At 48.9% G+C, this 62,415-nt stretch overlaps 2 protein-coding genes across 5 annotated transcripts in view; both read right to left on the minus strand.

Annotated features, from left to right (window-relative positions):
• Positions 1 to 10,806, minus strand: part of Get4 (guided entry of tail-anchored proteins factor 4) — a 17,461-nt gene extending 6,655 nt beyond the window's left edge. Inside the window, exons 1-4 of the mRNA XM_052168138.1 lie at positions 10,542 to 10,806; positions 1,447 to 1,525; positions 1,070 to 1,151; positions 137 to 286 (exon numbers count right to left, since the gene is read on the minus strand). Of these exons, the coding sequence (XP_052024098.1) occupies positions 137 to 286; positions 1,070 to 1,151; positions 1,447 to 1,525; positions 10,542 to 10,699 (469 nt within the window). The 5' untranslated portion in view covers positions 10,700 to 10,806. The remainder of the gene's footprint in view (positions 1 to 136; positions 287 to 1,069; positions 1,152 to 1,446; positions 1,526 to 10,541) is intronic.
• Positions 10,807 to 12,980: 2,174 nt separating this feature from the next.
• On the minus strand, positions 12,981 to 60,250 carry Sun1 (Sad1 and UNC84 domain containing 1). Of its 4 annotated transcripts, none has more exons than XM_052167493.1 (23): positions 60,167 to 60,250; positions 45,742 to 45,838; positions 38,899 to 39,093; positions 37,295 to 37,479; positions 36,198 to 36,224; positions 35,916 to 36,095; positions 33,273 to 33,455; positions 32,414 to 32,479; positions 32,015 to 32,125; positions 30,050 to 30,148; positions 29,596 to 29,689; positions 29,036 to 29,094; positions 28,777 to 28,922; positions 28,099 to 28,338; positions 27,021 to 27,107; positions 25,796 to 25,839; positions 24,780 to 24,888; positions 22,213 to 22,467; positions 21,500 to 21,584; positions 17,824 to 17,939; positions 16,369 to 16,536; positions 14,638 to 14,730; positions 12,981 to 14,394 (listed from the first exon to the last, which is right to left on the minus strand). In XM_052167493.1, exons 1-23 carry the CDS (start codon positions 60,231 to 60,233, stop codon positions 14,281 to 14,283), a joined length of 2,820 nt encoding a protein of 939 aa, XP_052023453.1. In that variant the 5' UTR covers positions 60,234 to 60,250; the 3' UTR covers positions 12,981 to 14,280. The 4 variants fall into 4 exon arrangements, with proteins under 4 accessions (XP_052023453.1, XP_052023452.1, XP_052023455.1 ...); XM_052167492.1 differs by having other exon boundaries at positions 24,780 to 24,891; XM_052167495.1 differs by lacking the exon at positions 32,015 to 32,125 and having other exon boundaries at positions 24,780 to 24,891.
• Between the last annotated feature and the right edge of the window lie 2,165 nt (positions 60,251 to 62,415).

Below are 62,415 nucleotides of genomic sequence, written 5' to 3' on the forward strand. Positions count from 1 at the left end.
TGACCCAGGGGTTCCTTCTGACCTGTGGAGGTTCTATGACCACAGCAGAAATGTTGAACGACAGGCTGGTGTGTCCACTTATCGGCAGGCAGACACAGAGGATTCAGCTGCTGGCTAGATGGGATCCCATACCTACCTTTCCACAATGTGAGGGCCAGCAGCTGGTGGAGCCGAGGATGGCCCAGTTTCCCAGACCCTCCACTGGACCACTTCAAGGCTCTGGACACAAAAGCTACTCGCTCAGGAGAATTTGGATCCATCAAACTGAACACTTTAGCCAGATTTTCTGCAAATGACACAATCAGACCCTTACTAAAGGCATACATGAGGTGAGGCCAACAAAAGCCAGCACTCTATAAAGAGGCAGCTATACTTTATGTTCAAGACAAGCCTCGGCCCTGTATACAGTCAGAACCCCTCTCAACCCTTCCCAACTACACTTCCCAATTATGTAACTTCAAAAGAAAGACCAGCCGGTTGGTGGTGGCACATGCCTGTAATCCCAGCACTTGGGAGGCAGAGGCAGGCGGATTTCTGAGTTCAAGGCCAGCCTGGTCTACAGAGTGAGTTCCAGGACAGCCAGGGCTACACAGAGAAACCCTGTCTCGAAAAAAACCAAAACCAACCAACCAAACAAACAAAGAAAGACCAGAAGCCCCTGGGGTGCTGCCGGATATCCCACACATATTGCACAGGTCTGGGCCTCCCCTGGCTGGCTTGCCCACTGCCAAGTAACTATGTTGATGTGGGTGTCCAGTGTGGGGAGGCAGCTCTGTGAGAGCAGGCTTCAAGCAACAAAAGGGTTCCAGCTGAGAGCAGCTTCCTCCTCTGAAGGATCTAGTAGCCACACGCCGGCTCAGTGGGATCACTGCCAACAGGTCCATAGTTCGAGTTCATGAGCTCAGGGGCATGACCAATGGGATTATCCCATGACATCATCAGTTCTGAAGTGCAAAGCCCACCCCCACCCCCAAGAGGGACTGGAGGCAGTGTAGGCACTCTGGAGGACACCAGTCACAGAAGCAAGCCCATGCAACCAGGCATCAAGCAGTGCAGGTCGAGTCCTCACCCAAAAGCTCATCAGCTACGTCCACCTCGGCCTTCTCCAGGGATTCAAGGACCAGCATGGACAGGTCAGCCGCACTGTTCTGCTGCAGAACAACCAACATACAAAACCACAGTTAACAACAGGGCCCCGGTCCTTCAGAAGAGTCCAGGTAAAGCAGGTGGCTACATGCTCTGCAGATGGCAGCCTGCTAACACACAGCTAGGGATACTGCCTTGCCAATAAGCAATGCAGCAGGGTCACTGGCAACTGGCAAACAGACAGAGCCAAGCCTAGAGCTCCAGCCATGGAGACTAAGACCCTTTGCCACTGGTGGCCAGAGCCCAGGACATCTTGACATCTGACTCCCCCAGGCCTCTTCCCATCGTAGCACCACTTACCTGGCCATGACTGAAGAATAGCAATGCTCCTGAGTACATGAGCTCCCGGGCCTCTGCATGTTTGCTCTGAGACATGTATCTATAGACAGGAAAGAAGGAAACCCAGCCATGAGTGAATGGGAAACCAGCCAAGAGCCACACAGATGCGTACAGAAGGTGCTTGCCTTATTTGTGCCTGTTGGCCCTTCCTGGGGTGGCTACAAATAACTAGGTAAAACTTACTGGAGGACTATTTCTGAGTATGCTAGGTCCTGCCCTGCCCTGGCCAGCTATTCTGAATAGCAGCTGTGTGGAAGGTTCTGGGGACACAGGTCCTTATCAGCAGCATAGCCACCTGAACATGCACGGTACCCTCCACCCCAGACCCAATAAATAACCCAGGGGAAAAGTCAGTACAACTTCCACGTGGGGAAGCAGTGCAAACCTGCTCAACAGAGCAGCAGGAACAGAGCTGCACAGGGGAGGTGGGCACTATCCATTTCAAATAGAAGGACCAGTCTACATGTAGGGCACAAGAGAGGACCGATCCTTGGAGATGATGATAATGTTGACTGTAGCAACTCTGCCCAGGTCTAACTTGCCCAACTTCCATCAGCACCCTCCACACAACCTGTGTACTGCACAATCTCCTGGAGAACATGCCCTTACCCCCATCATCCAAGAAAGCAGCCAAGGCCCCATAGGAGTTTAAGATGACTATACAAAAGCATTAATAGTTCAAGAAGTTCAGGCCTGGGTTATGAGGTGACATCACCAGAATGGATGGCCCTGAAGGGTGTAAAAGGCTCCTTAGGCCTGGAGGAGTAAACACACAAAGCTTAGTTAGGCAGCTCCTGAAACTTACAAACCTCACATAGCCTCTCCCCCAAGGTTACACAAACAGTAACGATTGGTGGGGACAAAAGACCACCCACAAGCCGAAAGCTATGCAGGGAACTCTAACAGTGTAGCTGCCTTTATGTCATGCATGGTTCTGTGAGCTCTACGAGCTCACTAGCTCACTGAGCTAGGTGTGGGCTCCATCATCTCTTTGGTCTGTTGGCAGTGACCTATCTGGAGTCAACAGATATTTGTTCATTTCTCTGCAGGAAGAGTCAGACCATGAGTTGAGGAGGAGTGGTTGCATGGCTCAACATGGATGGTGATCCACATGAAGACAGAATGTTTATGATGGCAATTCCAAAAACATATTTTTCTCATGTGGGATAGAATGGAATATCTCCTTGTTGGAGGTGAGTGCATGTTCCTGGCCATGGGTGACAGGACATGCAACCAAAGCCAAGGCATCAGAAAGTGAAGCATTCCTAGGTGGATGTTTCACTGGGTGGCCATCTTCTACTTGCTATGGGATGTCACTCAGCTACTGATGAACTAGAGAATTTATCACAATCCTTGAATGCAGCACACATGTATGAGTGAACAAGCTGTAATATCAGGTACACAGCCTTTGTTGTGGGAAAGACACATGATGCTTCCCACTAGATTAGCCCCTAGCACTTAGCAGGAAAAGAAAAGTGAGGTTGAGAATGAGACTCAAAAACTTGGAAGAAAACATGGAAGATGTTACAGGAGACCCCAAAGTCCAGCCTTTAAAGGGAAAGTCCACAGTTCAACAAGCAGATGGGAGAAGAAAGAAACTCTGACAGCCAGAGCATTCAGCATCTGAACTGCTTGACTGGGAAAAACTTTCAAACACATAGTCAGAGGGCTTGTTGTCAGCCACAGATCCCGAGGCTGTAAAATCCATGGACTAATGAGATCAATCTGAGTGCGGGGGTAAGGGAAGAAACTAGGCAGCATGATCACCTGCTACTCCTTGAGACAAAGATCACACAACCTAAGGCAACAGGAGGGAGCTCAGCCCTGGATACTAGTTCATAAAGCCATGAGGGACACGAGGGTCATTGCTTGATGACTCAGTTCCCAAGACTATATCAGAAAAGACAAACATTACTGGGGACACTGCACATGAGAGAAGTGTTGTCAGACCTAAGTGTTCACAGGACAGTCAGGAGAGGTTGACTGAGCAGGGACCATGGACTAGGATGGGGCTTTGCTAGTCCCATGACAAGATGTAATCTTTATGAGGTAGGAGAGGCTCTGGAAGACCTGAAAGACATGTAAACTAGGTTTATAAAATGGCAATCAAAGAGAGATGAAAAAAGAATGGAGACACTAAAGGCTGTGCCCAACCACATGAAGACAAACATGGTGCGATCTGGAGCCTGTCAGAACCAAGGAGCCAGGCCAGGGGCAAGCCAGGGAGTTCCTGCCTCCCTTGGCCTTGAGCCAAGGCAAGCAGTGCAAACCTGCTCAACAGAGCAGCAGGAACAGAGACGCACAGCAGGCCTGGGGCAGCAGGACTCCAGGACGAGGTCAGACAGTTCATGGAAAATGGCTTCTGGGCGGGGCGGCGGGGTAGCGGGGCGGGGGGATGGTGTTTGCTGTCCCCCAACCATGGTACTGGCAATATATTGTCCCCAACATTTCTCTTGTGAGAAAACAACTGACAGAAATCATGAGATTGTTACTGCTGGTCTGGGCTTGCTGCTCCAGCTCTTCCTCAGGATCCTCTTATCTGCTCAACACCACGGAGAGTTAATTGGAATGGATGACTATGATATCCAGAGAACCCGCCTGCTCTCTCTATAAAGGTTTATTAGACTGCTAATTCTTTAGGTATCTTGCAGATGTATAAAGAATTAGCAGTGGTGGTGCAGGGCTTTAATCCCAGCATTCAGGAGGCAGAGGCAGGTGGATCTCTGTGAGTTTGAGAGAGGAGAGAAACAGAGAAGTTAAGGAGTTTAAACAAAGGCAGCCTGACTGAATGGTAAAGCAGACGCCGGAAAATTGTCAAGTGAAAACTGCACTCCCGGTGTGAACTATTTCTGTTGAGTTTTCCGCCAGGGAAGTTCCATAAACCATAAAGGTTACACACCAGACCCAGTAAAGTGCTATGGCTAAACCACATGCTTTGGCTGCAGGACACGAAAGAATAAGGCTGAACCTCAACTGAGCGCTCTTTCCCCACTTACAGACGTTTGGAGTAGCAGAAGGCACTGAGGCTGCCGGGGAAGAACTATTACTGACTATCCTGAAAGGTTTAAACCCTGCAAGCTGTAGCACCAACATACCATGGAAGATGTACCCATGAGTACAATAGTGGCACAGTGTTAAGGGGGCAGCCAACCTCTTTCTGGTGGGATTTAAAGCCTTTCAAAACTCTCTCCTGGTACTATAGCCCGGGCAAAAGTTCATACCTGACAAGGTCATAGGCCCACATGGGAGGACTACTGCTATTGTTTTGATAAATGCAAAGACTGCCTGCCAAATTAAACATTTGTTTCCTTCATAGATTACTGCTGCTGGCCCATCAACTGGTCATAAAAGCTTCTTTTTTGCAATGGGAAATGTAGAGTCTTAAAACAGATCAAGCTTCTCAGATGGCCTGTTGTAGCATAGTGACACAATACTTAACCAGTTACATATAAAGGAAGTCCCAGCAAGCCTCACCAAGTAGGCAAAGGCTCGGAAAGCAGTAGAAAGGTACAGCAGACCCTGTAGCTATCTCCTGAGTTGAAACATTCCTTGGGGTGGGGGGGCACACTTAAAACTCAGGAAGTAAATGAACAAACCTCAAGAAGTAAATAAAAGCATCACAAGTCTCAAGAAGTTTTTGCAACTTAAAAGACGAATAATAGCTCTCTCCACAAGGTGACAGAAACAGAGTAATTGCTAGATAAGGAAGATACTTCCATCCACTGAGATAGACCATGCTGGGAATCCAAGGATACAGTCATGGCCTACATGGCTACTCTCAGAATCCCTCCCCCACGCTCCTGTAAGTAAGCTTCATGGTTCACTAAGCAAGACTATGGAATTGTTAACTTTGGTCTGTTGTTGGTGCCCTACTGGGTGAAGAGAAGTTTATTCTTATTTCCCCAAGAAAGGTCATGTAATACTGGCACTGCAGAGGGGCAGTCTGGGAAAGCAAGTGCTGTGCTCAAAGGCAAGCAACCTTGTGTTGTTATTCGCATGCAGAGACCACTGGTGCTATTCATAACAACAATTATTAGGGTAGCTTGTACAGGACATTAGATTCTCAAGCACTTTTATCTGAGGCGTAGCAAGAGAAATGCTCATTGAAACAGAAAGAAGTATTTCTTCAAAGACATACCAAATTTCTGAGATCACAACCTCCCACTGACCATGTCCTACTTTATTGAAATCACCTGTTGCCAGGCCAAGGAACACTTTAAAGACAAAAAGTTCCAGGCAACATTGAAAACAAATTTCTCATCACAGAATTCCTGGAGCTGATGGGTGGGTGGGGAGTGTGCTTTTCTGGGTGACTAAACAGGCTAGGTGTCCCAAGGCCATGGGATAGATGAGGGTAGTCAGCCTTCCTTGGTACTCAGCTCCATGCACAAGGGCCTGTGTGACACCCCAAATCATCTTCTACACACAGTGGTGGTTTTACCTAATGGGAGGACAAGCATTGTTGGTCCCAAAGAGACTCACCACAAAGCCTAATGTAACCCACAAAGGAGGGTCTGTGCCAGGACCCCAGCTAATTGTGCTCTTACTGGCTGGGTACACGGAGTCCCTCCTGTCACCCTAACACTTGCTGCTGCTGGTGGAGGTCTGAGGAGAGCTCAGTAGAGTGCTTGCTCAGCATGGAGGCCCAGGTTCCATCCTTAGCACTGCAGAAACTGGGTATGACTGTACATACCTGTGATCCTGGCACTTCGGAGGGATAGGCATGAAAAGCAGAGTTCAGGCATCTTTGATTACATACAGAGTTTGAGGCCAGCCTGGACTACAAGATCAATGCTGTTGGCTGAAGAGAGGAAATCGGAGCTGGTCAGAAGCTGGCCTACAGGCTGAGTGCATGCTAAGCAAGTGTGAAGACCCCAGTTCACATCTCTAGCACCCACATAAAAACTGTGTTTGGGGGGCTGAAAAATGGCTCAGTGGTTAAGAGCACTGGCCGACTTGGGTTCCACTACCAGTACCAAATGTCATCTTATAATCATCTGTAATCCCAGTTCCAAGGGACCTGATACCCTCTTCTAGCCTCTGTGGTACACAGATGTTCAGGCAGATAAAACACCCATATACAAAATAAATAGACTTAAAACCACCAACAACTGGTGTGGTTGGGTGTACCTGTAAGCCCAGGGCTGGGCTGGCTGGCCTGTCAGCCCTGCTGCAATGGTGAGTATAGGTTCAATGAGACTCTGTCTCAAAAAAAAAAAAAAAAAAAAGGTAAAAAGCAACTGGTGAAGTAACCCGAAGTCAACCTCTGGCCTCCACCCATGCACACACCAATGCACATGCCTACAACACAAAGGGAGGGGTGGGGCTGGTCTAATATGTTCAGCCAACACAAGGGTCCAAGGCCGAGGACATTCTACTATGACCTGGTGGCCTCAGACCCAAGACTATGAGTCACAACACACACAGTAGGTTTTCTCTTTAAACATTTCTTAATGTGACTTGGGCAAATAAGGTTATTGGCCACAAGAGATCATTCAAACAGGTCCCAGGAAGAAGCTGTTGTGGAACACTTTCCTGTGAGGTAAAACATGTCGTCCTTCAGGGAAGCTCCTAGCCTGGCTGTTACACGGAGGGAAGCAGCAGGGTGTCTGGAGGGAGGCGAACCTTTCCAACCTGCTGGGAAGCTCCTTAAACTCAAGAAGAAAACAACTTCACAGATTCAGGAAGAGTCCCAAACCCACCAGCTTGACTAGGCCCCTCTCTCCCCAAGTAGTACAAATTTTAAGAGTGTTGAGACTCTTGGACAAAAGTGGCAAGAGGCCAGAGCAACTGACCTAGGAAGGGCCTTCTACAGCAGTGTGTTCCTGGTGGCCAGCTTTTGTCTCCTGCCACTTATGCCGGTGTGCTGCAGCTTTTGGTGCTGCAGCTGTCTTTGAATCACTTCTGCTCTCGTAGGTAACCCCTCACCTATATTCCTGTTAAGTGCATAGCAACCAACCCTGGGGTTCTGGAGGACGGCATGGTGGTGCTGAGGCCACTCCAGGAAAGCAAACAGCTTCTAACTAACTGAGATACCAACAACCAGGCCTGCAAGGCACATTCCTCCTTCCGGCAGAGCCATGTGGACAGACAAGGTAGCCTGTCACATCAGGGGTATCGCTAAGCCAGGGGCTATGAGGTCACACAGGCCCAGTCACTGGGCTACTTGGCCCCTTCTCTTTCATATAGGCTAGGAGTGCTGAGGTTAATACTCTATTAAGGTGGATCAGATTGAGAACATATTGTTGAGTGAACTAGAAAGCCACAGAGATGGAAAGCCCCTTGACCACTGTATAGAACCAAAACTAAAAAGAACTGTGCGGAAAGACAAAGAAGCTGCCTGGTGATATCAGTATAGAGAGGGGATCAGGGGTCACGACCATGGGCATTTCAGCATCCCCAAAGTAAAAACTGCATGCAAATATTCACTGTAAATTCATAAACACCACTTATCCCGTCAAAGAAGTTAAAAAACCAGGGCTGATGATATGACGCAGTCTAGCAGGTAAGGGTGGCTGTCACCAGACAATCTGATGAGTTGAGTTCAATCCACAATGACTGGAGAAGGAAAGTGACTCCTGCAAGTTGCTCGGACTGCCTTTGAGCATTCTGAAGTCTACAGCAGTCCTGCCCATGGAGTGACCCTGAGCCTCCGTGGAGATCCACAGGAACTCCTGGGTCCCCAGGGTAGCAGTGGTGAGGCAGCTGCAAACTAGGGCTTCCGTTTCTCTCATCCTAAAGTGTTGAGAGAAGCTGAGGTTTACTTAAGTTCTTTAACAAGTACTGGGCCTCAGCGGAATGCTGTGTCCCTGGAGCGCATTGTACCCCAGTCCTCCATGATCAGTTCCTGTATGCCAATAACACGGATCACACGTGGCCTCAAACAATTACGAGGCAGAACTTGCCCATCACCATCCCTTGTCCACCTTGACCGAGGGAACTCTTCTGGTCACAGGACAGCAACAAGACTGTCCTCAGTCACAGCAGGGCTGATTCAAAACAAAGACATGTTTACTCTTGGAGATTCACTTTTGCTGATTAAATCAAAAAATGAGTGGGGCGGTTGGTGGCACACACTTTCAATCTCAGTGTTAGGGAGACAAAAGCAGGCAAATCTGAATTTGGAGCCGGCATGGTTTGCAGAGTTAGTTCCATTAAAATTAAACAAAAATGTAAGACACCAAGGTATGCCCCTAGTGTTGCAGAAACATAGACAGCGACTGGCCTGCTACACAGAGGAACCCCTACAGTCCAAAGCTGTGTCTGATCCTTTGTTTCTTCATTCCAAAATGGCTTGGGCCAATTGGCTGATCCTGTTCAGCGATAGCCAGCTCAACTCACAGGAAAAACCAACCATTCAGCTGGCCCGATCACACAGGCTTGTCATCCTAGCTAGCGACTTGGGAAGCTGAACCAGTATGATCAAGAATTCTAGGTCTGCCTGAGTCAGAGTTGAAGGCACATCACCTCAAAATTTTAACTGGGGAAAAAAAAAAAGAGTGTATCTCAAAGGTGGTGCCCTTGCCTAGCATGTAAAATTTCCTAGGCTCTATCCTCAGCAGGACAAAAAAAAACCCCCAAAATCAAAAAAACCTAAAACCAGCTACTTTATCAAGTGCCTTCCCAACATAATTTTAAAAAAATTAGGCACTAGGGACACTGTGATGAAACTAGATGTTGCCAAACTGGTTTGTATTTATAGTGTCTAGTTTACTATACAGAAAAAGGCTGCCCTTCAGGTAAGCTGTGATTAGAGCAAGAACTAATGTTACGATAAGCTGACTAACCCCTCTGCTCCTAATCCAGGCCGCCCAGTAGGTAAAACAAATGGGAAGTCTTAGAAACCAGCGACTCCAAAGCTCATCCCACACCTGCCAAAGTCCTGGAGTGAGCAGAGTTATGGAGGGAAATACTGCAGGGCTGGTCCCTGATGGCCTGGGAACTACTACATGTGGCCTGAACCACATGTCCCTCCCTCCTATGTCCGCCTGGCTACCTGCCAGGCTCACTCTGGGCATGTGGGGAGGAAGTGGGAATGGCCCTCAAATGTAAACAAATAACACTCGTGAGCCAGAGGGTTCCCAGATCACTGATAAGATTCTTCAGCCCTGCACAGGGCTTCAAAGCAGTGAGGCCACCGTGTACAGTGTCATCCACTGTCATGGCAGCTTTATCCAGCCCACAGAACACACTGTGCCAGGATCGGGCTAGAGGGAGTGACTGTAGGAGGAGTTCCACAGTGCACGTGGGCCCTAGGTGACAGCAATGTGTAGAAGAAAATGTGCAACTGGCACTGTTATCTCTCTGTAGGCACAAGATAACCACTCATTTTACTTAAGGCCTAAAATTGCCCTAAAACAAAGCACGTTAAAACGAAAGGTCTGAGGGCGTGCAGAGGCCAAACCCAAACTACGGAAATGCTGCTGTCCCGCAGTTAGGAAGAAAGGTCTACGTAGTAATTATCATTAGGCAGATGCGCACAGGCAGGAACCTGGAAGCAAGCCTACAGATGGCCACAGGCTGGCCCACGGTGTCAGCATCTGAGCACACTTTAGCCGTCCGGCTATGCCACTCCAGTCACTGGCCACAGAAAGGAGGACCAGATGAAGCTACTCTGACAACAGGACCCTCTACCCAGCGGAAGCCTCCAGGGAAAGGGAAGCCAGGCGAGGAAGAGGGTGGGATAGAGAAGGAATGGCGGGAAAAGAGGCCTATACGGGGGAGGCCTAAGAGAGTAGAGAGAGGCTAGTAATAAAACTGGGCCCAGGGAAGGGGAGGCCTGAGAAGAAGTTGGCTGGGGAAGGAGGCCTGGGAAAAGGGAGGAAGGACGGGGGAAGGGCAGCTCTGATAGTAAGGCAGGGACCTAGAAAGGCGAGGCCGAGAAAGGAGGGGGAAACCAGGCAGAGGAGGCCCTGCCGAGTAGTACAAGCCCGCCGCCCCCGCTCCGATCCGCGACAGGCAGCCGCACGAACCAATGAGGGTGCGGGGCGCCGCACCGCAGCCAATGAGCAGCAGCGGAGGCGGGGCCTCGGCGCTAAGCCACCACCCGCGCCCACCTGAAGAAGAGGGTCCGGTACATCTGGTGTGCCTCGTAGTAGTCGCCCTTCTCGACGCTGGCACGCAGCTTGCCCTCCACGCGCTGGACGCCGCCGCGGTTGCGGGCGCCGTTGCGGGCGCCCTCCTGCTCTGCCATTGCCGCCGCCGCCGCCGCCATGGGCCGGCGTTCCGCGCAGAGCTGACGCTGTCGCAGGCGCGGTCGGCGGCGCCTCCCGGCTTCCGTCCCTGCGGCCGCCGCACTCCTTCTACGGTGGCCGCGAGGAGCCGCGCGAGTGCGGGCGCGTCGCGGGCTGCACGTGATCGGGGCGGAGCCTGGCATGCTCTCGGGAGCCGCGCGAGGACACGCCCCTGGAGGGGACCCTGCGAGTGAGCACGAACCAGGAAAAACCGACGGGGTGGGGTTCTCAGATTACCGCGGGAACTTGCAAGTAGTCAGGCGAGAGTGGGCGGGACCGAGGTCTTGGGCGGGACTACACGCTGAACTGGGGAGAGTCGTAACTGCACGAGATGACCGGCTACGTAGGCTGCGCCAAGTAAACTGGGGCAGAAGGCACAGCTCATCGCGTCTTTTTCGCGCGCCCCCTGAAATTACTCTGAGCACGTGGATGAATCAGACACATTTTAGGACCTTTGGCCTGCCTCATACCTGCCCGTGGAGTGCCCCTCCAGGTGGCAGTCATCCTTAGTGATGATATACGGGACAGGGCAGTATGCTCAGACTAAAACCTGTGATGTCTCTAAGAAGACCTGGCTGTGATTGGAGCAGGTGACAGGGGAAGGGGGGGAGTGATCATGATTAAATGGGGGGGCGGGGGGGTGCTGGCCAGGGTCAGAGTCGTCATCTGACCATCAAAAACTCATTGCAGAACTCTACACAGATCCTTAAAAAAGTTTTTTTTTTTTTTTAAACATCTACACACTCTCAGTCTTCATTTTACTGACTCTTGAACTTGTGACTCTCCTTCCTCAACTTTCTTACTATCATAGTTCTATGCCTGCATCCGGTCCAGTTGGACTAGCAATTTCTGCACCACACCCGTGTGCATACCGAAAGCATGGTAACAGACTAAGAAGTCTGTAAACATGATCTTGCTGTGGGGTCCACTTAAATCCAACATAAATGCGGATAATCCAGCCACTACTGATTGATGGAGGCCACAGAACAGAGGTAGCTGAAGTACAGCCCTGAAGGGATGTTGTACAGCATAAAGGGTGAAACTGGACAGAGGCTGTGACGTTGTCTAATCATAATCTGATATAAGGGGTTGGACAAGGGCATTTCCATTGGATCAGGACAGGTTGGTTCCTAAGCCTGGAAACATGAACTTCATTTGACCCTGCCAGCAAGATGAAGTTGTCCTTGAGATGTCTGGACTCAAGACAACTTTTTCCTTACAACAGAAGCTGTGCAGCTATTGGTAAGTCCCTAGCTCCCCTGGGGCCTAGGACCTTGAATTTAGTTTCTTGCTATGATGAAAAGGAGTCTGAAAACAAGATGGTAGTACTTAAACTTCCCAACACTCTGACGGTACCATGCTCACCCTTCTGTGATGAAGGATGGTGCTCTGTGGTCACTACCACATAAGGACCACCTGGGCACAGCGGTACAATGCCAGGTCAGTCTACCTGATGATCCAGACACCTAGTAACAAAGGGGCAAATGATTCTTACTGCATGAGTACTACCAGGGGTGATCGGCTGGATGGGACAATGCAGTACCCGTTTATCATACATTTTTGGAATTTTTTTGCCCTCCTAGATGGGGTCTGTTATGTTGCTCTGGCTGGGTGTTCTGAAACTTGCTATGTGGTCTTGAACACACAGTGATCCACCTGCCTTTGCCTCCTGAGTGCTGGGATTAAAGGTGAGAGCTACCCTCCTGGCTGGAATTCTTTTAAGATTTTTAGATCCCAACTGACAGCAGGTACTCAAGAGAGCAAAGCCCTAGTAACAGACTCCTCTTTAAAAGAGAAATAGCTGCATGATGTTAGCTTGGCACTCAGGAGGCAGAGGCCAGCCTGCTCTACAGGATGAGCTCTAAGATACAAGATCTTGGGTTACACAGAGAAACCTTGTCTTGGGGCATGGGGTGAGGGGAAAAAGTAAAGGAGTGCCTGTGAACCAAGGATGCTTAAATCAATGTGACACTTCTGTGTATGTGGTAGGACCAGAGCTGTTAAAAAGTGTACAAAATGTTCCAAAACATATTTAGCAGGCTGTAGTAGCAGGGTGCTCTGGCTCTGGAAGCTGAGCTCAGGGCCTTGTGAGCACACCCAGAGCCTCCGGGCCTACCTCCTTTAAACCTGACTAGACTGTCTCTGAGCAGGAAGAGGACGAGGCCTTGCGTGACAGTGCAGTGTCTGTAGGACTTAGCAGGGACGCTTCAGACATACAACCTAGCAATCCCTCCCCACTCACATGGCAGAGATAAGACAAGCTGAGAAAAGAAATACACACTTTTATTATTCACTTGAAATAGCACATGCACTTTTAAAAATTAACTCTTTTATTTAAACATCTCAATAGCATCTTAATTTGGTGGCAGTAGAAGCACTACCAAAGACAAGTGTTTTGAAAAGCATTTACAAAAATACATTGCACAAAGTCCTATCTTGCATCTTTAAAAATAAATATTTAAAATATCTCCACCCCCAATTCCCCAATTTAGTTTAATATAGGAAATTCTGACTTCTGCATGTAACCTGGAGTATGTAAAATGTGTGCATATCACACAACCTGGCCACACAGGCAGTGGCTCTAACCCTATGGAGTGGGATGTGCTTTGGGCCACTGTCTTAAGGACTGCTTGCAACATGCACAAAACCCCAGAACTCTAAGCCCCAGCAGGTGAGCTTGTATTCTGCCAAGGCTGTCTAACCAATGAAACTTGACAATTCTTTAGGTAAAACATCTAAACAAGTGTCCAGATGATGTATCAGTTATAAAGCCTGCTCATAAAAGTCTAAATATTAAATATAATCAAATCTGAGTCAGTGACAAGGGCTGATAATGGAGCAGAGGCAAACCCAAGGGCAGCACAAAGTACTGCTGTAGTAAAGGCCAGAGTGGCAGCCACTGGCCCCACCTGGTAGGGTGGCACCTTAGTGTTCCCCTTCGGCAGAGACTACTGCAGCTCAAGGACACCAGAGTGTCACATCTCGAGGTTCCTGTCCATTATGTGATCTGCCTGGAATGGCCTAGCTGAGACCCAAGAGCACCATTCATGGTGTGCTTACCCCCACTGCCCTTTTGGACAGCCCGATCTACTCCCCTGGGGAATTGTAGGAGTCCCAGCTCAGAGCAGACAGCCCATGACATAGCCTCTCCCCACCAGGGGACCTGGAAGGGGTCAGACTACAGACAGAGTGACAGTTTTCCCTGAAAGAAGCATGTGGGTTAGCAGATGGGACTTTGGCATCCCTGACATCCAGAGGATGGCTGATGCAGAGCTCTAGCCTGTGCCAGGAGCCTGGAAACCTGCCCACCTACCTGCTTCTTGACTCTATGCACTGAAGGGGAGTGTCCGAGAACTATACATTCAAATAAACTCAAAAAGCCTCCAGGGCTTTTGGGTTCTGGGCACACACACACAGCCTCAGAGGACTCAGCATGTCCTCAAGGCCATCACATATTTATTGAAGGGTGACTGACAGGTTCCTATGCTCACATGCTCTCTTCCTCAGAGTTCCAGTGTTATGGCGTCTTGGTATATACAGACATGTACATGGCTGGAGTGCTCTACTGGATGGGCTCTCCATGGACTCGGAACCGGTAAAGGCAAGTGTACTCAGGGTGGCCCCAGTTGGACAGGACCCGGAGCTCTACTATCTGGAAGGCTCGGTCAGGTCTTTCCTGAAGTTGAGAGAATAAGTTATTTCACATTAGCAGTCCGAGACCACCCACCACCACCCATCCCTTGCCCCTGTGGGATATGTGACAGGATGCAGCCATATCTCAAATAAGCCTCAAGGGCAGTTGGGACTCATGGGCTAACATGTTTGGTGTTTTACTGAGGCACAGAGCTAGGCCATGGGGTGATCCCGACTACTGTCCCCACAAAGGCATGAATGACGGAGGAAGGATCCTCGTGCTTACCAGTGTGTGGAACATCTGGAGTGAGTCCCCTTCCTGGTCATAGGTGAACCGTCCCAGAGGCTGCCCCTCTTCCTGATACTCCGTTTCCAGTCCCTGCAATGACCACGTGTTATCACAGAGATGACACCAATCACTACTCCAGCCCTGCTTCCCTGATCGACAAGTTGTCTCCCCTGAGAAAGACCTGAAGAGGCCCTCCCTGGACAGGCACACTGTTGCTCACTTCCTGTAACCCACAATCATTCAAGAGCAGCTATGGCTATTCCTATTAGGGAAATATGCACATAGCCAACACAGGGCCAGCTTGTGATGATGTGATGCGATCACTCTTTTTTTTGTGTGTGTGTTTTTTTTTTTTTTTTTGTTTTTTTGAGACAGGGTTTCTCTGTGTAGCCCTGGCTATCCTGGAACTCACTCTGTAGACCAGGCTGGCCTCGAACTCAGAAATCCGCCTGCCTCTGCCTCCCAAGTGCTGGGATTACAGGCATGTGCCACCACGCCCGGCTCGTGATGCGATCACTCTTAGTGCCCCACAGCCCAGAGGTCCTCAGAAACTCCTGTGCAGATTCTGGGTGCCCCAAGTAAGGGACATAGCAGGGTGTGAGCAGCAGGTAGGCTGAAGCAAGGGAAGAAGCATGAGATCTGTAGGTAGATGGCTGTCAGGAGGGCCAGAGTGACCATCCTAAGGCTACCACATGGCACTTAGAGATGCTTAAAATGATGGGTTCTATAGTAGAGGAAATGTAAAGGACTTTCATAAAGGGAAAGGGCTTCAAAGGCAATTAGCACTTATCAACTACTAATGGAGACTGACAACAGGACTCTGTGTCAGTAAAACATGACTAAGAGAGGTGGTGAGTTCCAGAAACTATAAGAGATCAAAGTGGCTTCCAGACAAAGAGAGTACAAGCACTGTGCACAACCACTAAAGGGCCTAAACTGTGCCTGCAGAGGTATATATATGCTGCAGGACTATGTCTCAAGGGCTGGGGCTATAGCTCAGAAGAGCTTTTTTTACCTAGAGCTCACTAGTGAGGAACTGGAGGCATGGCTCAGTGGTAGAGCCCTGCCTAGAATCCCCCAGTGAGGGGCTGGGGTGTGGCTCAGTGGTAGAGCCCCTGCCTAGAATCCCCCAGTGAGGGGCTGGGGTGTGTCTCAGTGGTAGAGCCCATGCCTAGACTCCCCCAGGGAGTGGCTGGGGCGTGGCTCAGTGGTAGAGCCCCTGCCTAGAATCTCCCAATGAGGGGCTGGGGGCGTGGCTCAGTGGTAGAGCCCCTGCCTAGAATCCCCCAGGGAGTGGCTGGGGCGTGGCTCAGTGGTAGAGCCCCTGCCTAGAATCCCCCAGGGAGTGGCTGGAGCGTGGCTCAGTGGTAGAGCCCCTGCCTAGCAAGCATGAGGCAAAATAAAAAGGGGAACAGTGCTTTATCTTTAGCATTTTTTACTTCCATACCTCACAGCTGTCAGAGCTAAGTGGACAGGTGAAAGTGATGAATATAAACCATGAGTTGTATGTCTAACTTGATCTGTTATCAAGACACATGAACTGAGCAGCACATTGCTGTGCTACCACTGCAGTGTGACATTCCACTGACGCTGACAGAAAGATAAAGAAAACAGGGACAAGGGCTGCCCAGGAAATATTCTCAAACCATTACCCTCTGGATCAAGGAACTGTCTCTGAGGGTGGAGAGGAGAAAGCTGTTTCCAGGATGTCAGCAATGTTGTACTCACATAGACTGCAAAGTCTCTGGGGGCACTGGAGATGTTACCAGTGGGTGACAGCGTCTTTGGAATGTGCTCCATGGTGAATGTGGTTGGGTAGATCTTCATGGACAACCGGACCACCAGGTACCCCTGGGAACCTTTGAATGCCCAGCAATTCCCTGGGTAGATGTCGGGCTAGGGAAAGAGAACAGTAAAACTCAGGCTGGGACAGGGCTTGTCATCAGAACCAAGTCTGGATCACAGGACAGGGCAATGAATTCCAGCAAAATCAAAGGGGTAGATAGCTGTGCCAATAGTGTACCCATGTGCCTATGCAGCAGGCTTCCCCCTGAAACCCGGAGGGAAGTGGGAGGAGTGGACTGCAGAACCTGCCTATGCCATGCTGAGTACCAGGCATACCTCTGATGGATGCCCTTTAATTTTCCATGGGCACAAATGAAAAGATGAAAATCCAATCTTCCCAATTTTTGAGAATAATAAAAAATAACAACACTGCCTATATCCAGGTGAATGAGACACACAAAAGCCCAGGGTTGCCAGTCACGCCTCACAGCTTGAGTAGGAGCAGGAGCACTTCAGACTAGCCTACAGTTACGAGTACCAGAGCCACACTGTCACCTGTCAGCACTACTCAACAGACACATTTCAGAGTGACAGCTGCCTTAGTTTTTCTCTAGTTCCAAACCTTGGTACAATGTTCTTTCATTGCCATGAATTATAACATACCTTCCTAAATTTCTGGCATTTTCCAGTTCACTTTTGGATCACACAGATGATTGTGGACACAGATACAGATAGAGATCCTGAGATCAGGAGTTCAAGGTCATCTGTGATCACATAGGGAGCTGGAGCCCAGCCTGGGCTAGAGGACACTGAAAGCAGGGTGTCTGTACTGGGGCTCAGTCTCAGGTCTCCTGAGAAAACACCACTTCCTGAATTTGCAAAATATGAGCCTGTGTATACAGGTCAAAGAGAGACTCACAGGGGCTTCATAGAAAAGTACTGGAAATTGCTTCAGTCCTGGCCATTCACATTTTCCCTTTCACCTGAGAGGCAGGCTAAGGGAAGAGCAACACAGATCAGGCCAATGCCCTGTGCCTGGGGACATAGTGGCCGTTCTCCATCAGCGAGGGCCCATGACAGCACACACAGAGAGCAACCAGCATGGCTCTGGGGCCTCCTATGACGCTCCCCTCCAACTCTCCTCCCTGTAGTCACACCGCAGGACCAGGGAGCCTCACACCACCACCACCTGGCTCTCACATCAGATAGAGAGAGGGGCTGCAGGAGAGCATGTCCAGGGCCAGGTTAACTTGGGAGTATGGCCTGGTGCCTTCCAGTACGGCTGGCTGCACACTGAGTGCTAGGGTCCTACCAATTCTCAATGCATGTTTTACCTTCATGAGGGGCTAAGACATGCTGAGTGGCCTAAGATGCAGGGCCCTATAGACAGCAGCTCACCTGGATCACCACGCGAGGTGACTGTGAGAAGTACCACAGCGGGACCCCAAACAGGCTCAGCAGCGCCGTCTTGGTCTCATAGGTCTCGGAGCACCGAGTGCTTAGGATGCTGCCACCTGGAACACAGGGACACTTGTATCACACCTGACTGCTACATGCTAGGAAGTGAGACCTGGAGGCTAAACAGTGGGAGGTTTTTTTGTTTTTGTTTTTTTTTTAAGTTTTGGATTTGGTTTTTTCGAGACAGGGTTTCTCTGTATAGCTCTGGCTGTCCTGGAACTCACTCTGTAGACCAGGCTGGTCTCGAACTCAGAAATCCGCCTGCCTCTGCCTCCCAGAGTGCTGGGATTACAGGCGTGCGCCACCACCGCCCGGCATTTTTTGTTCTTTTTTAATTATGTGTATGAGGTGTTTTGCTTGCATGAATTTCTGTGTTCGACATACGTGCCTGATGCCCACAGAGGCAAGAATTGGATCCTCTGGGACTGAATTTATAGATGTAAGCTACCATATGGATGTTGGGAATCAAATCCAGGTCCTTCAGAAGAACAGTCAATGTTCTTACTCAGTGAGCTCCAAAACCCATTCCCTCTACCCACACTGCTATAATAGTACACCCTGTTCTACTTGTAAAAAGAACCTTGATTGGGCTGGAGAAATGGTTCAGTGGTGAAGAGGACCTGAGTTCAATTCCCAGCAACCACATAGTGGCTCACGACCATCTATGATGGGATCCAATGCCCTTTCTGGTGTGTCTGAAGACAGCTGCAATGTACTCATATAAATAAAAAATAAATCTTTAAAAAAAAAAAAAAGAACCTTGAGCAGCCTAATTGTTTTGGGGGCAGGAGGCGTTTAAAAAGTCGACATTTTTGCATCTGTGTGAGCACAGGGATGGGTTACAGTTAAAGGCTGAAAGTTAACGATGGCAGTCTTCTTCGACTGCCCATCATCTTCTTTGAGGCAGGATGTTTCAACTGAGTTCACAGATTTTGGACAGACTCCTTGCTCTGGGGATCTTGTCTCTGTCATCCAACCAATGGAATTATAGGATTGCTATGCATGCCCAGAATTTATGTGGGTTTTCAGATCCAAACTGGTCCTCACTTCACCACCGAGCCATTTTCCCAGCCCTGCATTTATTTTTTAACTGATATATAAAAACACACAAATTAGTAAATGGCTCTGTGGCTAAGAACACTTAGCTGCTTTTTCAGAGGACTTGGATATAGTTCCCAGCACCTACCTGGTGGCTCACAACCATCTGAACTCTAGTTCCAAGGGTTCCAAATGCTCTTTTCTAACCCCAAGGGCACCAGGCACACATTGTGGAAAGACATACAAGCAGAGAAAACTACTCATACCCATAAAGTAAATTCTAAGAAATAACACACACTCCCTCCCTATTCCTCTGCGGCTGGCCCGACTAGGATCAGGCAGAGCACAGCCGGGCCTCACAGCCCAAATCCCAGCACCACACCCCTCTGCTCTTAGCTCAGCAGCCCCCAGTGACCACGTGAGGCAACCGCTGCATAGAGCACTCAACAGCTCAGTGGGTGGTCTTCCATATCAGTTCATCTGACCCCTTCACAACAGTGTCTGTGTGTGTGAGACTAGGAGGGACAGTGGCTATTGAAGCTTTGTTCATGGTTTCCTAAGCAAGGATCAAAAGTCCCACAAGCACTAGTGTAAGGGGACAAGTAACTTTCAGAGGCTAATTAGTCAACAAGAGGCGATTTTGTTACAAATGTCCACTAGCCAGAACACCCTGGGAAACGAAGTGACTAGTGAGGGGAGAGACACCCTGCCCTGGTAGAGGAACGGGCAGCCAGGACATTAGCTAATCAGAACTGAGAAGTCAGGGCTGGATAAACGGCTCAGTAGTTAAAGAGTATTTGTTGCGCTTGTCAAGGACATGGGTTCTGCTCCCAGCATCTACAGGGTGGCTCATGACCATCCATAATTCTAGTTTCAAACGATCTGTTGCTGTCTACTGATTTTATATTCACTAGGCATGCATGTGGTACATACTTACATATAGACAGGCAAAACATTCATAATATGAAATAATATAAAACATAAAAAGAAGCGGGGGAAAGATCTGAGAAGTCTCACAGAGGCAGAGCAGGCCCCAGGCCTCGAGCACATGGGCTTGGTCGACCTCATTATTCAAGCTTCAGTGCTGTCTCTGATGGGGGGTGGGGAGGGTGGGTAATAAAACAGGCAGACAACACAGCTCTGACACTGCAGACGAAGACCAGAGTGCCTGGACACTGGCCAAACTTCTTAAATACCCTCTCCCTAGTCTAAGAACAGCTATTGGGGCAACGTCTCGGGGCCGCGGGGGATTTAAGCTGGTGACATAAGTCTACAAGCTCCAACATGGCCCCAGAAGTGACAGCTGCCAACCCGAACAGCCATTCTGATCTAAATATAATCAGTTCACTTTACAATATATAATTAAAATCATCTAAAAACAAGCCACTTAGACCAGGAGGCTCTTTGAGGAGAGTAAGCAGCCTGCTAGCCCCCGCCCCAGCCCTGAGGAACCAGCTATTCTCACACTCTAGCAGGCCCCCAGCACACCGAGAAGGCCCCGCAGTGATGGCAGCCAGGTTAGGGATGCAATGACTCCACCCAATTGGGCACCCCACCCTCCCTCCCTGGATGTGTGGACTGAGGACATCAAGCACCCGAAGAGCAGAGACAGCTCCGTGGAGCAGGTGAAGGAGAACGGCCCGCCCGCGCCACCCAGAGAAGCACACTATGTGAGGACTACAGAGAAGAGCCTGAGCTGTGGAGCCCGCTCCATAGGAATCCATGGCCTAATGTGCAAAAGAGAGACAAAGGACCTGGGCTGCAAAGGGTTTTCCTTAATTAAAAAAAAGAAAAAAGAAAAAAAGAGAGATGGTATCAGGGGGCTGGGGAGATGGCTCAGCAGTTGAGAATACTGACTATTCTTCCAGAGGCCCTGAGTTCGATTCCTGGCAACCACATGGTGGCTCACAACCATCTGTAATGGGATCTGATGCCCTCTTCTGGTGTGTCTGAAGACAGCTACAGTGTACTCATATAAATAAATAAATAAGTCTTAAAAAGAGGGGGGGGGGATAAGTCTGCATCTCATCTGCAAGTCGTAATTTCTAGAAGTTCTGTTTCTGCATGACTGGTGTAGCAGACCCTCCTGAGATGTGGTGTCTGCATTCTATTTCCAGAGAGGGTTTAGAGGCCCCATTCTGGTGTGCAATCCCAAACGCACGGCACATGGGAGGCCCTGCAGTTGTGACTTCCCTATGACAACCACTTTGTGGAAGCAAGGCAACAGCCCTCAGCTGTAACACCTGGGCCTAGGCATGGGTGTGTCCTGTGACTGTGAAGCGCAGCTTCTTCCTAGGGGGAATACACACTTGGACCTCATCCAGAGTAAGATCCCACCGTCATACTAAAAGTGCGGCAGTGGCCAGGCAGTGTTAGTACACACCTTTTATCCCAGACTTGGGAGGCAAAGGCAGCAGGACATCTGAGTTTGAGGATAGCCTGATCTACAGATTCAGTTCCAGGCCAGCCAGGTCTACACAAGGAACGGGTGGCAGTGTCTTGTAGGCCCACCCAGATCGCAGGGCTTCTTGTCCTGCTCTTACACGCTCCTGCTCACCTCTTCTATTGGGTTACTCACCTCCAGACTCCAGAGCAAAGTCCACCATCCCAGTCTTGTCTTGGGAGTACAGCTTCAGAGCATTGCTCACAATGGCATGCGCTTGCTGGCGGCCCAGAAGAAAACATGAGCGTTACTGATACAAGCAAGCACTCGGGACCCTGTCTGCCTCCGTGGAGAACACAAACATGCTACACTTTATCCAGTAAGTGAGCAGGACAGGACCGGACCCCCTTTTTTTTTTTTTTTTTTTTTTTTTTGGTTTTTTGGATTTTTTTTTTCCCCCCCGAGACAGGGTTCCTGGCTGTCCTGGAACTCACTCTGTAGACCAGGCTGGCCTCGAACTCAGAAATCCACCTGCCTCTGCCTCCCATAGTGCTGGGATTACAGGCGTGTGCCACCACCACCCAGCAGGGACCAGACTCTTATCTAGGGCAGGTACAAGGACCAGGGCACCCTGGACACTGTCACCATCATTGGGGGAGGGTGGGTTGGACATCAGGGTTAGGACGTGACAACGAAGGGAAACTGTGCACAGTCAAAGTTTATGACCACACCCAGGGATATGGGAAGTCCTGGAACAAAAGGATTCACTGAGTGCAAAGCTAGGCAGTGCTCCCTCATGAGGACAGCAGCCAAGCCTCATCTGGGGCAAAGCTCAGTACATTATGTTCTCAGAACAGTGGCACACATACCCCGTGTGTCTATGGTGAAGGCTGAACCTGTTCACTTACCGCTTCTGTGATTCCTGAAATCCCTGCCTGATTCACGGCAGACACAATCGCCTCGGACGTGGGGGCCTGTCCTGTCACGGTGATGTGGTGTGTGATGTTCTGCAGCAGTTTCAGCTCAAGGTCACGCAAAAGCACCTGCAGCTCATCCTTGCTCACGAACCGAGAAGAAAGCTTCTGTATTAGCCACTCAAGGGAGCCACCCTGCTGATCCTCAGAGAACATGAGCTGTACAGTCTCCTGGATGCGGGCATCAGCCTGGTGAGATGAAGGGAAGAATAAGCAAGTGTGCAGGCGGCACTGCAGGAGCCAACCGCTCAACACCGCTCCAGAAGCAACTGCAAGACACAGGGCACAACGCAGTACCACTGCCCCCTTCGTATTCGACTTCAGATTCTTCCCAAAGCACTGGGACCTTCTAAAGAGACTAGGAATGAACTAGAGGCTGTTTGCATGGTGAACTACACAAAGGGGATGTGTGCTTTGTGGCCCCCACTGAGTCTACTCAGCAGCTCCTACCACACAGCCTCCCTCACAGAGAGGCATGGGAAGGCTGCCATCCTCACTGCTCCTTATAAACAGCTTAAGATCTAGCCTGTCAAGAGGTTGAGTCCCTACATACTACATACAAGATTCTTAACAATCACAGGGTAAAGCCCAGGAAATGCATAACCTACCAAAAAGCTGGCAGGGCTCCATACCTTCAACCCTGTTCGCTGTCGCCTCAAACAGCCCCATTATACACTTTTCCTCCCTCCGTCTCCCGAGACTACCTGATCCCTGTTCATCTCTAGTCTTTTCAAAAGTCAATGCCTGAGCGTGCATCTGTAACTGCACACTAGCAACGTCTCCCAGCCCACTGGCACCCAGGACGTGTAGTGCAGGCAGGAGACAGGTTTCCTGCCCATGCACCTTGTTACCCCACCAAGCTCTCCTACCTGGTCTCTGAGCTCATTATCCAGATAAGTTACCAGACATGTTACAAATCAGTTTGCTAATCTATGGTCTGAATATGGCTTATAAGGACTCTGCCAACAAGATGCCTGTTTACACTCTTAATAGACCTAAGATAATGGGCCTTGCAACGTCTGTATTATGTTGTGACATGGATGGGCAAGTGGCAAAGCACTGTGGGGGCCTACTGTGGATGGATGGACAGGGACATGGACACACACACATATACACTCTTTCATAATCCCTAACATGTGTCAGTTGTACTGTGTGATCAGGCAGAGTGAGCTCAGGTGTGAGTGTGCTACGCTGCTGAGTTTGGGACAGTCAGGAGTCATCAATGTGTGACCTTAGAATTTCTACAACCTTCAAGTGTAAATGGAGCACAGTTTGTCACAGAGCATTTACCTGGCCTATTTAGACTCCAGGTTCATCTCCAGCTTTTGGGGGTGGGGGATAAGTCTGGGAGATGGGGGCAGCTTCTAGACAGGGTTTCTCTGTGTGTAACCCTGACTATCCTGTCCTAGAATTGACTCTGTAGACCAGGCTGGCCTGGAATTCACAGGAATTTGCCTGTCTCTGCCCTCCTAGTGCTGGGATTAAAGGTGTGTGCCACTTCATTCCCATCCCCCCTTGTCACAAACTTAAATATAATTAAAAAAAGTGAAAAACTCAGTAGGTAAAGGAGTCTGCCTGACATTAGGCCAGATCCCCTGAGCTTGATTTTCAGGATCCACATGGCGGAGAGAACTCCTCCAAGTTATCCTCTGACCTCCACATTCTTACATATCCCCATACTGCCACCTGGAGACAGGGTTTCTCTGTGTAGCCCTGGCTGTCCTGGAACTCAATTCTGTAGGCCATATTGGTCATCAACTCAAAGATCCACCTGCCTTTGCCTTCCAGAGAGCTGGAATCAAAGGTGAGCACCTGCACCTAGCACATTCTTACAATCCCTTGCACAATCACACACACACAAATAAAGTGTAACTAATAAATAAATAAATAAATAAATAAATAAATAAATAAATAAATAAAAAAGCCAGGCGTGGTGGTGCACACCTGTAATCCCAGCACCTGGGAGGCAGAGGCTGGCAGATTTCTGAGTTCGAGGCCAGCCTGGTCTACAGAGTGAATTCCAGGGCTACACAGAGAAACCCTGTCTTGAAAAACCAAAAAAAAAAAAAAAAAAAAAAAAAAATTGGAGCTGGAGAGCTGGCCCATTGGTGAAGAGCTCCTCATCGAGGACTGGAACACAGACCCATCGCGGTATGACAAGCTGTGTCCCCACAGTCTCTAACCCCCGCTCTGGTTTCCAGCCAGGCCAAGACACTAGCCCTAGCATCAAGAAAAGACCCTGCCTCCAAGGAGGCTCTACAAGTTCGGAACTGACCCCTGATGGCTTCTAATTTCTGTTTATGTCCCTGTATCTGCTCATGCAGACACACATTAAAAAAAAAGTTTTGAAGGCAGCCACAATGAGTGACTTTAACACAGCCAGGTGAGCATTTCTCTTCAAGGCAGCAGTCTCAGCACCACTCACCTGCGCACAGCTGGTCCTCAGTCTCAGCACTCACTCACCTGCGCACAGCTGGTCCTCAGTCTCAGCACTCACTCACCTGTGCACAGCTGGTCCTCAGATGCTGCCAGTCTGACAGCTGTGACCTCAGCAAGTTCAGTTCCAGTTCTAGGTGCTGCACACGGTCGAGGAGGGGCTGCTCTTCATCCCTGCTGGGAGCCATCAACCGGGGGAGACAGGAGTCAGGGCCCAGATGCACTCAGAGGAAGCCTCAACCCTAAACAAAGCAGCATGTCTATGTCCTCAACATTACCAACAGAGCAGAAATGAGCTGATGTCTGCCCATGGCCTTGAGGCTGAATCTGCAGCTCTATGCTCATGGGATAGACAGTGGAGTGGAAGGTGATAGCAGGGTGAGATTCCTGACTGACTTTGGGAGAGGCTGTGAGATACTCATGAACATTGCTTTGCAAGAGATGCTAACAAGCCCAGCAGTTCTCTCCAGATAAATGTTCTGCATCTACACATTGACTTAACAAGTCAGTCTTCACTGAAACCAGGTCTGGGAAGAACAAAGTGTACCACACCCCCACCACACCCCCTCCTGTCCCACACCATATGCAGAGAGCCCATTAGTCAGCAAAAGCTGCTCCCCAGTCACATCCACCTCAGCAACTACAAAGGCACACAATCCCAGAGTGCACAATGCTGGGCACAAGGCCCACCAGCAGTAGGTATAGAAAGTGTGGCAGTCACAAGAAGATACAAGGCTGCTGGGCACCAAGGCTGGGCTGGGCCTAAATGCACATCTGCTCAGACTCTGATGGAGCCAATGAAGTCAGGGTCAGAGAGAGGCTCCTGGCAGGGGGAGTCCCCCAAGGACAGGTGGCTCCTCATGGCCAAGCAGGGACCTAGCTATGTACTGTCTAAAGAAAGTCCTAATTCCTTAGGGCCTCTGTTGCATGGACCTGAGAAGGTTCCCAGAAAGATAGCCAAAAGCTGGTAACTCCAGATGGCAAGTGATGATCTAAACCTTAATACCCAGTAAACAGTTAGCATTCTCCAAATGAGCCGAGCACCATGGGAGACAAATCAGAGCTTCTTGAGGTCACCTACCTGCCTGCTCTCAGCCTGGTTTCTTCCAGTTCCTTCTGGATAGCCTGGGAAGTGGAGGATACTTTGTAAACAGTTATGCACTGAGTTCATAAATCATGTCCAAGTAACTTAGAACTTCACATAATAAATGGCGAGTCTCAGCTTCTGAATGCTTGGGCAAAGGTATCAATGTATGGCTGGGCCTCCTTCTGACCCAGAGTCAGAGAGTTCAGGTCAAGTGTGTTCTGGGTCCCTGACAAGTTGAGGCCCCTCTCTTCTGCTCAGCTGAACTTCCCTGACACCAACAATCAGGAAGTAGAAGCTGGTCCCAAGAGAGCACAGGCTAATCTGCTTACTCCAACTCAGTAAATCACACTTTAGTTCAGTTCAGTGAGCACACAAGCATCTGCCATGCCTAGCTAGGTCCTGCGCCCTAAGGATGCTAAGATCCACCAAGGGTCACATGGTTGGCACTGTAGATCTACAGCAATATCCAGTCTACCAGCACACAATGGCGAGCCTCTCCCACCCACCCTGATTTTATGCTCTTTTGGTGGAGGCTGAATGATAAAGGGCTCATAGGGATTCTTGAGCAGGAGGTGACTGGATGTTAAAGACAGCACAGCCACTTCTGTTTAGTCAGGCTTGACGTTAAGCCACAGAGTTGAAGTGCCCAGAAAACAAAACTCTAAGACAGCTCTTCCAGTTGTACATACAGATCAACAGGAAGACCCTCTGGCTACAAGCTTTGAAGAGTATTGGCTTCCAGTTGATCTTTATTTAAAAAACTGATTTGAGCTTGTGAAAGGGCTCAGTGGGTGAAGGTATTTGCGCCAAGTGTGATGATTTGAGTTCAGTGTTTTCTTAGAGGGCTCCAGTTATAAAGGCAGGTAAAAATACTTCAGGGCTGGGGAGAGGGTTGGGTGGATAAGAGCATTTGCTGTGCAAGCATAAGGATCTAAGTTCAAAACCCCAGCATTCACATAAAAAGCTGAGTGTGGCTGTACATATGCCAGGAACCCAATCCTCCAAGGGGTGGAGGAGAAGGCACAGTCACCTTGTCTCAAGGGAAAAAGGCCGAGTAACAGGGCAGTATCCTCTCCTGTTTTTCTCCATGTGTGCACTCCCATGCATGTGTACCCACCAAGTAAACACACACACACACACACACACACACACACACTCTCTCTCTCTCTCTCTCTCTCTCTCTCTCTCTCTCTCTCTCTCTCTCAAAAAGAATAAATACCTCAGATTTTTCAGTCAGTTTTCTAAGAACATCTTCCAAGTTGGAGAGACGCACTTCATGGTCATGGTGGAAAGTCAGGAAGTCAGTCTGAGGATGAATACAGAATGAATAGCTGAGAGCTCAGCATCACATACATGACATTAGGGCAGGCCAGTAATTCTTACTGCAGTCACAGAGTGGTGGGTGTGGCATCTTGAGGGCCTAGCCATGCCCTCTCTCTGGCTGGAGGTCTCAAACCTGAGAGAAATCATACCAGCGGTTTCCACTATATAGGAAGTCAATCAATTCATATAAACTCACAGATCCACTGGGCTCTGTGATCTATGGATAAAGACCCAGGGCACACTCATTTCCCTCTATCATCTTACCCATACAAAATACATATGTTCACATTCACCTGCAACATCCAAAAGCACCTTACAATAAGGTTCCATCGTGTGACTAGGGCCCTTATTCAGAAGGTGACTAGGGACAAGATGATGGTGACAAGCTGTCATCCCAGCCTTCAGGAGGCTGAGGCAGGAGGTTTACAGAGTGAGTTCCAGGACAGTTAGGGCTATACAGAGAAACCCTGTCTTGAAAAAAAACCAAAAACCAAAAATAAATAAATAAATATTTTTAAAAGGTCATAATCAACAAAAGCATCAAGTGAAATAGACTACTTTCCATGGGATTTGCCTAGTATACATAAGGCTCTGGATTAATTCAATCCCCAGCACAGCATCAAAAGGGGGAAAAAAAAAAGATTTGTGTGCTTTGCTATGGATAAAAAAATGTCACCTCAAAAGGCTTATGTTGAAGGCTTGGTCCTCAGCCTGGTAGACCCAAGCACTAAGGTGATTGGATTAAGAGGGCTCCACCCTACTCCGAGATCACAGATCACCACTGGGTGATGGTAGTAATGTCTGAAGGCTTTTAATAGAGGTAGTAAGACACCAGGGATGTGCCCAAAGAGCACATCTTGTCCTGGTCTGTTCCTCTCTTTCTGCCTCCTTGTGCCAGGTGTTTGCACTGGAGAGTCACCACATGGCCTGGGAACAATGTGTACAACAAGTCCAAACAAGTTTCTGGGCCTTACCTTAGTATCAGGGGGTTCTAGGGCACCCATCTCCTGCAGGTGCTGTCCAACCATATCCCTGACCCACAGCGACAGCCCTTCCCTGCCGTCATCCACTTGCTCTACTCGGTTCTGGAGTTTCTGAAGCAGGACTGTCAGCTCTGCAAGTCTCTCATTGTGGCTGTGGCACTGTGCACTCAAAGAGGCTACCCTCTGCCCCATGTCACTCTCCTGAGGCCACTGGGAAGCCTTGTGATCAACCTGAGATGAAACCAGTAGGCTGAAGTCAAAACCAGAGGGACACTCCAGCACAGAAGGGACTGTGGTTTGTTCTTTCGACTTTCATGTTGTGTTCACACTCATAATCAAGTGGATTATATAATCGAATGGAACATATAATTCTGCATCTGAAAGGCTATAAATTGGTTTGTATACACACACACACACACACACATATACACCCACCCCCACACATATTTATTATTTTACATTTTTAGGGCCATGCATGGTTTAATCCTAACACTTAGGAGTCAGAGACAGGTAGATCTCTGTGAGTTCTAGTCCAGCCTACAAAGTGAAAGTCTGTTCAAAAATACCTTTTCCTCTAAGGCAGAATCTAATACTGCCTGTTTACAAGGGCATGAAAAGCTTTAAAGAACACATGCTCATAGTGTCACCAAGACCTCTCTTGCTGGTTACCTTTGGAGGTGGGCTCGGGGGAAGAGGGCCAGGTCTATGCATGCCCTTGGAATCGTCCACCCTCTGTGTTGACTGCATAGCTGTCCAATTCAGCATTGGTAGGAGTGAGAAGAAGTTGCCCTGGCCCCACAGAGAGAAACCAGCACCTGGGGAAGAAAGATAACTGTATACAGATGTACAGGTGCCCCAATGTCTTCAGATTTTTTGCTTCCACTGTGGGCATGTGCAGGTCTCTGAAGGTCACCATGCTACATCTTACCTAGTAAAAGTAGGAATGGGAGGAGCAAGACAAAAACCTTGCAAATATTCCGAAGGCACCTAAGAACAGAGAGAAACATTAACTTTGGAAAGACAGAGGTGGCAGGTGGCATGCAGTTCTGTCCACCTGGGCATACACTAACCCCCCTGCTGTCTTATTTACAAGGCTTGGCCACCTGAGAGGTGCTATCTTGTACCACAAGAAAATCCCCGAGGGCCTGAGGCCCCGCTCACCTTGGTGAGCTGGTGCCCAGAGAACTGCTCTAGACTAGTGTCTGAGCATAGGATTTGGCGGGGCCTCTATATGCTTTTACTCATCCAGTAGTTGTGTTTTACACCTCCATAAATTTGAAAAACCAAAATAGGAAGGTTTGTTGTAACAATGTATTGATGCAGACACTGCATATGTAAACTGAGCCATTACAGAGCTACCCACAACTGATACAGAATAGCTGCTTACCACCCTACCCAGGCAGAAGCTCCAATATGCTGATGTGGCATCCTGACCTTGACATAGGAGCCCCCAACACTGACATGAGACATTCCCCCTCAGTTTCTTACCTGGTAAGAAGAAACACATTCAGCCAAGAAATCAAAGTAACAAATTGGTACCAGCCACTCCCTAACCACCAGAAGGTTCCAGAGGCTGCCTTCCCTACAAGAGAAGAGAGATGAGGAAACGTGCTTTAGAAGCTGCTCATAGCTGGGTGTCTCTGGGAAGCCACAGCCAGCTTTGTTGGAGGGACAGAGACTCTAAGATTAGTTTCCAGGGCAGGAGAACAGTGACCGCCACCAGTTACACACATGATGGGCAAGGGAAGTACCAGTGCCATGCAGCTCAGGCTATGTAGCATGCGGCCTGAGGCCCACACAGCCAGCACAAGATGCATGCGCCTGAGGCAGACAGCAAGCACGTCACGTTGAGGGCCTAGCATGAAGCTCCAGCTGGCCCTGTACATTGCTCATCGCTGCCCCAGACTTTGTAAGACCACTGACACAGAAGCCACATAACCACCTGGAGCAGTGACAGCCAGCCAGAGCACCGACCACATGGTCTCGGCCACAGACCACCCAGCAGCTCTAATCCTGTGCAGTGCTCGAACCAAGACGTCACCTGTGGCAGAGAAAACACGGCAGAGGGCACTGTGAGGCAGACTGTAGGGCTCAGCACATCCTGACAGCAGAGTGAGCAAAGCCGCCAGGATACTCTGCTCAAGCTCCCTCTTGTACTAAGCCAGGAGGACATTAAAACTTGAGAAAACCTTGCTGTCCTCACTTAAGACTCCCTGGCTGCTGGCTGTCACTTAATATCTACATTTTAACCCCATAACCATTAAACTATTTCAGTACAACAGATAACAAGGGGTGTGGCTTTAAAAGGATTAAAAATGTTTTAAATTGTCTGGAGAGATGGCTCAGTGGTTAAGAGCACTGGCTGTTCTTCCTGAGGTTCTGAGTTCAATTCCCAGCAATCACATGGTGGCTCACAACCATCTGTAATGGGATCCAAAGCCCTCTTCTGGTGTGTCTGAAACAGCGACAGTGTACTCACATAGATAAAATAAATAAATCTTTTAGAAACTGTTTTAAATTATTTTCACTTTTTTTTTTTGATTTGGTTTTTTCGAGACAGGGTTTCTCTGTATAGCCCTGGCTGTCCTGGAACTCACTCTGTAGACCAGGCTGGCCTTGAACTCAGAAATCCACCTGCCTCTGCCTCCCATAGCGCTAGGATTACAGGTGTGCACCACCACCGTCCGGCATATTTTCACCTTTAACTTTTGCCTGCATGTGCCTGTACACATGTGTGCATGGCACCTGTAAAGGTCAGAAAACACATGGATCCCCCACAACTAGAGTCACAAACAGTTGTGACCCACAATGGAGGTGCTAGGAATGGAACCTGGGTTCTCTGGAAGAGCAGTGGCCTTAACTATAGCCCCGAAGGTGTATTGCTCTGTGTTTAATCTGTCTACCCTGTTTATGAGGAGGATCTATTGAGACAGGATTTCACAATATAGGTCTAGCTAACCTGGAACTATGGATAGCTAGTAAACTGGTCACAAGCTTGTATTGATTCTCTTGCCTGTACCTCAAGCTGTCTCACCTCAAGCTGAAGCTCAGCTTAAAAACCAATCCAGGGCTGGAGAGATGGCTCAGTGGTTAAGAGCACTGGCTGCTCTTCCTGAGGTCCTGAGTTCAATTCCCAGCATCTACATGATGACTCACAACCATCTGTAATGAGATCTGATGCCCTCTTCTGGTGTGTCTGAAGACAGCTACAGTGTACTCTATACATAAATAAAAACAAAAACCAAACTAAACCAAACCAAAAAAAAATGATGAGTAAGGGTTGTTCCCTTGGTTGGAACAAGGGTTCAACAAGGGTTCAACCCTTGGATGAACAAGGGTTGTTCTTGTGGCTGGGAAGCCACTATAAGAGCACTTGCCAACACAAGTATCAGTGAGCCCATACTAAATATATTCACAAAGTGCTCCAAAGGGATTCTGTGCATTTTTTCTACTACTGCTCTTGAGACAGGGTCTCACTGCATAGCCTATGCTGGCCTTGAGTGTATGTAGTCCTCTTGCCTTGGCCCCCAGAGTGCTGGGATCTCAAGCCTATTACAACATGCCCAGCTGGTTCTCTGTATTCTAAACCATAGCTATTGGGTTTTGATTTTGCTTTAAATTTATTTTATGTATATGAGTACATTGTAGCTGTCTTCAGACACACCAGAAGAGGGCATCAGATCCCATTACAGATGGATATGAGCCACTATGTGGTTGATGGGAATTGAACTCAGGACCTCTAGGAGAGCAGTCAGTACTCTCAACCATTGAGCCATCTCTCCAGCCTGAGGGCTATTCTTTTACTGTCACCTTCTATAGTGCTTTGTGACACTGGCAGTGCAAATAAACCAAACAAACACAGCAGCACTTTCAACAAGAACAAACAAAACAAGGTACAAGCTAGAACCTGTGTAGGTGCAGAGGCGCCCCATGGCCCCTGCCGCCCTGTGTGGCTGCGGTGGTTGCAAGGGGGTGGCTGTGTGTGTCTCATGGTGCTTCTTCCCCTGATAGTCATCACCTGTGATGTGGGACAAGGAGTGGAGTGACAGGTTAATATGCAAACCTCAATCAGAACTCTGCACAGAATGTTCGAGGACCTAAGAAACTATCACCCTAAATCACAGCAGGCACAGTCTGAGGATGACTCACTTCCAGTACTGAGAGCTGGCGGCAGCCAGACCAGGCATGCCAGTGAAGCCATAAGCTAGGGTGGGCTGTTCATTCTGCAAGGCTGGAGGCCCAGTATTATAATGGGGCGAGGGCCCTCCAAGACCAGCACCATCTTGAAAGAGGAAGCTGTACTCACACAGGGACTCCCCGTCCACTCTGGAAAGTTCTCCGGCAGTCATCCTCCCACAGTGATGGAGATGGGCTGCAACACATGCAGAAGGGCTTAGGAAGCTCACAGTCAGCTTGAGGGCCAGACGCCCTATAAAGTCAGCATGACCAGAGGCCATGCCTCAAGAGTGTCAGAGATACTGATGGCTCCCACCGCAGAGGTGAGCACAGGCAACAGGAAGATCAAAAAGCTGAGGCTGTTAATACGCATTAGCAATCACGGGAAGACAGGCCTACCTAAAAGTTGTCTCAAGTGGGATTCTAAACAGCATGCAAATGAACCGGTTTTGCTTAAAAGTCAAAAGTTGGGTCCATTATTTTAACTATGTTTTTAATTATGTGTACTTATATATGTACACATTCATGCAGGTACACCCAAAGGCCAGACGAGGGTCTCAGGTCCCGATACTGGAGTACAGGTGGCTATAAGCCTCCAATGTGGGTGTGGGACCCAAACTCAGGTTCTCCAGAGGAGCAACAAGTGTTCTTAACTGCTGAGCCAGCCCTTCAGCCCCATTCCTACTTTTTTAAAAATTTAAAGCCACTCGAATCTGAAGGAGAGAAACAACTTCACAAAGCTGTCCTCTGATCTCCATGAGTGCCTATGTATACAATAATACAATTCTAAAGCCTAAGTCCAGACTGATTTTCAGGAAGCTGAACCGTACACATCAACGCTTGATGAGCTCTGACAGGAAGGAGAGCCACAGAAAACAGCTGAGAGAGCAGCATGGAGCCCGCAAAAGATGCAGAAGAGCCTCAGAAGAAGCAGGGCTTTCTCCACCTTGAAGCATAATTCAGTGGAGAAAGGAGAAAAGAATAAATACCTTCTGCCTCATGGCTCTGTGAGTCATAAGCTCTGGATTCATAGCCTTTCAATTTGTAAGTTTCTGATTCAAAATTGAACTTCATTAAAACCACTTGAAAAAGTTGAACTATAAATGATGCCAAGGATGAGGAGGTGTACTTGGCCAGCCACAGAGTCCTATCCAGGTAAAAGGACGCACCGCCTAGTGGAGAACCATGAACACATGTCATTTCTTCCCACAGACTTGTTTACCCAATGAACCAGATGGCCGAACATTTAAGACAAGTTGCAAAGTATTTTAAAACTGGACACTAGGGAAGATGCCGCCTGAGAAGAACAGCCACCATCGAGCCAGTCGGAGATGTAGAGGAAGCGCTGTGGTGGCCTCTCCATAACTGAGATCGCAGCCTCTGGCCCAGCAGCTGAGCACTTCCAGCCCTACCCAGGGAGATGCTGAGCCATGGGGGCACACACTGAAGGCTCCCTGGCTCCCGCCATGCTGGGCTCCACAAGGCTTTTCTGTGAACCTAGCATGTGGCGGGAAATGCTGTAAACCATGTCTTCCAAACTGTTCTTGGAAAATGGTTTCTTCGCAGAGTATGAAGCACAGTGGGTATGGTGACTGCTGTTTATCCCTGGGCATCTGTGGGGCAGTGGAGACCCAGGGCCCATGCAGTACTTCTTCCACTTTCTCCCAAAGCCAGACATGCTCAGTAAGTTCAGAACTTGAGTAGAAGGCCGTTGTGAATCAATGAAGTCTGAGAGGTTTGATGTGAAAGAAAATACTGCAACTTTAAAATTTCAGAAGAGTGCTGGTGAAACAGCTCAGCAGGAAAGAGCCCTTCAGAGGATCCGCATCAGTTCCCAGCACCCACATGGTGGCTCTTGGCCACCCATAATTCCAGTCTCAGGGGATTCAACCTTTTTTGACCTCTGTAGGGCACTGCGCACACATGGTGCACAAACACACAAGCAGGCAAAACACCCATACATGTAAAGTAATAATAAATATTATTATGATTAATCTTAGGGTTTTCCCCCAAAAGAGTAGTGAAAGAGTTATTTTCCAATCAGAATGTTGTACTGAAGTACAGCTGGTTAGCCCAAGGTTAAGAGACCCCCACCCCCACCCCAGATGGCCACCTGTGCACATGCTCTCACAGGCTGGAGGGACGCTAGAGACGTGCTTGGGGATCTCCTAGATAATCAGGATAATCAGACACTCACCACACTGCCAAGATGTGAGCAAGAAAAAAAATGTTGAGTTGGCAAGGGTAGGAGGGTGCCAAGGCTGGAGCCATGTGGCAGAGCATGTGTTTGGCATATACAAGGCCTTGGGCTCAATTCCCAGGACCAAAAAGTAAAAGAAGGGAAAGAACCCTTGTCTGCTACAGGGATAGCAAGGCAGGCCAGCCCTTATCAAAGGGAGCTAAAAGAATATCTTTATACTGAAACAGCACAGACACCAACATCATCTCAATTAGCATACAAACTCTTAAAGCTGCACAGCTCAGTGTACTGGCTACACTGCTGGGCCACACGGTGGTCCTTCTGCTACAAATTTCGTCTTGTTAAGTAGAAGCAGAAGCCGCTGGAGGGCTGAACTAAGGAGCACACACCAGCCCTGCCTGGCACTGCCTGGGACGATACAGCAAAAGTCCAGGACAGGTGGTGACGGGGATAGCTGTACAGCCTGACCCTGCCCTGTCAGCTGTGCTCAGCTGTGCAAAGGAAGCTGTTGGGCCATCTGGGATGAGCCCTGACCAGTGAGAGCTCGGTAATGCAAGGCCAGACAGAGCCAACTTCGCTGTGGCTCTCAAACTCATACGTATGAGGCGGAGAAGCAGTGTCACTTGGTCCAGTCACCTGTCTCTTCCCTCTCTAAGATTCTCCCTTTGTGACATTAATGTTAAAGTGCTGACAAAGCCTTGGACACAAGAACAGGACTGTAGAAACACATGAGTAATAAGGACTGGATTTTCAGTGATGCTTCTGGCCTTCCTGTGACACTCATGGTGGGGAAGGTCCAGCATCATGCCTGGAACCCAGAAAGGTCTAGGATCGTTCTCAATGTTTAAGAGAAAGTTCAGGCAGTCCAAACCAACCTGCCCACTCAGTCACTTGTGACAACCTCTGTCTGTACCAGGTAGAAAGGTCAAGATGCTGGCACCCACCTCTATCATGTCCAATGATGCCACCACCCAGATACCAGGCTCCAAGTTGCCCTCCCAGAGCCCTCTCTCAGCAGCATCGATTCTGGTCCTACAGCTGCCTGAGTATCTGGGCTGTGCTGGGTGACACATGGAAGCACCCGAGTTAGAAGCCACAGAAGCAGGAACTTTGTTTTGTTCATGTCAAATCCAAATTTACCAACTCTGAACTACTTCCAGGCACAAAAATACTACCCACAGAACCACAGACTGGGAAGCGACAAGTAGGACAGAGCTAATTTGGGTCTACTTAACTCTGTGAGAATGTGGAGTTCAACTCTGTAAGGCAAACAGGGCAAGGCCCCAAGGCCCGTGCTGGGATGGAATGCCGAGCGCGGCATGTGCTAGGCAAACACTGCACCACGAGCCACATCCTTGGCCCATAGTCCTGTTTACAAGAAAAGAATGAGTTGGGCCGACCTTTCTACTAACCACAGAAGCACAAGACTTACATGGTTTGAGAGTTCGATCCCTGGAGTAAACCCTGGAGGTGGTCCCGTGGGTGGCAGAGTGGGCTGTGAGTGCGTCAGTGCGCGCTGAGAGCATCCTGCAGTCGCGGCAGGTGTATCCATTGCTGCTCGCCACCTCCGCTGCCAGGTCACCATTTCCCTGAGTGGCAGCTTTATTTCCACCTGAGGTTTTCAAAAGGGAAATGAAAGCTGTTGATCACTACCTACAGATTACATAGCAATGGCTCCTAGTTTAAAAAGTGTACAAAGAACCAAAGAAATTACCTTTAAGGTCGCCGTCATCATCGAGACCTGAAACACACACACACACATATTACACTGTGAAATACAACCAACCCCAGCACAACTATATCTGGTGATAGGCCAGTACCATGCTGTGGCATTGTTGGGCTCTATTCCTAAGATGCTCTGTATTCCTGTCACCCCAAGGCAGTGGCATGGAAGAGCCCGGCACTCCAGCCCACTCTGGCCTACAAGCACAGACAAGGGGAGAGAAGCCAGGTGGGACCTCTAGTTTTTTTGTTTTGTTTTATTTTTTAAGTTTTTTGAGACAGGATTTCTCTGTGTAGCCCTGGCTGTCCTGGAACTCACTCTGTAGACCAGGCTGGCTTTGAACTCAAAGAGCTCTGCCTGTCTTTGTCTCCTGAGAGCTGGGATTATAGGTGTGCACGACCACTGTCTAATGCTGCTGGGTCGAGCGAAGCAGAGGCATCCCGAAGTGAAGCACTTAGGACTTCTAGAACTAAGTCGGCCCTTCCACCTCCCCCAGCAGGGCAACGAGAACATAAGCTGGACTTAGCAGGCAGCTCTGTGGCTCTCAGCGGAGGAGCTGCGTGTCTGTGTGCACAGCCTTGGTAACCTGGCACTAGTCACCTTGAGGGTTCAGATGACTCTATATCTGAGTCTGGGCACAGCCTCTTGCCTTCCAACATTGACTGCTTTACAGCAAGTCCTTTGTTTTTGGAGAAAGGGTCTTCTGGAGCTTAGGCTGGCCTTGAACTCACTGTGTAGCTTAGGACTGGCTTGAACTTCTGATTCTCCTGCCTCCATATCCTGGGTGTTTGGATTATACTAAGTATTTTCTAATGATTCAAAAATATCTTCACTGTCTAGTTGCCTAGAACATTCCAGGATTTTTATACCAAATTTAAGTGTGCCATATTAAAATGGCTGTAGGACTGCTGCCTGTGTACTTAAATGAGCCACGTTTCAGTGAGTAGCACTACCTCACCTAAGCCACTGGGGCAGCAGGGAAGGCAGCATCCACACACCCCCTGGAGACCCGCCCTCACTGGGCTCCCTCCCACAACTGCAGACACAGCCACACTGGGGAGGAGGACGTCTGGTCTCCAGTGACTGACCCCAGAAGTGGTCCACTTTGGTCTGCTCACGAATCAGAGACTCGTCTAGCACAGGATGCCGCAGCACCGTGGCACTCCGCAGGCTGCAAGAGCTGTCGTGGCTTGTGCTCGAGGACAAGCCCTTTCCTGACAGGTGGTTGATACTAAAAGCTGGCTTGCTTGCACTTCTTCTCTGTTTGACTGTCCTACAAAGAAGAAACTCATTATTAGACTTTGCTTGAGAAAATACGGAATCATTAGATTTTTACCAACATAAAATCTGTGCCAGAGAACACACACAGCATTTTAAGACAAGTCATTTTCTTATGCTGGGTCTGGTATAATCTAAACATCCATTAATCTAAAAAAGGAATTTTTTTTTTTAAGCTAGAGTCCAAGAACTTGTTCTAAAACTGTAAACACAAAATAATTTCAGATCATTTTGTGCCTGACAACCCAACATTGGCTCAAACTTGAAATAACCTGAAAATAAAAAATGACTTAGGAGTTAAACAAATGCTAGAGCTCGTACATTTAACCCCAGCACTTCCTTTTCTGACCAATAGCAGTCTGCACACCCTGCTGCTTTCTGCGCCTAGCAGTCATTGGGCACAGCAAAGGTGATGGCTAACCGAAGGAACTTCTGCCTTTACTCTCATCACACAACACAGCAGCCCAAAAACACAATAGCTGGATGTGGTGGCACTTGTCCTTAATCCCAGCCATCAGGAGACAGAGGTAGGCAGATCTCTGTGAGTTCTGGCCAGTTCTGGCTATGGTAAGACTCTGTCTTAAAACAAACAACAACAAAAATCCAAATGTCCTGTAAGTATCTTGCATCAAGGGATTTGAGTGGGTACACATAGGACAAGGGCACCCAAGCCCCTCCTCCAGGAAACTGCTGTGGTGCAGGGCGGCACTGACAGTCATTGCTCTGTTCTCTAGTCGGAGGACTGTAGCTTCGGGGCACTCCACACCTGACAGCAAACTGTGCTTGGGAGGCAGCTGCTATAACTCAAGAGCCTGGCATTTTACCTTACAGCCTGCAGGTCAGGCTGGGGCACACTATCACAGGGCCCCAGGTAGTGTGGACAAAGTGCCAGCAATCTCGGAAGTAATACAATTTTCATATGAGCAAAATAAAGAGTGTCACTTCTATTCAGTCTCAAAAAAGATACAGATGGTGGGAACTGTTGCCATCAGCTACAGTAAAGACAAAGTACAAAAGGAAAAGAGACAAAATGTACCGGACATCCAACTGTACATGCATAGCTACACAGTTCACACATGTCACAGACAGGCTTGAGTTGGCTACGGCAGAAGAGCACCACAGACCCACTCCTCTCCATCTGGTCGGCTACTGACGTTCAGCTTATGCCAGGATGAGGGGGCTTATGACTATGACCATGAGAAGTGCATCTGTATTGCCATCTCACACACATTACTGTCAGCTCCACCCTGCAGGTAGACAGCAAATACTTCGAGCATTCCAGAACAAACTTCAGTAGGTTCATAGGGCAGATCTGCACATGTGGCCACAAACAATTCCAGAAGAACTGCTTGACTTGACAATCTGAAAAGCCAGGGGGGATGACAGCTGTGAAGGCAAGCCACATAATGCTCACCTGGTTTCTCTCCCCTTGGCCGGGGTGGCCCTGCTGTTGCTGATGTGCGTGTCAACAGCCTGGCTGTCCCCACTGCTGTACGTAGCTGTTGTTGTGACCAGGCGCAAGCTTCGGCGGGACATCCTTGGAGAGTCAAATACAGGTTCCAACCTGTGCTCAGTCTCAAAATCCAGAGCATCCGAAGAATAACTAGAACTGGAAGAAGACATGGCTAGAGGAAGCCCTGGTAGCCAGGCAAGGAGCCGTACATTCCTGAGTGATAACTTTATTGCACTGCAAGGGCAGGTGTGCATGTGATCTGTCAACCTCCTTCACCTGCAGACTCCAGATGGGTAGGCCTGGGACTTCAGCTGAGAACAGTTGCTTGGGGGCAGGCCAAGACTGTTAGACTCCCTAGCTACAGGAATGATGCTGGTGTATCATGATAAAATCAGAGTACCCTTATAAGCAGACACCAGGCCCAATGGGGCAACTAACAAGACAGTGGCACTGCAGAGACTAAAAGTGAATTCAGCAGTATACTCTTGAGAAGAAAATGGGAAGCCCCAGAGAGAGCACGCATTTCATCAACTGAAGCTAGATTAACCCCTCTGAGCCATGGAAGAGCCTGTCACTTCTGATGCTTCCCTTGCAGCTGTCAGCTCAGTGCAGTGACTAGAATGCAGCATCACTCTGCATGGTGCCCAGTTTGTTTAGGCCAGAAGTCAGCTGGTTGCCCACTCAGGTACCCTTGGGTTAAGACTATGCTAACCCCATCAGCAGCACCTATCTTCATCAAGATACAAGGAACCTAGGGGCTGGAGAGATGGCTCAGAGGTTAATAGCACTGGCTGCTTTTCCAGAGGTCCTGAGTTCAATTCCCAGCAACCACATGGTGGCTCACAACCATCTGTAATGGGATCTGATGCCCTACTTCTGGTGTGTCTGAAGACAGCTACAGTGTAATCACATAAAATAAATAAATCTTAAAGAAAAGAAAAATAAGCCTGGTGGTGGTGGCTCCCGCCTGTAATCTCAGCACTCTGGGAGGCAGAGGCAGGTGGTTCTCTGAGTTCGAGGTCAGCCTGGTCTACAGAGTGAGTTCCAGGACAGCCAGGGCTACACAGAGAAACCCTGTCTCGAAAAAACCCAAATCCAAAAAACCAAAAAACCAAAAAACCAAAAAAGAAAAGAAAAGAAAAATAAAGAACCCGGTAACCCTGGAGAAGCTGCTGCAATAAGGGTGATCAATAACAGATAAGCATGAGGCAGCTAGGGAGAAGAGGGGAAGAGTCAGAAGGTGCTGCCAGCTGTGCACCTCAAGAACTAAGACAGAAAACAAAGTAGGCAGGGAACAGCAGACCCCTGGGGGAGCACTGCTTTATGGGCAACCCTAGCAGCTGTAAGGAGCTAGTGGCTTTCCAGCCTCATGCCCTTCTAACACAAAGGCTCTGTGGCCTCAAGAGTCTAGGTGATGTAAGACCTAACAGCTGGAACACCAAGCCAGCCTGGGAAGCACCACTAGTCAGACCACTCAGAAGGCAGTACAAGTGGCTTCAGCAGACATGGACTTTAGGACGTTCTGGTGTACCAGCTTAAAGGCCAAGTCAGGATGAGATAGGATCTGACAACATGAGAACGCTAGCTAGCTACTTTCAGTGAACTCTAAAATCAGACAACTTCCTTCTAGCAAAGTACTATATACAATTATGACTTTAGTTTACAAAGATTATATTTTACATCAGAATTAGTCTTGCAGATACAGACAAGCTCTGTGATAGTTTGAATAAGAATGGCCTCCATAGACTAGTATATTAGAATGCTTAGTCCCCATGGGTGGAGCTATTTGAGGAGGATTAAGAGGAATGGCTTTGTCATGGATTAATCCCCTGAAATTGTAAGCAAGTCTCTGATTAAATGCTTTTGTTTATAAGCGGTACTTTGGTCATTGTGTCTCTTCACAGCAACAGAACAGGGACTAAGGTAAGCACCATCTCTGCTTCCTGTTCCTCAACACACAGGGTCACCCTCAGATTCTAGCTGCTGGGTGGGTAAGGGATCCTCACAGCTCAGGAAGTGTTTGACCCTGTGGTGTAGTAGGAAGAGCACAGGCTGTCTGCTGCTAGTCTGTGTGCAAAGGAATGCTGGCTAGGGGAAAGCGGTCTTCCACATGGAAGGCTAAGAGAAAACACAAGCTCTCTCACTCACACTGCTTACTCCAGTCTGGATGTGAAGTGACCACAGGGTATGTGATAAATGCATCATCTTCAGCAGCAGGCTGATTTGGAGGATTCTGGAAACAATGAGTGGGGCCTGCCCAGAAGTAGTAGTCACTGAGACTGTGCCTTTCAAAGCCATGCTTGGTCTCCAGTTATTTCTCTGTCCTGTTGTTCATCAATGAGGTAAGCAACTCTACTCCACCACACACCCCATGGTCCAGGATCAAGAGCCAAGGACCACAGCCTGAGACCCACAAAACTGCGAGTCAAAGTACACCCTCCTCCAAGGGGGTGATCTTTCCACTCATGAGAAGGCTGACACACTGTGCTAAAAAGAAACTCACATAAGTCTCTACATAACATGTGTAAGCTCAGAAAATATCTAGAAGGTTCTCATACTTTCTCTGTGTGCTAGGCAATAAAGAATTCACTGTCTTGATAGGGCAGCAGTGTCTGGGACAAAGACACAAAAGGAAAGGGAAGAAAGAGGGGACCAGCCACCCTACTGACCTCCAAATGAAGAATTGGACTTGACAGTTCCTGGCTCTCTACTGTTGATCTGCTGTAGCCCCAGCTCTGTAGGGACTGTAGTTTAGTGTGTCACCAGTTACCAGCTGTCCAGGCTATAACCCATTACCCCTAAGCATGGTTTTCATAGATAAGGACACCCAGAGCCAGATGCAGGAGGGACCCTGCACCCCACGCCAGCAGCATAAACCCCTAAATCCTGAAGCATTTTAGTAGCTGTTCCATCCAGCACAGGGAGAACAAAGGGGCAGATGAAGATACGGACCCTAGTGATCAATCACAAAGACCATCCTGAGAAAATAACAGCTTGGTTCTCTTACAGACCTACTCTCCAAGAACTCGCTTTTTAGAAAAAAGACTAAGTTTTACAAAGGGAGAGAGGGACAGAGAGGGAGAGAAGGAGAGAGGGAGAGGGGGAGAGAGGGAGAGAGGGAGAGAGGGAAAGAGGGAGAGAGGGAGAGAGAGAGATGGAGATGGAGAGAGAGAGAGAGAAACGTGGTTTGTACAGGTCAGAGGACAACTTTTGAGTGACAATTTTCTCTTCCCATCATTTGTTTCCCAGGGATAGGAGTCAGTTCATTGGGCTTGGTGGTAATGTGATTTAACACACTAAGCCTGTGGAGTTCATAGACCCTGGAATTCACTTTGTAGCCTAGGCAAGTCTCTTAACCTAGTGTCTCTGCTCTATTGAATGGCAGCTACACATACATACATACATACATACATACATACATACACACACACACACACACACACACACACACACACACAGAGTTCCTCAAAGAGGGAAGCCTGACACACACCCTTCCTTCCTGCCGTAGTGACAAGCATCCTGCAGCGACATCCTGTGCCCTGTACTGAGTCCCTCCCAGCCCCCTGGGACCCTTCCCTCTTAGTCACTTCTCACTCTGCACACCTCAGGTTCTCTCATGGGTCCGGCCACAGCATGCAGGCTCTCGTCAGGGCCCCATGTGAAGAGTAGTGAGCATATTTGGCCACATCATGGCCCACTCCAGCAGAGCAGCTCGTCCCTGAGGGCCCTGGCTTTAAGCAGCTGGCTCAGTGTTCAGTCCCACCACTCCTGGCTTTCTGGGTATCTGGCCTGCTGCAGCCACCTCACATCCTGTAGGTAGCCTCCCTCCCTCCTGCCAGAGGAGAAAAAGCAGAGCACACAGTTCAAGGTCAGAGGGTTTCTGGGAGAGGTCTCCTCTCTGAGGGAGGCAAAGGCCGTCAACAGCTGCTGCGACCCTTGTGGGCAGCTGACTGGGCTGACAACAGGTAGGTCAAAGAACAACACGAGCCACCTCAATTCTCCAAGAGGAGCCTCAAATCTTCTCTAGACAATGGCACAAGTCTCCATTACACCACTGGGCATGGAGCCATGCCAGTGAAGGGGGGCCAGTATAATGACACATAACTGAACTTCAGTACAGGCTCTGAGCGCCTCTCAAAAAATAAGATCAGCAGCTGCAGAGATAAGCCAGTTAGGAAAGTGCTTGGAAAACAAGTGGCAGGACTTGCACCCACAAAAAATAGGTATGGATAGCCTGTGACTGTGACCCCAGCACCAGGCAGATCCTGCCAGCCAGCCTAGCTCAATCAGTGAGTCTCAGGTTAGGATTCTGTCTCAAAAACAAGGTAGATGACTCCTGAGATTGATATCTGGTCTCAAAACACACACACACACACACACACACACACACACACACCACCCCTCTTCCTATCTGCATTCACACACAAATATGAAAACAGAGATGTGTGTGTACTTAGAGAATTAGTGAGTGTTCAATGTTCTAGATCTAACACTACTTTACAGGAAATACTGGGGGACTAGGGAACCTACCTACCTACCTATTGGAGATAGGGTCTGAATTACCCTGGAACTCTCTCTATATAGGCCAGGCTGCTCTCAAACAGAGCTCCACCTGCCTGTGCCTCTTGGGTGCTTAGGTTAAAGGTCTCTGTCACCACATCCCATCAAAACTGATATTCTTATTATTCAGAGTAAGCCAGTGGAGACAAGAGAGAGCCAATGTCATTGAAAAATGGAGTTGGTACAAAACAGAGCTCCAAAATCTCATGGTGCATGGCATTTCTAAGAGAAAGACATTTTAATCAAGCCCATGGAGTGTGAATAGTCAGAGTGGCTGAGAGCTGAGATATGAAGGCTGCTGATCCAGCGCTGGAGTGGGCTAGCAGGTGCACTAGTGGGCTAGCAGGTGCACTAGTGGGCTAACAGGTGCACTAGTGGGCTAGCAGGTGCACTGGAGGAGAGCAGCATGCAGTTCCACCTCCTAACACACTGAGCATGGCTGGGAGCATAAGTCATCAGAACAGCAAGGACCAGAAATCTGAAGCTGCACGCATAGTACCCTGTGCCATGGATACGCCTAGGCTGACTGTCTGCTGCTGGGTCTTCCCAGCACCTCTGCCAGTCAGCTCCACTGTCCCAACCCCGTTCTCATGCCTGGCCCCTACTCTACATGGCCTAGGGCACACTCACTCACTTCTGGGGCCCAGCTGCTATCCACTGGTAACTGGCTTAATCCCACATGTCTCCTGATTGCCAATCCTACCCACCCCAAAGAGCCAACTAAGCTTGGGAATATTACCAATGGCTCTCATTAAGTACCTACCCACCTCGGTACCCCTAGACAGGTCTGGCTTACTCAGTCCTGTGTACTTTAAGCATATCTCTACAGATTAAAATCCTCAGTTGGGGGCTGGAGAGATGGCTCAGTGGTTAAGAAAAGTGACAGTGTACTCGCATACATAAAATAAATAAATAATAGATAGATAGATAAACAGATAGTTTTTCAAATTCCTCAGTTGTACTCTAATCTACATACCCAACACCTTGCCACAACAGGCTCCACAAGCCTAATTGAACAAACGCTGCAAACCTCACTGCTGCCAAGCTCAAGTCTCCTAGGCCACATGGATTCTTCAGCACTGTACTTAAAAAATAGGTCATAAAGGCTAAAAATAAGTCACCAAGGATAACTGTCTCTATGTTCCCAGACATGCTCAGGGAAGTCACCTGAGCTGGCCACTCATTTACTTCTGACATACTACAGGCTCCAAGCTAAAACAGCATTGAGAGTTTGAGTGAGGCCAACCTGGGCTATGTGGGGACAACCTGCCTAAAAACATAAGACTGAGCCTGGCAAATGCAACCTGACTGAAGATGAAAATGGAGAGCAGAGTACCACACATCACAGCTGACCACTGATGTCTAAAGGCATCCTCTTGGGGCTGGTTCAGAAGAAAAGTGCTCTCCAACACCGTGTCAGAAAGCCGTGGCAGCCTGCCCATAATCCCAGTGCTCAGGAAATGGAGAGCCCAGGACCAAACCGGCTAGCTAAACTCACCAAACGTGGCGAACTCTGAATCCAATGAGACCTCGCACAAATAAAAAAAGGTAAGAACAAAGATACCAACTTGTCTATCTCCAGCCTCTACAGCACATACCTGCACACTCACACACATGTCCACACATGTGCCCCACACACACACACACAGTATTATCTTTAGATATTTTCTGATTTCCTTTAGGTTTTCTTGTGATTCACCCTTACAGGGTAAGTCATTGACGACTCAGCACACTTGAGGGCCTCCCACATCTTGCTAGGGCACCCAAATTTTCCCACCTGCCAGGCATGCCCTAACTTAGTAGTACAACTCATTCTCCTTAGCATGCAGGACAGCTTGGAGGAGGCAAACTGGAAAGAACAGAGCAGCAAGCAGCTACCGAGGCTCAAAGGACCCAGATATTCTGTCTGGAGATGCTCCTGGAATTTGGCCTTCCAAAGACAGCCCCTAGTCAAGGGTCTCTGGCGGATGCTCAAACTATTAAAGCAAGTAAGGAAACACTGGCCGTACTAACCTAACAGGCTTGCTCCCAATCATGGCCACAGGGTGGAGTCTGAAACAGTGAGTCACTCAAACTGACTAACAACTGAGTCACCTCTGACTCAGAAGTCTACAGAAGCCACTCACAGCCTCCATGATCATTTGAACGCTGTGGAGAGCTCAATGCTGTGTGACTGTCAAGTTGACACAGAGCTGTGTGCCCTGAGGTCGTGTGGCACTGCAGCCCACCAGAGCACGCACTCACCTGAGTGCGTAGGTGTACCCAGTGTTCTCTGGCACACACTGGGGTGGGGTATACGTGTGCAGCCGAGAAAAGTCCATGTTCACCGTCTCAGACCATGCTGCAAAAGACACAGAAGAGGACCAGGTATTAAAGGTTAGCAGAACTTCAGAGATAGGGCTGGCAGTCCCATTTTGATTGTAACAACAACAACAACAACAACAAAAACATAGCCGGGCATGGTGGCGCACGCCTGTAATCCCAGCACTTGGGAGGCAGAGGCAGCCTGGTCTACAGAGTGAGTTCCAGGACAGCCAGGCCTACACAGAGAAATCCTGTCTCGAAAAAACAAAAAAAAAACAAAATAAAACAAAAAAAACCATAGTTTTTCTTAGTCCCAAGTCAAAGGTTCTTTCATGTGCTAGCTCCAAATGTGTACTGTTAAAAATCAAGCCCTGGCCACACAAGCTTGTCCACCAGGGTTGGATCCCAGAACCCATGTAAAGCCAGACACAGAAGTTCATCTGTGGTGAGTTCTGATGGTGAGATGGGAGGTTAAGACAGAAGAATCCCCAGGAGTGCAAGAGTCAGCCAGCCTGGTACACACCACCACTGTCTCAAACAAAGCAAAAAGAAGGAACAACACTTCACATTTACCTCTGACCTCCATACTTGTGCACGCACACACACAGTTATACACTAGCTCCCCCACCCCCAAGCAAAACCAAAAGATAACAAGCAAGCTAGGCATGATAACAATTCCATCAGCAGAGGGGCTAAAGCAGAAGAATCACCATGAGTTTGAAGCCAGCATGGTCTACATAGCAAGACCCTCACTAAAAATAAAAAGTAGCAAGAGGAACCTTGGTAAGGCTTATATAAATTGGGCACTTTCTAAGAAAAACTGACAGTGACTCCAACAGGCTTTTTTTAAATGTAGCTTTTTTTGGTGTAGGGGAGGTGGTATATTTTGACACAGTGTTTCTCTGTGTAGCCCTGCTGTTCTAGAACTCACTTTGTAGACCAAGCTGGCCTTAAACTCAGGGGGATCTGCCTGTCTCTGCCTCCAAAGTGCTAGAATTAAAGGTGTGAGCAACCACACCTAAACACATCAACCTAAAACAGTTTTCTTCCTTCCTTCCTTCCACCTTTCCCTCTCTTGATTATTTGCTTGATTGATTTTGAGGTCTCTTATGTAGTCGTGGAACTCACTATGTAGACCAGAATGGGCTCAGACTCAAAAAGCACAAAGATCCCTCGCCTCTGCTTCCCAAGTGCTGGGGTCCTTGAGGCCTGTGCCACCACACTGGGGCTGGGACTTTCCACTTCCTGACGGTGGATAAGGAGTGGCCTAAGTAAAAGTGCTCCCTTTCATCCCATGGCCCGGGAGCAGCACTGCCATACTTTGCTACAAAGCTGAGGTTTGCACAGGTATCTCAGAACCAAAGAAGGAAACAGTGGCAAAGTAAGGAAGAACAATAAGAAGTTGGAGACTTTTCTATCTTCCCCCAGGCAATAAGTTTACATGGAATACATTAAAGTCCTCGCAAGGATGGGATGCAACTCAGTAGGACTGTGCTTAAGACTGCACGCCTACTATCTACAAGGCCCCAGGTTCCACCCCAGAACTGAAAAACAAAATAAAACAATTCCTCACAGTAATGTAAATCACAGCCCACTGAAAACTTAGGGAAACACAGTGGAGGCTGATACCTGCAACCCTGAGGTTGGACACTTTGAGGCAGGACGAGTGCTGTGAGGTCCAGGCCAGCCTGATCTACAAGGTAAGACTCTCCCACCCCCTTTAAAATAGAGTGACACAAATCCAAACCCAAACCACCAAACCACAGAACTGAGGAAGGCAGGCATGGTGGTTCACCACCAGAGCTCAGCAGGTAGAGAAAAAAGGAACACTACCAATTGGAAGCCTGCTGAGCTACAAAGGGCACTCTTGTTTCAAATAAAACAGAGTTAAAATCAAATTAACAGAAGGGGAGAAAATCACATGAAAAATAACAAAATCCTGGACAACAATGTGTTGCACATAAATGGCACTTATAAGCCACATCGAAAGCTTTATTTATTTTTCAAGACCAGGCTGGCCTGAAACTCACGGTGCTGGGATATAAGGTGTGTGCTGCCACATCCTGTCTGAAAGCACTTTCATTATATCATTTTGACTTTTGTTTAAGGATTTAAAGTTTTTATGTGCATGAGTGTTTTGTCTACATATACACATGTGTACCAGGTATATGACTGCTTCTCACAGAAGACAGAAGAGGGTGCTGTATCCCCTGGAACTGTACTTACAGATGGCTGTGGGTGTTGGAAAATGAAACCTGGGTCCTTTGTAAAAGCAGGAAGTATTCTTACCCACTGAGCCACCCATCACTCCAGTCCTAACACTATTTTCCTTAAAATAGCACAAATATTTCCTTAAAAAGAAACACTCAGAAAAGCTACCATATCTGTGTGGTATCTCTATGGTGACACATGGCTATCAATCATCTCAGCATCTGGGAGACACAGGAGGGAAGACTGGGAATTCTAGGCCTGCCTGGGCGGTATATCACACACTCCTGCTACTCCTGTTTACTGCAGCACTGATTCTCTTTTGGTCCTTGAGAAATGAAGTCTCAAACACAGGGCTCAATCAATCCTCCTGTCTCAGCCTCCTGAGCAGCTAGGGCAGAAAGCACTTGTCATCACACTTAGCAGGTCTAAGAACTTCATGACATGCCTGTAAGAAAACACTTTAGCCTGCCAGCCACACTCCTGGCAGGTGAGGGGACATGTGGACAACCTTCTACAGATAACAGTAGCTGTAACTGCTGAACCCACATAATTCCTGATACCTGCTTAGCTGCTCCATCCCTCTCTTTGTATATGAGTGACTCTTGAACAGACCCAGAGAACATCAAGGCACAGAACCTGACAACACCTCACTGGCTCCAACCTCCTGTCTGTCCAACCTCCTGTCTGGCCTCCAAGGCCTCAAGCACACTGCTCCCTCACCCCCGGCACAACAGGGCAGAATGTAATAATGGATTCCGACCAGGTGACCGGAACATTCTGTGCTGAGTGACAGCACACATTCCCATTCTTATTTCTTCAGGACAGGAGTTCTACTATTTCTTTTCATTCCATTATCCTCAAAATTCAACTTCCTACCTTCACTCCCCAATGGGACTTTTCACTATCCAGTCTTCCAGCAAATGCATGATCAAGTCTGAGCCCAAAGACACCACTGACATCTATCAAGCTTTCTCTAGTCTAAACGCTCTAGTGGATGGAGCATTTTTGGCCTGGCTCAACCCCCAGGACAAAAGTATTAGATGAACTGCTATGCGAAGGTGATGCGACACAAACACTCGTGTGAACACATGCTGACTCCAGGCAGTAGGTCTGTGGCACGACTGAAAGGAAGCAATAACTGATGACATTAAGCCTGAACAGACCCTGAGCCCTCCCCTCCATTAATCTGATGCTTCTTGACTCTAGAGAGCTCTGGTGTCACATTCTCTAGAGAAGTCTACTAAACACAAAGCTGTGTGCAGATCACCACTCTTTCTGTTTCCTAATAATGCTAAGTGAGGACACAGAATCCTGAACCATCTGCCTGGGCCCAAACTCACCAGTCCAGTGGTCTACTGATGATCCAGCCAATTACCCCACAGCCCAGAAAACATGACCACACTCACAGGTCCACACACATGAGCATGGGCGCGCATGCACACTTCCAAAGAGCATCAGCGCAAACAGGAGAACAGCCCACTCCTTCTCAAATTCCTTGCAGATCTGATTTTACAGAACAACGGTTACCATTAAGATTTATTTTACTCTTTGGCACACACCTGCAGTCAATGTTATTCAGGAGGCTAAGGCAGACAGTCTCTGAATTCAAGGTAGCCTGGGCTATATAAAGAGAGTAAGATGATCTCATAAAACCAAATCAGAGAGGTCAGAATGGATAAGTACATGTAAGGCAGAGCCTGACAGCAGGCACACACTGCAATGTCAGCTGCAATTGCTCTGTAGGAATATAAGCTATGCTATAAGTTAAAACAGAGACTGATTTAGGTTCACAGCATTGGGGGGTGGGGAGTGCTGCTAAGATGGCTCAGCAGGACAAGGGGCTTGCAGGCAAGCCTAACAATCTGAGTTCAAGTATCTGAAACCCACGTGGTAACAGGCAAGAACTGAGAACTGAGTGCAAGTCCTCTGATACACACACACACACACACACACACACACACACACCATCATTCTTCCTTTTGGATGTCTCTCTCTCATACACACAATAAATGAGTGTGAAGGTTAAAAAATAAATATATTCAAGATTTGTTTCCTCCTAGGCCAACAACCCCAGAGTTGGAAGATTAACTCAACCCTGTCCTGAACAGAAGACTAAAGTCCATTGATCATCATGGATGGCTCAGACACACCTAGACCCTCACAAGCTCACGTCACCACCTACAGGCCAAACATAACCTGCTGTTCCTCCTAGTGTCCAAGAATGGGCTTAGCAGCTTCACATTGTTCCATTCCCAAGGCCCCACTCATCTGCTGATGGAGTCTGCCTCCTGGCAGCACCCTGAAAAGGCTGTTCTGTGGGGTCTCAGCCTATGGAAATGATCTGCATCCATAGGCTGAAGAGTAACAAAACCATAAGTGAAGAAACGCCACTGTTTTCAACAGCATCAGCAAACCCTGAAAAGAGGCCCTGTCACTCCTCCAGCCTCTCTGGCTGCCCAAACCAGTGTTGCCACTGAAATGAACCTTGTTCAGACCATGTTCCTCACAGGTGCCCCAGCCTCTAAAACAAGGATTTGCCTGAAGTCAGCTTGCTGCTGGGGCAAAGGCAGGAGCTGAGTGTAGGCTTGGGGGCACTAGCCCACAGAAAACAGAAGGTGGAGAGCCAGGGCTCCCGATGAAGCAGATACAGGAGCTCTGCCTTCCAAGTTGTCCACATGAGGCTCCACATGCTAGGTAAAATGCTCTACCTACCCACAACTGCCGTCACCCACTAGCCCTGAAAGGGTTTGATAAGCAGGCATGTCTCAGCAGGATCCTTCAGCACACTGATTCTCACTCACCACCACCCTTGCAGGATCCACATATCCTGAGGATGAAAATGTAAAGCCCAGGTCTTGCCTGTGAATGCTTTCATCAAAAATGGGTTTCAGGGGGCTGGAGAGATGGCTCAGCGGTTAAGACCACTGACTGCTCTTCTGAAGGTCCTGAGTTCAAATCCTAGCAACCACATGGTGGCTCACAACCATCCATAATGAGATCTGATACCTGCTTATGGGGTGTCTGAAGACAGTTACAGTGTACTCACATATACTAAATAAATCTTTAAAACAAAAACAGACAAACAAAAAAGTATGAGTTTCAGTGCTTCCACCCTATCACCCAAATCTCTGCTACCTAGAATGTCGGTACTGTCTTCACAGCCACACTGAAAACACATCAGGAAAATGTTAGGGATACATTAAATGTAGCTTCATGTAAACAACACAAACCTAAGACACAGAACAGAACTGCAGCTCTCAAATAGAACAAGCACAATCTTCCTACTGGTCTCTACTGAGAGCCACAGAAGGGGACAGCTGTCTGGGTTGGGCCTGAGGATACTGACCACACAAGAGATCTGATCTGCACCCATGGTGATGAAATTCTATGTGAAAAATAACAGAGCACTTGGTCTCAGAGACACCCTGAAAGGCAAACCTGAAAAGTGATGGCAGCACTTCCTCTGTCTCCGGGAAGGTGGAGGATGCTGCAGGTGGGCTGGCACCTCCTGGCACTGTCAATAAAGTACATCCAGCCATACCACAGCTTTGGCCAGAAATCAGGATGACCTGCCCCAGAAGAGGACCACAGCATGTCTTAAAGCCACTTTCCCTACCAATTGAGATCAAACCCTGGAGACTCAGGTCTGACAGTGAGCCCCACTACAATCCAAGCAGTGAGGGAGGACAGGATGCCAGGCTCTCCTCTAGCTTCCTAGGAAGCACCATCTGTCACAAGCCTCATCCCTCAGTGGCGTTCTGAAACCCCATCATACCATAACTGTAGTGGGTGCTCCCCTAGCTCTTCCAGATAGATGCTTCACTCGATCCCTGCCTATAGTACCTTCTACAAGAACAGGGCAGCACAGACACACACAGACACAGCATGTTCCACCTCCACCTCGCTGAGTCGCCATCACCTAGGACCTAGCTCTCCACATTAGCCAGGTGCTACCTAGCAGGCTCAATGACTATGTTCACTGTCAAAAAAAAAACACTTGAAAATTGTTTCTTTGGTTACCTTTCTGCAATGCTAGGGAGGAAACCCAGGGGATTTTCTATGCTATGAAAGTACTCTATTGCTGTGAATATCCCAGCAATCTTCTAAAAACCAAGCTTTTTGCTAGACCTAGAGTATAACTACAGAGGCTGATACAAGAGGACTACAAGCTTCAAGGCAGCATGGATACACAGCAAGGTCCTCCCTGCCTCAAAAATAATTCTGCCATATTTACTGAGAAAAAAAAAAATCAGTCCCTCTCCCTTTCCCTCCCTCCCTCTCTCTAACACACACACACACACACACACACACACACCACCAACCTTAGACCAGGTTTGATATGGCATACTTGTAACTAAGCATTAGGAAGCCTAAGGTAGGAAGAGAGAGTTAGAGGCCAGCCTAGGTTATAAAGTCAGACTCTGCTTTAAAAAACAAAACAAAACAAAATAAAATAAAAGAGAACAAACCAAAAACCAACTGAAAGCCAGGCATGGTGGTGTACACCGATAATCCCAGCCCCCAGAAGGCAGAGGCAAGTGGAGTTTCAGGTCAGCTTGGTCTACACAGACAATTCTGGCCCAGATAGGGTTATTGTTAGTGCATCATATGATGTGTTTATAAAAAGAGAGAGACAATATGTTCTATGGGGAGGAGGAGCCTAGTCAGGTATGGGGGAAGGGGGTGCCTCTGTGGGCTCATGCCAAGGCATCCTTCCCCGAGGGACCAGCCACACGACGGTATAGTATAGATTAGAGTTTATTAGGCTGGAGAGATGGCTCAGTGGTTAAGAGCACTGACTGCTCTTCCAAAGGTTCCGAGTTCAAAATCCCAGCAACCACATGGTGGCTCACAACCATCTATACCCTCTTCTGGAGTATCTGAAGACAGCTACAGTATACTTACATATAATAAATAAATAAATCTTTTTTAAAAAAGAAAAAGAATAGAGATTATTCAGGGCATGGGGAGGGAGTTAAGAGGGTAGTAGAGACAGAGAAAAGAGAGAAAGGGAGAGAGTAGAAAGTAGAGGCCGGCCATGACCACGTGGAGAGGGGGGAAGGGAACAGGGAGGGGAGGGGAAAGGAACAGGGAGGGGAGAAGGGAAGAGCCCAAGAGAGCAAGAGAGAAGCAAGAGCAAGAGAGGGAGAGGGGAGCAAGCAGCCCCTTTTATAGTGGGTCAGGCCACCTGGCTACTGCCAGGTAACTGTGGGGTAGAATTTAGACAGAATGCTAACAGTTATACAGGAAGACCCGGTCTCAGAAAACCACTAACAAACAACAGATAAATTAAAAAACTATCAGTACTATAACCCAGTATGGTGGGATTGTTGGTACCAGGACCTCTGAAACCTGTGATATTACATAGGCGACAGCCCGACCTATACACCTGTTGCCAAGGCCACCATATTCCCAGAATCCACTGGGCTCACCTTTACCTGCGACCATGTCACCATCTGTATATATAAGAGAAGCACCCCTCCTTCCCCTCTTCTCTTTCTACCGTCACCTTTGTCCTTTCCCCTCTCAATAAACCTCACATGGAACTGTTTGGCCTGGTGTGGTCTTTCTGCAGATGCTACCTGCCAACCCCCAACAGGGATAGGTCTGTAATCCCAGCTACTTGAAAGACTAAGACAGGACAATCTCAAGTAGGTTTGTCTGTTCTGCAGAATACTTAACCAGCTTGAGCAACTTAATAAAACCCTATCCCCAAAAGGATTTTTTTTTTAATTTTTTTTTTTGGATTTGGCTTTTTCGAGACAGGGTTTCTCTGTGTAGCCTTGGCTGTCCTGGAACTCACTCTGTAGACCAGGCTGGCCTCAAACTCAGAAATCCGCCTGCCTCTGCCTCCCAGAGTGCTGGGATTACAGGAGTGCGCCACCACCGCCCGGCCCCCAAAAAGGGTTTTAAAAATAATAATAAAAATAAAAAAGACTACAACCACTAGTTCAGTGACAGGACTGAGCAAGCAGGCCCGTGTGAGGACCTGGGCTCAATGCCCAACGCTGAAAAGAGCAGAAAGCAGCAGCAGCACCAGGGCAGGCAGCACCAGGGCAGGCAGGCAGTAGCACTCTGAAACCATGCCTCTCTGCTGCTGGGGAGCCACTGGTCCAGGAAGCCCTTTTACATCACCTCTTTGTGACTTGCAGTTTAATTCTGCAAGGTCAAGAGGCATCTGTCACAGAGATCGTGTCTCCTCACTAAAACCTATGACCAACACCTCCAAAAGATGGGGAGCACCATTGAAGACTGCACTGCTTGATGAACAGAACCCATCAGAGCCCAGCACCTTGGCAAGAGCTGCAATCTGTCACCTGTGAAGGGACAGGTTTCAGATGCATTCTCACATTCACCAATGGAAAATCTAGTGGGGTAGGAGGTCTAAAATGGCATTGCATTCCAAATTTGGACACTAGGGAGGAGAAAACAAGAGCATGTTTTCGATCAAGAAGGTGGCATGGCAACCCTTCAGCTGAGACTGGCCCCCTGAGCATTCACCAGAACAACACGGCACGCCCATCTGCAGGCTCTCAGGAGCAACAGCCTGAGGGATGGGTGCCCTGGGAGGCATCTGGCCAGCCCCTGGGGCTCTCGCCTTACCTGAGACCTTTAAGGGTGGACCAGAGACCTGAGGCTTTTAAATTGCTGCCATGGTTTACTGGGAGCAAATGCAGAGTGGCCTGGTTTAGGGATATGACCCCAAAAGGAGCAGAGTACTCGGGAGAATACTGGACTCACAAACACAGAAGGGTGAAGCACACCCCATTTAATACCTGTGGCCTTTGAAAACGCGTCACCTAGTAAGCTCCAGTCAGCATGTCCCTGTGACAGATGAGCTCAGAGCCAGCAAGATGGCTCAGTATGCAAAGGGACCTGTCACAAAGCCTGGTGACCTGACCTGGATCCCTGGAACCCAGGTGCAAGGAGAGAACTGATCTTTCAGCTGGAAAGGGCTGCTGAGAAAGCCGTCCTCTCCACGCTCCAGACAGGTGTTATGGCCCATGCACCCAACACGGAACAGGTTAGGTGTTGAACACAGGCGTCAGATTCCATGGAAAGGCAAATATGCATGGAACAGAAAGGAGGAGCCAAAAGAAAAGGATCTCTTCAAGCGGCAAAAGTGCCTGGTTTTCACTGAAGGACTCCAAAGACTCAAGAACTAGTGACACCCATTTAACATGTGAAAGTGAGGGTGTCAAGGAAACTGGGAGTCTGGATGGAGGAGGTCAGACCAGAAGGCTGTTGGGGATGCCCTCAGGCGAAAGCACATGAGCATGGCAGTAGGTGAAGAGAATCCCACCCCCCTTCCAGCATGACACATCTCTCACAGCGCTCACATCTGTATTCCCAGCTTTTTAAAGACAAAACTCCAAAGGTACAAAACTGACCCCACCTTGCCAAAAAATTATAGTGTGTGGGTGTGGCTCAGGGGTAGAATGCACACTTCCCATACACAGGCGCTGGGTTCATCCCTGTACTGCTTAAACCAGGTGTAGTGGTGTGATCCTGTAGAGGCAGGGGAGCACAAATTCATCCTGACTAGAGAGCCAGGTCAGTCTGGGAGTAACCTTCCTGAATGCAGCACACCACATGCGTCAGGGAAAAGCCCACAGGCAACATCACACCTGAAGGCGAAAGGACCTAATGCTCCCAAGTTCAGGAAGGAACAGGACAAGGCAGCAGTGGATCTCACAATGTCCTCAAGTTCAAGCCAGAGCAGTTACTCAAGACATGCCAGACGGTGGTGGCGCACGCCTTTAATCCCAGCACTTGGGAGACAGAGGCAAGCGGGTTTCTGAGTTTGAGGCCAGTCTAGTCTACAAAGTGAGTTCCAGGACAGGCAGGGCTACACAGAGAAACCCTGTCTCAAAAAAACCAAAACAAAACAAAAATTACTCAAGACAAGGGAAGAAAAGGTGTACTGACCAGAAAGGCAGTAGGGCAAATTTTACTCTTGGCTGACAGGATTTCATAGACAGACTAGCCTAAAGCTAACAAATTCAGCAAAGTGGCAGGATACACAACCACACAAAACTAGCTGTGCTTCCACATGCTAGCAACAAACATGGTTAAGTGGAATTCAGAATTCCTTCCACAACAACACAGGCAAGAAAAGGACTTGGGAATCAATTTAACCTCCCAAGTGCAGAGCTGGGCACTGAATACCACAAGGAAATGTAAAAAGTCCAAGAACAGAAAGACTCGATATCCTGACAAGCAATGCTGCCCAAGGGATCTACAGTACTCTGGCCCTTGTCAATATCCCAGGGCCCTTTTTGCAAACCTGGAAAAGCCGCTCCCCATTTACATAGAACGGCAGAAGTTTCCAGAGAACAAATAAGTCTGGAAAATAGCTGAGCTGAGGTATCCACTGCAGGCCAATACGGTCCTGGCATAGAGGCAAACATACTCCAACAGAATGGTATACAGGGTCAAAGGTTAACCTTCCTTCTGGGGCCAACTGACAAGGGAAGAAGGGCTCTTTCTGCACATGCTGCTAGAATGGTTGAGCTTACACGGCAAAATGAAGTCAGACCGTCAAGACATCAGAGCTCACAGTGAGCTCACAACACATCAAAGACCTAAATATAACCACAAAAAACTATCAAACTTTTAAAGAGAACATAAAACAAGTCTTCATGACCTAGGGTTTGCAATATACCCACCAAAAGAAAACCAAACTTTATTACTTCAAGCATTAAAAATGCCCAGGAGGCACGGGCAGATTAAGTCTCTTAAGTTTGAGGCACCCTGGTCTACAGAGTGAGTTCCAGGCCAGCTAAGGCAATATACAATGGCACCCTGCCTCAAACAATCAACAGCACAACAAGCACTATCAAAAAGACACACCCGCTGCTGGCAAGTGGCTAGATGGTTAAAGCATTTGCAACACAGAAGGACAGTGACTTTGAAACCAGTCTGAGATTATGGTGAGATGCTACCTCAAAGAGAGATGGAGACAAAGGTGAGGTGATATTTGCAAGTCACATATGTGAGTGGACAACTTTCACAGATCATCAAGACAACCTAACTAAGACAGGGAAAGGCCAAGCATCGTGGATCACACTTTTAACCCTAGCACTTGGGAAGCAGAGGCCAGTGGTCTGAACATGTGCACATGGACTGGGACAGGACAGGACAGGACAAGACAGGCATCTCTCCAAAGACATACAGATAGATGGCCAATGAGAACCTAAAGCAAAAATTCACACACATCCCTGTGTCATCTGGGAAATGCAGACCAAAGTCAAAGATATCCTTCACTGAGATGGGGTGGGTGGGCAGACGGAAGGAAAGCAGCATTAGGAAAGATGCGGACAGTAGGCCACCCCCACGGTGGGGGGGGGGGGGGGAGCATGCAGCTTTGCGGATGCCCTGTCTGGATGCCCCGCCCAGAGTTAAACACAGAATTACCTTGTGACCCAGCAACCCAACTCCTAGGTCTACACTCCAAGAATTAAAAACAGGTGGTCCAGGCTGGAGCCATGGCCCAGTCAAGAGTTAGAAACCCAAACATCAAGACCCAGAGAAAAACAGAGCACAGCAGCCTGCAACTGTAAGCCTAGCACAGGAGAGGAAGAGACAGGAGGGTCTCTGGAGCACCTTAGCCAAACAGTGTATGCCAAATTGGTGAGCCTTGGGTTCCAGTGAGAGATACCGTTTCAAAAATTAGGGCCGGGCGGTGGTGGCCCACGCCTGTAATCCCAGCACCCTGGGAGGCAGAGGCAGGTGGATTTCTAAGTTCAAGGTCAGCCTGGTCTACAGAGTGAGCTCCAGGACAGCCAGGGCTACAAAAGTGAGACCAAAAAAACAAAACAAACAAAAGATAAAAACAAAGATAGAGAATGATTGAGATAGGCACCCAACATCAACCTTGAGCCTCCACAATCTCTCTCTCTCTCTCACTCACACGCGCGCGCGCACACACACACACACACACACACACATATTCTCACACACACAAACACACACACATGCATGCACGCACAAACGAACGCACACACATGAAAACAGGTGTTCCAACACAACTTGTTCCCATGTTCCCAGCAGCACTAAATAATCCAACAGGTGGAAACACTCCAAATGTCCACTGATGTGGATAAACAGGATTTAATAGGGCCTTCGAGGAGGTTCAGTGCCACTGCTACCGCGCCTGATGACCTGAGTTTAATCGCCCAGGACGTATACAGGAGGAGACAAGTGACAACAGTAAATTGTCCTCCTGACCTCAGCAAAATTCACATGTACATCAAATGCGATAGAAAGTACTTCTTAAATATTTAATAGGTCCATACAGTGGAAAACGATTCGGCCGCAGAAAGTAATAGAATAGGGACACACGCTACAGAGCACAGAGGAGCCTTATATGAGCTAACCAGAGCAGGTACACACACGGGCTGTAAGCAGAAGGTACTGGACAGGGAGGAGGGAAACGGTGGACAGTGGGCCGCCCGCTGCTTGGTGGGTTCTGGGTTTACCTATGAGGTGATGAAAAGCACATGGAACTAGATGATGGTGGTAAGTTGCATAACCGTATAGAGTTTAAGGGTTTCACCAAGCGCGCGCACCCACCCACGTACACTCAGCGGCCGGTGGCCTGGTGCATTCATCCCCTTCCTGCGCTCTCCCAGGAAAAACAAAAGGTAAATAAACTGAGGCTGCCAGTCTTTGGGAAATAAAAAGTATCTCTCCACATCTCTGGCACAAGTCTCAAGCGAGGGCATGGTATCACACACCTGTGGTCCCAGCAATGGGGAGTTAGAAACACGAGCAACTAAGAGCCTGCGGGAGCTACAAAAGACCTGGCCAAAAAAAAAAAAAAAAAAAAAAAAAAAAAAGACCGGAAAGGTAAGGCAGAAGAGTCCTCTCAGACCCTCAGGACTGGAGCAAAGGCTGAAGCATAGTACCCACAGCCTGGGAGGAGCTCTCCACAGCCTGGACAATATAAAAGGGCAGGCCTGAGCCAAGTGCTGGTGGCACATGCCTTTGATCCCTTTGGAAAGACAGAGGCTGATGGAGCTCTGGGAGTTCCAGGATCACCAGGGCTACATAGAGAAGAAACCCTGTCTCAGAAAAACTAAAGAGTTCAAGCCTGACCAGGGAAAACAAAAGATAGGAAGAGCCAGAAAGTTACTGCAATTATGCTCAAGAACATGTAGCCAGGGCTGGACTCACAGGGCTGTGCACACCTGTGATCTAATCCTAGGTACCCGGAGGCAGGAGAATTCGGAACTCAAGGTCATCTTCTACTATATAGCAAATTGTCAGCTGGCCTTGGCTACCTGAGGACCCATCTCAAGATGCCAGCTTAGCTGCACACACCCCTTTTACCCCAGCACTCAGGAAGCAGAGGCAGTCGGATCTTTGTGTGGCCAGCCTGGTCTACAGAGCAAGACACAGAACTACGTAATGAGACCCTGTCTCCTAAAACAAACAAGCAAACAAACAAACAGACAGAAAAAGAACATGACGCTGGGATCCAGAAAGAAAAAAGAAAAGATCTAAAATGTATGAACAGTGAGATTAAAATTCGACACAGGTGCAATGGAAGGGTCGGTAAAATCTAATTAGTAATTTGTCCGGGAGGCGCGAAGGGCACACCGCAGGACTGCACTTTCCACACTACACAGCGGGGAGCAGCAAAGTTCGCCCGGCAGACGGCGTCGGGTCCCCCGGGCTGCATCTAATAAAGCTCCAGCGGGCCAGCCTCGGTACCGTCCTGCGCGCCGGGCTGGGGCGAAGGCAACTAGTTGGGGATAACAAGCTGGTGGCAGGGTGTCCAGGCCAGGGACTCGCTACTCGGCCCGCGCCCTTGCCCACACCTACAACACCTGCGCCCGGGAGGGAGCGCCCCAGGGATGGCGCTAGCGTGGGTGCGCCTCGACGGGTGGCAGGAGACCCCGGAACCCAACACGCAAGGGGCCGGAGCGAGGTGGGACCAGAGTGCCCGGGCACACGAGACAACTGGACTCGGCGCCGGGGCGCGCGGCCTGGCAACGCGAAGGGCGTCACGCGCGTCGTGGCCGGTTGGCGGTTCCCACATCGGGCTGTCCCGGCCACCTAGATCTAGGCCCGCCCTGAGCCAGTCCCCAGTGCCCGCGGCGCCCCCCACACGCCCACTCGTTCCCCCAGCCCGCTAGCCGCGGCTCACCTGCCTCGCGCCGCCGCCTCAGGCCTCGTCCGCGCCGCCCAGGCCGGGGACTGAAGACTCTCCACATCTACAGCCAATCGCGCGCCGCGCCGGGCTCGGAGGCGGGAGCGACGCGAACGTCCGTCAATCCCAGGCGCGTCTGGTGAAGCTCCTGACCAATGAGAAGGCCGCTGTCCCGGCCGCAGCCCGCGGGGGGGCGGGGGGAAGGGCGGGACATGAGCGTCAGTAGGCGGGCGCGCTGGGACAGGAGGGGCCGCGCCTAGGGAGGCTATTCCTCTCCGGTAACGTTAGGATTAGAATTCTGTGCAGGGTACCCGCGCTGAGTTCCAGGCAGGGTTTCAGTGGACCCAGAAGACCCGAGTCCTGCTAAAGGATCGGTGGGCTTCCAAGCACATCTTCTGTTGTCCCCGCGCAGCGTTTGCAGAAAACCTCCGACGCCCTGCCCTGCGGGCTGGAAGCCAGAGCCTTTTCTCCTGGGGACTCCACCCGCCAGGTCACTTGAGCAGTTTTGCAAAAACTTGAATCGCATTTGTTTTATTTATGGGCAGGGTTTTACTCTGTAACCTTGACTGCCCTAAAACTCTCCGGTTGACCAGATTGGCATTGAAGAGATCAGCCTGCCTCTGCGAAGCTGGAAGTTAAAGGCGTGTGCCACCACGCCCCACTTGGGTTTTCCTTTTCTACTGGTCTCACTGAGGCCCAGAATTCACGACATAACCCAGACTGACCTCCAGTTTGCCACAATCCCCCTGCCTTATCCTCCCAAGTACTGAGATTACTACCATACGCCACAAGCAGCTGACTGGCTTTCACTCTTTTGTAAAAGTGTGTTTGTGTGTGTGTCTGTTGTAGTGGATGTATGAAGGTGTGTGTGTATGCCTGCAAAAGTCTCAAATGCCCCAGAGCTGCAAGTTGTTAGCTGCCAAAACCAAACTTGAGTCCTCTGAATGACCAGCAAGTGCTCTTAATGGCTGAGCCTTCTTTCCAGCCCTTGGCTTTTACACTTAAAGAAAAAAAAATGCCGGGCGGTGGTGGCGCACACCTTTAATCCCAGCACTTAGGAGGCAGAGGCAGGTGGATTTAAGAGTTCAAGGCCAGCCTGGTCTACAGAGTGAGTTCCAGGACAGCCAGGGCTACACAGAGAAACCCTGTCTGGATAAAAACAAAAACAAAAAAATCCTAGCACTGTATGCTTGTAATCTCAGGGCTGGAGAGTGGAGACGGGAGGCCCTAGAGCTTGCTGGCCACCAAACTAACTTAACTTGGTGAGCACCAACTCAGTGAGAGATCCTGTCTCAGAAAACGAGGTGGATGGTTCCTAAGGTGAGACGCTGGTGCAGGCACATACATGCGCACACACGTCTCCACATGGACAGGGTCTCCCTCTGTTGCCATTGATAGCTTGGGATGCCTCTCGTTCCCTACCAGTGCTGGGACCTCAGGCATGTACCGGCATGTTCCAGCTCAGCCTGCTGCTGCTGGCTTCTGAGAGTCATTCATGATGCGCACACTCCCTCCTGACACGGCAAGTGTCTGACAGCGTGCTGATTTGTTCCAGTGGCAAGTTGAGAGGCTTTTTTGTAACAGATGTTAGAGGCTTCCAGGCCACAAGGATCTTTGCTGCAAACACTGAAGTCCACTATTAGTAAAGCGGGCGGGTTTAGCAGGGCAGCTGGCTGGCTCCACGGGCCAGAGGCTCTATGGTTTGCTGAACCCTGGGCCAGCTGCTGGACATTTGGATTTCGTCAGTTAGAAACTGTTAAATTCAACTGTTGTGAATAAAGCTTTTTGTGCATTCAGAGGTAGGAGTCTTTGTGAATAGTTAGTTCACTTTTGTCTTTTTTTAATTTGACTTGTTTTTCTTTTTTTTCTTTTCTTTTTTTTTTTTTTACTTTATGTGTATAAGTGTTTTGTTTGCATTGTGTATGTGTGTGCCTGGTGTCCACACAGGTCAGAAGAGGCATCAGATCCCCTAGAGCTTGAGTTACATATGGCTGTGAGTGATTCTGTGGGTGCTGGGAACACAATGTGGGTCCTCTGAAAGAGCAATAAATGCTTTTAACTGATTAGCTGTTTCTTTGGCCCAGGCTTTCTTTTCTTTTTTCCTTTTTTTTTTCCCCCCCGGAGATGGGGTCTCTCTATGTAGCCCTAGCTGTCCTGGAATTTACTATGTACACCATGCTGGCCTTGAACTTAAGAGATTCACTTGTCTCTGCCTCTTGAGTCTGAGCTTAAAAACATATACCACT

The sequence above is a fragment of the Apodemus sylvaticus genome, chromosome 22 (assembly GCF_947179515.1).
Source record: "Apodemus sylvaticus chromosome 22, mApoSyl1.1, whole genome shotgun sequence".
In the NCBI taxonomy this organism is placed as follows: Eukaryota; Metazoa; Chordata; class Mammalia; order Rodentia; family Muridae; genus Apodemus; species Apodemus sylvaticus.

Coding starts and splice junctions, on each gene's coding strand:
- Sun1 (XM_052167492.1), bottom strand. CDS start 60,233: ATGTGGAGAGTCTTCAGTCCCCGGCCTGGGCGGCGCGGACGAGGCCTG. Junction 25,840..27,020: donor AACTGACTGAAAAATCTGAG/GTATTTATTCTT, acceptor TCCACTTCCCAG/GCTATCCAGAAGGAACTGGA. Junction 14,395..14,637: donor TCCAGATGTTCCACACACTG/GTAAGCACGAGG, acceptor TCTCAACTTCAG/GAAAGACCTGACCGAGCCTT.